A 54,560-nucleotide genomic window follows, 5' to 3' on the forward strand; every position below is an offset into this window, starting at 1 on the left:
CTTTTATTCCGAAGTCAATAGTAATAATAATAATAATAATAAAAATAATGCCCATTCTTACTTGTGACACAGCGCCCTTTACTTATCGCGTCCTTGACACGTCTCAAAGGGCTTCACGTGATTTTACTGTGAGGTGTAGTGACTGTGAGAGATCGGGGTGTGTTTAGAAGAAGAGTGGATTCTGAAACCGGTTCTGTGGTGAAGTTACCACCGAAGGGAGAATTAAATATCACAAGATTTGAGCAAGGATTTCACTATTGATTTGTTCATCAAATCTACTGTCAGACCATCTGAGCTTCTGATGAAACACCTGAAAGCTAATGCAAGATTATTTAGCTATTATTTAGCACATCCCACGGTTGGCTATTTTTCATTAATTAATGTAATAGTTATGATCATAGCTTCTTGTTGCCCATTAGATGACAGAGTGTCATACCATTTCCGGGTAACTATCTTTCAAGTCGGGGATTGTACAGATTTGAGCAGCTTTCAAGTTGTTTAAGAAAGGGAAAAATACAAACGACACCCCCGGGCAGTTTGAAATTTCCTCATATTTCGATATGTTCCGTGTTCATTTGATTATCCGTTTCAAAATTCAAATACTGTGCGTTTTTAATCATTATGGAATTGAACTAATGTTATTCCCAAGTACATCAGCAAGAGGAGATTCCCCTGCACCTACTCGTTGCTTAATTGCCACTGTCCTGTACATTTTTTTAGTGGAGGGATTGTCTGGAATAACATAATAATATTCCTTACGTTTCATATAGCGCCTTATCACCTCATCGAGACGTCTCGAAGTCCTTCACAGAATATACAGTGAAGTGAATTGACTATGTTTTGTGGGCGGAACAGGGTATGTATTTAAAGTCCACTCTTGTGCAGGTTATATTCTATCAGCCCTTTGCCCCCTCTGACCTCCGAGAATGGCATCGGTTTGTCAACAGTGAAAACGGGATGGATTCGTGAAACTCACATGAAACAGGTCGACAACTGACTGATAAGTGTACTTCCAGTGGTGTTTGTTTCACGGGGAAGTTCCTTCCGCTGTTTCAATTTCGGAAGACAAACCACTGAGTGTCCGCTTTATTTATCGAAGAAACGTAATTGCATTTTACAACCATTGACCAAAAAAATAAAAAATCGGACAGGAAAATATTTATTGAACAGCCTTTGGTTTTGGCAAGAGATAATTTGGGGAATTGAAGTACGGTCCTCAATGTGGAAGGAAGATAGCAAAAGCAAATATAAGGCAGAGGATGAGACCGCAAAAAATATACACTGCAAAATACTGACTCCCAACAAAACGCAAAAACGCAATGAGAAATCTAGTTATTGTTTGCCAGTGTTAATCTGCACTTTTTAAAGCAAGTATCGGTTTCCCGCTTTGGAAATAATTTCCTCTCCTCTTGGATTTCAGGATTTGAGCTTTATTCGCAGTCTAAGGGTTTGGGATTTTGGGGGTACATTTATGGAATGCATCAATCTGGACATATAGCAATGATGGGATTTGGAGTATACAGTATTATTAAAGGTGTACGGAATTAGGAGCATTGACCAACTGCAGAGTTGCAGATATATTTATAGGATACATTATTTGGAATTGATTTAACAATTGTAGGCTTCGGGATATATTATCAGACACAGGTTGCGTGAATCTAGGCGACGGAGGATGCAGGATTTTTTTTTTTTGGAGAAACAGAACCAACTATATTCACTTTTTTTAAAAACAAAAAAAAATCTGCATTTACAGATTGCACGCAGCTTCCTCATCCGCCCATTCTATGGTGGGTTGAAGGTCTCCTCAGAGATACCTCGTTCTCAGAAGTTGGTCACTGATTTGTAACGCATTTTGTGTTGTATTGCATTAATATTAAAATTCTGTTGGATTGCATTTAAAATGGATTTGCTCCGAATTCATACACTGTACATCCAGGTACAGTATTCGAGATTTCTTTGGAAGGTTTGACTGTTGCTGTGCGCGAATTGACTTACCTCATTCGCCAACAAAATGCAAAGTCACTACACTTTGCAGTCAAATCCTGTGGCGTGGAGGCATATCAAATGCAAGGGGTATTCTTTCCACTTAGCACAGACAGACAGCCAAACAGAGCGAGAGAACTGCGCGCATAATTATATGATTTATCCTCTTGTCCGACCAATGAGAATTTTTTTTAAGATGGAATTTTATCAGCAGTAGTAAATATTGTTTATGATGTAGGTATTGATATATATATATATATATATATATATATATAATCTCTTTCCCGTTGCAGAGATGGGCATGTCGATTGGACTGGTTTGCCCTGAGACCTGCTCCCGGAGGTGTGTGCTTGTTTGTACAGGTGTACACACAAATAAAAGTGCCTCCAGCAGCACAGCCTCCAGTCAGGTGATAACTCTGTGACTGTCCAGAGACAGACAGCTGTCATTCCACATCTGTCCGCGACGCCACAGCAAAATCCGGAGGCAGGTTATAGAGAGAGAAGTCACTTCTTTTTCCTTCTCGTTATTATTTTCTTATGCAGTGATTATTCCTGGAAAGCATCTGAATAGTACCAACACTAGTAGCTGAATAGCCACGAAAGCAACTCCCCAACAGAGACTAGAAATATGTCTTTGATGAAATGATTCCACACTGTATTGCGGAAGTTTTTTTTTAATCAAACTTATTCCACCGGAATAAGCTTGCAGGGTTGGATGGAACACCTTGGTGCAAATTTTCCATTTTATTGCAGTTTTTTTTAAAAAAAATCTTCAATCTTGAAATTACAGTACTTTAATAATTAATTAAACCACGAAACAAATCTTCAGGAACAGTGCTCTCAAGATTAGAATTTCTTCCTGACCCAAATATTCATGTAAAATTGGTTCGGTGAGTCTTTCTCACAAAGCAGAACAAATGGTTTTGTTAAGAAGGAAACAAAAAACGCATTTTCTTTAAATTTAATGCTATGAGCTTTGTATCTGCTCAGAACTATTAGCATTTTCTTATCACTCTGGACACCCAGCGCTGGTTTTGTCGGTTTAGATTGGGATAGATGGCTCAAATTGAACGGAAACTCACTTAGTTAACCCAGAATCTCTTTCTATTTCAGGATCCCGACAGAAACAGGAGCTTTCTGTTGTCAGAAATTTCCGGTAGCTTTTCATACCGATTTTTTAATTTAAAATTAATTTTACAAAAAATCTTCCCAGCGCCATATCCGGCTTTCTCGTTTATGTAAAAAAAAACAATTAAAAACTGAATTCAGACCCGAATTTGTTTCTCCCACAAAATATACAGTCGATTCACTTTACAGTGTACCATGTGAAGCAGTTTGAGACGTCTTGAAGACGTGATAAGGCGCTATATCAAATTCAAGGATTATTATTATTATCATTATTAACTGACCTGTTCCGTTTATCCCTTCAATAGATTGAGATGACAATCTTGTTATGAAAAAGAAAATATTCATCATCTGTGATAAATAATGTTTAAATTTCAAATGCTGGATATGTTTTCTTCCAATCATTTCTTTTTTCCCCCTCCTGTTTTTCATAATATAATGAATAAGAATTTATGGGTTTAATAATATATTGCTCGGGCCTTGATTCTCCCGTGTTATTACCGTAACGTCTTGTTTATTTGATAGATGGGAACGTAGCTTTTTTGACCCCAGCACAAAAAAAAGCCAAATGAGAACATTCATTACTGCGATACAGATTCATTTGAGGTGGACTTTGCGTGGAATATTACTCTTTAGCCGCGCGATGTTGGCTTATATCAAATATTGATGTTTTTTTTTTGATGTAATACGTCAGGAGTTCTTTAAATAATTAAAACGGTTTCGCCGCAGATCATCGAAAATCCCCCTAAACGTAGAATAAAAATGCATTTTGGAATTTCAAAAATTTGCCTCCCAGAGGCGTGGTCAAAGTCACCAATAAAGTATCATTAACTATTCATTTATTCAGCCAAGGTCCGACCTTTGACCCCCCCCCCCCCCCCCCCCAAATCTAAAACGAGTTGCTATTTGTTCTGTATCGTGTGTCACTTCCAAATCTTTCCAAATAATTGCTGAGGCTCGTTTGAAACGAAGGAGATTTGTTTTATTCCACGGCCTCGCTCGTGGACGGAAAGGGGTGGGGGGGGGAAAAACAGCGAGAAAGGTTCGCCTACCCCAGATCTGACCCTGAGCCAGAAGCCAGAAACGCTTAATCAAGGGTGACCCAGACTGTGAATTAATTTCGTCCTGAACTCTCGGTGAACCGAGCCCGAGAGAAGGAGAGCAGAGCAGAGAGAGCAGAGCGGGGTTCTTGTGGCTGCCCTGGGCAAACCTTTCAGCCTGAGTAAATATTGGAAGGAGTCCTTCTGATGGTTTGGCTGAAATGGTCCTGTCAAGCAAATGTAAACTTAAAGGAGCTGAAAAGCGTACAGATACTTCCGCATCCTTTTCAGTGTAAAAGTCTCCCCTCACCTGTGCTCCAGACAAAGGGACCTGTGGTGATCAGTAATTAAAACGAGAAACTCGCTGTCATGGGCGCCCCCCACTCCTTCTCTTCAAACACGAGTTGAAACTCATCGTTCAAGCGAGTGTGTGTGTGTGTGTGTGTGTTTATGAGGGCGTGCGGTTGAATGATGGAGTTCAGTTTAGTTTAAAAATCCGTTTCCTCCAGCTCGTCTGGCTACTGAAATTTACATCTCCTTGTTTTCAGATGTTGGTCCTTAAAGCAGGACACCAATCATTCATTGGGTGTTACCAAATGTTTCACTCGTAATAAGATGGGACTGATTTCTACATTGCTGTTGTCGAATCATCTTTCAATAACTCATTAAAGTGTTAGATCAGTCTTGATTTAGAATTGGCATATTTTAACATAACAGCTCAGGATAAGACCGAACTAAGACCTTGAACCATGTAAAACAATAGAGATCCACATTATATTTTGGACACTCCATGTTACATACTTGGTAAAGGCGACGTTTTCCTCGTGGTTTATAGTACAATGATATTTGGCCCCCGATGTCTTCCAGTATTGCTCACATTTTACTGGTTTTGGAAGAACAATAATCATTCTTTAGTGTGAAGCACTTTGGGATGTCCACAATACGCGAAAAGCGCTCTATCAAATCCAAGGATTATTATTATTATTATTATTATTATTATTCACTCCCAGCGATTGCCCCGAAATAATTTACAAAGCAAGTTCGCCCACAAAATACACAGTCAGTTCACTTTACACTAAGTTCTGTGAAGAGCGTTGAGGCGTCTCGAAGACGTGATAATGCGATCTATCAAATACAAGGAGTATTATTATTATTATCATTATTAAAAAGCGCTGTACACATTGTCGAAGCTAAAATTACCATTTGGTGCCGAAAAGACGAAGTTGAGATTTTATTGCGAATAATGCGTTAAATTCGGTGCGGGAACTGAAACGTTGAGAGAATTGAGACAACCAGTGGCTCTTTTTTCCAGCTCCCCCCCCCCCCCGCCCTTCCCCCATCCCACCCCAATTTTGCTTGAACAAATGCAAGTTGAATATTAATGTCAGGTTTAAGAGTTTAAATAGTAAAACACTTCCAACTTCAGCAACAGGGATGACAAAAAAAGATCACTTGCCATCAAAGAAGCCTTGGGAAATGTTATGAGTGGAGTTGACTTCACATCACATGGGAAGGGCAAACGCGCTTACAAAACAAGCGCAATTAACACTGAGTTGTGAGGAGCAGATGGCGGAGGGCCCTGTCCGCTCAGAACAACCTTCACCCTTTGAAATCGCTTCTTTTTACACACAAAAAAAATCGTCCTACAGTTGTCAAAGACTTTAAGAGAGTCCGAAGTCCCTTTATTTCCAGTTTACTGGAGGTGAACTCCAAAGCCAATAGTTGACTTTTTATTATTTTTTTGGGGGGGGGAGAGAGAGAGAGAGAGAGGGGGGGTCTTATATGACTTTTCCTAAAATATTAAACGAATTATACCTCCCAAACAATCGCTTTGCGAAATATGGGCCAATACCCGTTTCCCAAATGCTTGAAATGCTTACGAGAGGGGAAGGGGTTAAACGAGTGATCACCCGTTTGCTGAAACAAAACAAAAGGCTGACTTTTGAGACTAACAATTAACTTGTGTTGAATAAGTGACAGCGCTTCATCAGAAGGGAGATCGAGGAACAGTTGGGCCGGTTCCTAATTCTCGAAAACTTAAATGTTTACCGAGTTTGGGCGACAATTAAACCCGGTGCCGGTGCCGGGGAGAAGTACAGTAGTTTGCAGTTGTTTCCGGAGACACTTTCTGGATTTCAATGGGAGTCGCTTTTTATCTTTTGTTATGCTGAACACCAGAAGCCACATCAGCACCGATTCCCGGGTTACATCATTGTTCCTTAACATATACATACGAGTGAAATGTATTGTTCGCACAGGCGGTTTCGGTGGAGCTTTTGTAGCATCACCGAGAGACGTGTGAACATGTCGCAGTGCCGAATGCTAATCGGTGCACGAGAATTTAGACTTGAAACGCAAACGTTTATACAACTGCTCTGAGCCTCACAGTGAATAACTATCTCAGCGTTTTGTTAAAATACATTTTACTTTCCCGCCTGTGCTGCAAATGCAAACTTTCGTTCGCTTTGACACTCCTGTGTTTTGCTCAGCAAACTGAAAACGTCATCCTGCAGGCAGTCAGTCTGAGGCCTGTTGATCTCTGTGACACTGATTTATCATGTTAAATTAACAGCAGGTCTGAATGACAAGAGTTATACTTTGGGCAGAGAGCTGTAAATTTATTTTGTTTCGTGGCTGAATTTTGGAGCGAAAGGTTTGCTTGTATGAATAAATGTAACATATATAGGTAGCATATATATGCTACATATATGTTATACATATATATATATAACATACACACAAACTGTATATTTCGCCCACAAAATATAGTCAATTCACTTTACAGTATATACTGTGAAGTGCTTTGAGACGTCTCGAAGATGTGATAAGGCACTATATCAAATGCAAGGATTATTATACATATATTATATATAACGTGCATGAAAATACACCCAAATGTGTCGGTGTACGTATACAAGTGTTTGTGACTTTACATGTGTTTACGTTAATCAGTGTATATAATATAGTTGCGTGTTTGATATTGTAAATACGTCTGTGAGTGTATATATGTGACTGCATCGTTTCATGGTGATATTTGTGAGACTGTGTGTGCAAGATACTTTATAACTACGAGTACACGTTACTGAGTATATGTGTATGCGTGGTTTTGTGAGTGTAGGTGTGTGTATGTGCGCGCACCTCTGCAAGATACGCAGAGGGTTATTTGTCAAATTAAGTCTATTTAGATAGCTCCAAATAAAAACGAGCTCTCTCTGAATTTAACATGGGCTGTCGCACAAAAAGGAAAACGAGCATTTTAGCCAAGACACAAGCTGTTTATTGAAGTAGTGAGTGATGTAAAGTGCCTATTTTAAATCAATGTGTGGGCGCTTTAATGAGGGTTCTGTTATTAAAGAGACAGCAAAATCAAGAGAGATAAAATCAGAGCCCATTCTGGTTTATTAGATACTTTCAAACGATCACCTGCTTTTTATACATTGAGACATTGTATTTCTCAGTACCTATTGATCATGTTTAGTCTCACTAGTCCTAACTCTTACCTGGTGTATCCATTTATCAGTGCATTTATCTGACTCTCAGAATATAGCGTTTTTGGAAAGTTAGAAGTTGTTTGTTTGAAAAGGGGACAATGGTGTCATCTTCAGGGGACTCTGTTGACTTGTTTGTAAATCCCAGAGGCGTTTGGAGGTAAAAAGGTCAGGGGGACATCCGGAGTTTGCTGTTGCATTCCTCGCTTCTCTCTATACAATTATTTTAAGAGACATCGCCAAGTACTATTTACTTAATGCAGTTCATGAAAGATATATACCCCAAAAGAACGTTTTCTTGAAATTCGATTAATGTTTACATTCATTGGATGAACTATTTGTTAATTAATAGCTGTCGTTAATGGGATATCTGTTGTAGGGAAGTTTTATCCAATTCCTTTCTCAATTACCATTTGGTCAATTTCATATCAGTTTCAGATTTTCAAAAGCAACTAGCACTGGCCTGGATTGGTAGATGGGTTTATTTAATAGTGGATCTGACAGCAGACGGATTACCAACTGGAGGATGGAATACTTTATAATGATCAGAGTGAAATAATTAAAGGAAACGAAACATGAATCTTGATAATTATATTGTCAAGGATATCACAGGTCCTTCAAAGATTAACTCTGGACAGATGCACAATCTTTAACTCGTCCTTTATTGGGAGACCATTGGTTATGAAAGTAATCAAGAAACACTCGTTTTATAATAATTAATCGATTTTATTGCAATGAGGTAGTTTTAACACGAGGGTTTGCGAATGTACAATAACACACTGGGAGTCTCGCTTATGAGGCTGAGACCCAAAAGTGATCACAAACTCAGCAAAACCTGAATCCCGTCATCACATCACACAGTGCTTCGCATTCACCTTACATTCATTATCAAGAGATTTCGGCTAAAAAACGGGGGCTAAAAGCAATTGAAAAGGCAAACCTTCTCCAGTGTTGTCGTTAGTACATTCGTCCAGTGAGGAGGAAATTCCAGACACATATTTTCTTATCAGAACCCCAAAACATTGATTGAATAACAGAAATATTAAAAATGTCAGAAAAGTGAACGAATGAGAGATTAGTATTTCACATTTTCAGTATTGCATATCCGCTGAATCGTACGCTTGTTTTTTATATATATTTAAAAAACATTCATTTTCGGAACAAGTGACGTTGTCGATAACCCTGTAACAGTATTAGTAGTGCAATCTCAAATAAACACAGATCTCTGAAAAACAGATCTCCATAACTGCAGAATGGAGGTGCGCTTGTCAATATCCGATATATACATATAATCCCATTTTAATGCTAATGTACATACAAATGGATTTAAATCTACACCTAGAAACATAGGAACTTTCAACACACGGGGAGGGGAGTCATTCGGCCCATCGTGTCTGCAGTAACACTGGGTGAAGCCAAACTCCTGTAAAGTTTATACAATGAGGCAAAATACTCTTAACGTTGCAAGGGTAAAATATATACAACTCAATGGGCCATGTGAATAATATCTCTTATAACAGCGATTGGCAGCAAACCATGGGATATCCGCATTGTAAACATATGGAAAGTGCAAACCTAACTTTTTGGAGTTAATTCCCTGAGTTTATTACAAACGCGATAACACAAAAAGGAGGACAATTAACATCAGAAACATGAGAGTTCAAGGAATTGCAGGGGGGGAAAACGTTCTTTTATTTAAAGATTTATCTATCCGTTTTATTTTCGCCTGGGTTATAAGTGTGAATGTTTTCTGATGTGGATGATCTGGGAGAGGTGGCGGGAGAGGGTGTCGAGGACTTGTCTGACCCATCCCCGCTTTCCTTTGCAGTGTTAGTGAAGAAGAGAGGCCCAAATCCTTCCCTCTCTCGCTTTTTCTGTTTCATTCTGCGGTTCTGGAACCAGATTTTGACCTGTGTTTCATTCAGCTCCAGAGTGGCAGCGATTTCCACCCGCCTGGCCCGGGTCAGGTACTTGTTAAAATGGAATTCCTTCTCCAGCTCAGTTAATTGTTTGGTGGTGAAATTGGTCCTCGTCGAGTTCGGCGGACCGCCAAGTCCGTAGTCAGCAATTTTGGCTGAGAAAAAAGAGAGAGAAAACAATTAGATCGATCCTTTAAGAGGAACCCTCCATTAGACAAAAAAAATCAGCACTTAATGCCCCGGAACTTAAGGGAAGCAAAGATAAAACATTAGCACTGGGGGTTTACACTGAAAACAAACTGTTTCATTGAACGAAGATCAAAGACTTGAAATGAACAGAACATTAACCCTTACTTAGCTGGTTGCGAAACAAATTCTGAATGTTTGGTTTTATAGTCCAACTATCTGGTCTGACAAAGAACACTCACTGGATTTGAGATGTGCACCAGTGCGGATCAGCAAAGAAATGGGCACTTGAAGCAGTTAAGTGGAACCTGTGGGTGATACTACGTTTTTAGCCACTATGGAGATTATAGATGTAGATATACATCAGGCCTACCCTATATATGTATACATATATTATTATATATATAGGGTAGACCTGACCACTAAAATGTTCCACTCCACAGCGACTCCACTTGTCAGATTCGGTTCAATTTCATAAAATCAGTTCATCTTGAGGGAATTGTGTGTGTGTGTGTGTGTGTGAGAGAGAGAGAGACGCGAGGGGAGGGAGCAAGGCGTCACCAAATGATTTAGTGCAACGCGATGAAAATAAAGTTGCAGCACTTCAGCGTGAAACAACCAATGGAAAGGTGGTGCAGATTCACATTTTTTAAAAAACTTTTTGAAAGGAGCTTTAATTGGCTTCTCGCCATTTTCCCCCCAGTCCGGGCAAGAGGTTGGTGTTTATACTGCACTGACCTGTTTTAGGTGGGTTTCTTTTCACTTTCATCCAGTCAAACGTTTGACCCGACGACGATGAATCAGAGGTGCACGATGGTTCATTCTCCCCTTCTTGAGATGGAGACAGATTAGTGTAGGTCCAAAGATCAAGCCCTGTTGCTCTTGGCCGTAGGAATGCTGATACTGACCCGACCCTGAGACACCAGAGTAGTTGTCTGGCAGGGGATTGCCGGGGGATGGTATACTGCCAGTGTACCCCGGGGTCTGAATGTACGCCCCATCTGATTCTTGGTTGAAAAAATAATGGTGATTGTAAGGCAGGTTGCAGGTTTGGCTGGTATAGCTGGTGGGGGTTGTATTGGCGAATGGGATTCCCAGGTTGGAGTGATGCGAATAGCTGGCTGGCTGGTGCTGATGCTGGTGTGCAATGTGCCCACTCCCTCCTGCCAGGAATCGTCCATCACTGTTGTCAGTGTTACCTGCACAGGGAGCGAAAGCTGTTATTCCTTGTTCTGAATGGTGGTAACTCTTGGGTGAGTAGGCGCTCGTCCCACGATTACAAATTGCATACTCTAAGAAGGAGTTCATCCTGGTATTGTCCATCTGCCAGTGATGGACGATCAACCTGTTCGGGATTCTGTCCCTGCCCCTACAACCCCCAGCACTATGTCAACCGGTAAACTTCCCCCATGGCTTGACTGGCGATCAAACGATGTCACTCAGGAGGACATTCACGTGACCCCCGAGTCGCCAATGGCAAAGGACCTCCCGATGGTAGTGAGCTCTGTGGAGTGATCCATCACCCGTGACATTTACATCACAAAAGCCTTCAATCACAGTTATTCGCATCAATCTGATAGGAACACATACGTCAGATCGACCATAGTGTGGGGTGGGGGGGAGGGGGGGAGGGGGAGTGGGGGGGGGGGGGGGGGGGGGGGAGGGGTGGGGAGAGAAAGTTGGAATTATTCAACATTGTCTTTAAAGTGTTAAAAAGATTTGGTCATACCATGTATCACAGCTGCCCAGAAATCGTGGGTACAAAATCTCGCCGAAATACATCAATTCTCAAGTAGGTAATTTAGTCCATTTTAACGTGTACCTGATTTGAGTGATTGTTTGAGTAATGCAGTTTTGAAAGACCAAAGTCTCCTGTTTCAGGGTTCTTGATTTGCAAAAACAAATCATCACAATATAGATCTGCTTTAACATCATTCTCAAACTTTGTTTTAAACCCAAGGTAAAGTACATTAATCAGCGTTATGACAGTAGCACTGATAAACAGGCCGCTACAGTACATGTGGGGTCATTAAAATAACTTATTTGCTTTGAGAATGAACCGCAATGATCTTTCTGCGAATGCTGTACTGTGTTAAACGATATGATGCGTCTGTATGACTTTTTAAAAGAAATATATGTGTCCCATGAGATGTTTGATAAAGAGGTTCATAAGACTGTGATACAGATGCGTAATAGGCTGGACGAATTGCACTTTGTTTAACTGCTATCTTTTTTGTTCCAATTTTGCAACTCGCTGGAAACCAGTATGTGCCATGAGAACCATCAGTTACATTTAGAAATGCAATATTAAACTTATCCTGTTTGTTTATTCGCGAAACTGTACAGAGAAGCATTGAAACAACACTGCCAAGTCAGCCTGACGGTGTCTATTTAATAGTTCGGGAGATCAACCTATACTTAGACAATTAAAATAGAGATAATGTTTATTTAACAGGCTCACAACCATAGTGCTGCAAGATAAGTGACTGTCTTGGGAAAGCAGTATATCTGATCAATTCGTCGATAAGATGATAAATCAATCAGTGCAAGTTGAATAGACGGTTGGATCTTTAAAAAATTGATTGAGAAATATTACTGTTATATAATTCAATCTTGTGGTGGAGCTCGAAGCTACCTGAGAGAGGGACCGCTCACAGAAATAGGGAGAAATCCATCATTTCATTGCTCATTGGTTCCAGCATTCAGGCTGAAGTTTTGAAATAGTAATCAGGGGGTGCTTTACATGTTTTACCCATTTAAAGTTATTTAGTTCAGAGAACCAATGGAACTGAAAGTGACATAATATCTTTCATAAAGTGAAGGGTTCACGCTGGATAAAAGCAAACGTGAGGCCATCCCACACATGGTCCCAACACTGAGTTTTGTTCGCTGTCAGGCTATATGGTATTATCCCAGCATTTAAGCACATTTAATATGTTGGACATAATAAGATGCTTTTCTCTTTACATTCCGAGTTATCAGATATATACACACAGTTTAGTGGTGATTAGCTGGATGCCCGAGGCTTACAATTATACTAATTTACTCAGTTAACAGAAAAAGATTAATTGTACAGTATGTGATGTGTCACTGTTGCACCTAGACATTCGGGCTGTTTCGTCGCCCGCCATCTGTTAGGTTCATGGAGTGCTTATATTTTCTACATAATGATACCCTATCACTGTCACTGAATTCAAGAAACATTATTTTTGCCTTCACTCATTCAGTCGGTGGATCCATATGTCAGAGACAGTTCTGGCAGCGAGCAATTTAAATACTTTGATGTCCGTTTCATTTTACTACTGCTTACCACAACCATAGAGGCGGAGACACAAACATGATATAGGAGAGATATAGCGTGGAGAGTTAGATAAAGAGGGAGAAGATACGCAGAGAGAGAGAGAGAGAGAGAGATGGGTATTTTAAGACTATCAGCCATACCTGAGATACATCACAGGAGATTGAATTATTACTGAGAATGTACTTCGCACCAACTAACCCAAAGTAGTTGCTGAATACTAAGTGTTAGGTTTGAAACGAATGTTTACTTTGTCGTACGATGCTGAAGTAACTCTGAAAGTTTATTGATAGCAAACAGTACAGTATTACTCTTGTACCAGAGCCTCCATTGACTGAGGTGGTGGGGGTTAACACGTGCTAGTGTAATTTAGATTGCCAGTGAGAAGCATAAATAGTGTTCATTTACCAGCTGGCTGTGCACAGTGTGAGGTGTATACTGACCCCATTGGTGGAATAAAGGGTTTTAGCGAGTAAAACTTTGACGAGCTTAACTTTTGCCTGGACGGTAGTGAGCCTAGATGCTTGGGTTTTCCACTTAATGCATTGCAGCAAAATAGATTATGTGCAGTATTGCACCCTGACCGTACAATCTTTATTTAATTAATGATTTGAAAATAACGTTACTGACAACCCTTACTTAATAAAATTTTAATTTCCATTTCGAACTGTACATTAGTGGACAGAACGTGGTTGACAGAAATGAATCGTTGTTTCCAGCATGCAGTTCAGTTTATTAATTACATGTCCAGGACAGTTATGAGAATCAATTCAATAATATCCTCTTCCAATCCTCTTACAGGCTTTGGGGCTAAATTCGCTTTAAAATATGTACGCACTCCCCTCGCTTGTTTTCATTAAAAAAAAACGAAAGAATCTAAAAATGAACTTTCATTATACCCCCAAGTTTATGAAATTTTCATCCGATTCACGATGTCTCAATTGCACTATATATTGTGTTCCTGTTTATCTAATCAAATTCAAAGCTTAAAATAGATGTGCTCACAGTTGTGGTAATAGCTATGTGTACATGAGACTCGAGAAGGGAAACTTGGGAGAAACTGGAGAACCAGGCTTTAAGTGGGTTATCACCAACGGATTGCTTTTAGTCTGTGCCTCAGTTGAGTAAAGATCCATTTGGTTTGAAATAGAAAGAGTGAAAATTCGATCAATATTTTAACTCTGAATTGCAATTCTTGGTGATTTCCAGAATACCGAGGCACGCTCTTTAGGTTTCAATATTTTCCGATTCCGTGTGATTGGAAGAATTAACCCCTCATTGTGGGCTCCCAAATTAACTGTAATGTGACATCCAGTTAATCCCTTCCACCCCTCCTCCCACTTCACGATTTTCCTGCTATATTCGTGCAAAAGGTTTTGAATGCACAAGAATTTAGGAAAACGGGGGCAATAGGAGACCATTCAGCCCATCCAGCCCGTTCCACTAATGTGTTATATCTATTGATTGTGCCACCACAGCTTCTGGGCAGAGCATTTCAAATCTTCGCATCCCTTCGTGTGAAGACATTCCTCACCTCAGTCCTGTCGCAGTTTTGATTTTTAAGGCTATGTCCCTCGAAATGCATCTCTCTCCCAGAGGGTGACATGTGGTCCACTATCTAATCTGTGAATTCATTTCATTACTTTTAGTGCACTTCAGTCTACACAAATAAGGTCATAAAAAAACCTCAGTTAAACTTGATTTGTCCTACATATTCCTCGTGTTTCCTTGCCTTTTTTGTACAGTTGGAAAATGAACACCCTCCCTGCCCTGATAGGAGGAGTACCCCATTGTCGACTTAAGGGGGCACTATACAATATGAGGTAATAGTCAGTAAAGATCCGGTGGCTTCCTTCATACAGTAGATATACTGCGACCCCCCCCCCCCCCCCAGGCCCGCACCCCCCCCCCCCCCCCCCCACGCACACACACACAGACACAATTTCTTCTACAGCTCCTGGTTTTCTCAATACTCGGATCCAAAGTCCATGCACAATTTCATTGGGGTTCCATTGGTCAGACTTGTCTAAAATAATCTCCAATCCAGTGTGTTAAAAAAATGTTTGTCTCTCAGTAGAATCTTAAGAAGTGGCGTGTGAAATCCGTTTTACAATCTTTTAAAATATAATCGATTGTTTTCCAGTGTACTGCCCACAGGCAAATATTGGGACCACTGCTGTCGGAAACTATGTAAATTGTGGTTATTGTAAATTGGACCATATTGTTCTGGGACGTGGTGGTGGGGAATCAGTGTATAAATAAATATATTGTATTTATGTTAGTTGCTTATTTACCATTTCCCTTTAATGTGTTTCGGAAGAGAACTGCTTTTTTTTAAAAAAAATACAGATACTTTTAAGAGGAGTAAAGTAGGCGTGTTACACATTTCAATGGCTCGGTGCCCAATCCGAAATAGACAAGTAATAGTATCTTTTACACTGGGACACAATATGCACATTGATGTGCAAACGAAATCTACTGCACTATTGAATGGTCATTGTGGGTCATTTTTAGATGCTACAGAAGCAAATACAATATCTAACACTGATCAATCTTGATTTATATCTTATCTTACTATGAACAATTTTGAACGGTTTTTATTTAATGTTACAGTATTTCTTTTGAAACAATATTAAAGTTTTATTTCGGGAATGATCCAGAGTACGTAGACATATGTCTACTGTTCATTGATTTTGAATTTATGAACCCGATCAGAAATTGACAAGTAGGAGGATAAATAAAGGGGATACAAATGTCTTTCGGGAAGGGCGGATTGAGTGGTTAGTTTCCATTTATTAAGGCTGTTCTGTGGGCGTAGAATTGATTTGCAATTGTCACTGCCGTGTTCTCTGGACGTGAAGCAAGTTTTACTGGTCATTATGCTATGTAAAGAGGCGCTCGTTAGAGATTTGTATTGATAACATGTCAGGGGCTGCGTACGGAAGTTGAAGGAGTTTGTACTCAATTAAGCTGTCATGTATTTATTGAAATAGGAAAACCACAAAATTCCTTTAAAAAAATGATAATTCGAATAGTTCCTAAAACCTTGCAACTTGGATTGTACTTAGCGTATATTTAAAAAAAACACCAGTGGAAAAGCATCCACGTTAGTCATCTGTTCTTATTTTTTTAATTGCCAAGGAAACTGTTTTTTTTCTGTAGATCCCTTTCTCTGTCTCCGTATGTCTGTTTCTCTCCTTCTCACTCGCTTTCTCTGCCTCTCTTTTTTCCTCTGGACACTGCAGTTTGCCTGATTGATAAACAAAACGACCCATTGTTATGGAAAGGCCATAAATGCTGTCCATCCCCAGATGACCACATAAGCGCATTTCCCTGAACNTTTTTTTAATATATCTTTTTATAGCTGTGATCCGAGAACAAAATTATCTTATTAAATAGGGAGCATACTTACACCAAATCCAACATAATGCAATGAAAATAGATAAACAAAATGAAATAAATGTCGAATAAAATGTTCAGCTAAATGTTCACAAAAAGTTAAAAACAGGTGAAAGCTCATTCGATTGCGAAAGGGTCGGTTTGTGCTCTTAATAATGGTTTACTAAAAAAAAAGGCTCAAAGCGAGAAATAAAAAGGGAGCGTTTAAGATAGTGTTCTGAAAAAGATGAAGCATACATGTTAAATTAGCCTGGAATAAAAATGGTAATCAGCACTGACGCGTATGTTTATGTGTGGAACACATTGGGTTGCCATTTTGAAATTGGATCATCCAGACTTACTGATTGGTGTAACATTGCCTCTGACTATGTTTGAATGCTTCCCAAATTTCTGTCTTACTTGCAAAACACCCGTGACTGGGCAAATACGTAATATGATTTATTTTTTGTGTCACTGCGATTGATTTCTCCAATGACCCCCCTCATTCGCAAAGCAGCTTGATGTATGAGTTTGGTTAAAAAAAAAACATCTTGTAAAGAAACCTCCTTTGGCATGGCGCGTGGAGGCTGCAAAGTGGAGTACAATTGAGAATAAAAAATGAAGTTATGATCGATGTTGCTGATGATGTTCTGGCAAGTTTGGAAAGGGTTTTCCTTTCGCTTTCCCTGTCTGCTTTAGTGCTCCAACTCGCGCTGCAAGTAACTTCACCCTTCTGGCTTATATCATACCAGCATTCTGTTATGTTTTTTTTTACCCTAAATCTGTTTTTCTCTCATTTCCTCACGTCCTGTTTTGTATATTTTCGGGGTGGGGTGGGAGGGGGAGGTGGGGGGAGGGGGGGGGGGGGAGCGAAGGGTTCACTCTCTCATATATGCATTTATGCAGGGACAAATTTCAGTAAATCGAGCTTAGCATTCACACCACCTAAACCTGATTGAAGTACAATAATTTGTGCAAGAATTAAATAGTTAGATCCCCATTAGAAGTTTCTTTTAAATTATATCAGCCAGCAGTAGCTAAAGTCTGACTTGTGTTTCAGTGATGTCCGTGTGTGGTGGTTGTGTGTGTGTGTGTGTCTGTGTGTGTGTGCGTGGGAGGGGGGAGTGGGGGAGAGGGGGGAGGGGAAGAGCAAATTGAGCCCAACAGGACATCTGCTAAAAATATCTTTACATTTTTTTAAGTGTTTGCAATGCCTCCTTTTCTGTGTGCACTGCACTTTCAACTTTGTAAATTCTAAAATAAATGTGAAAATAGTCATCTTTGGGCCTTTTTTAAAAAAATCTAAAAACAAATCAGGGAAATGGAAATCACTTTGTTTAATCCTTGCATAACCAATTAGCCAACAAAGACACCGTTACAAATAATATCTCAGCACTAGTGCTGTTTTTTATAAATGGGTTTTGGTCAAACTTGATTGCAACACAAAAAAACAATAACGAAACTAATAAAATTCACACTACCGATAAGTGGCCGAATAAGAGATACAAAAGTAAGAAAAGAAAGCTTTTTTTATATGTATAATTATTGATCCCTTTTGTTTAAGGCCATATTTACGGAGCTATATACAAACACTTCTAAGATCTGTTAACGCGCAGCATTATTAACCAGTTGCAATTCTTCAAAATGGACTGAGTGCCTAATGGACGTTTGTTCCTAGATTGAAATATTGTGGAGGGTGGAGGGGGGGGGGGGGGTTCCTCCTTGAATCTTTCTTTCCAGTTACAGTGAGCATCGTGTGAGCAATCTAGTATTGACAGAATAGTCCATATCCCTGATAACAATACACAAGAATCCTTACAACACACACAGCGAAGGTTCATTAAAGAATTAAGTTTTATTTCACCTATGAAAATAATGTACAATAAATAATTTAAAATTCACTATTTGAAAGTTTGTTTTAATAAATAGGCTACTTCCGAAACATAAAGACCAGGACACAGTCGCGGTGTTGGAACGCTAGGAGAAAGCAGCTTGCTATAAATACAATTTTCAAATGTGCTTCCTGAGTAGGCGGGAAAAGGGGGGAATCTAAAATTGTTTGCATTGTCTTTGAATATTCCGACTATTTCATATTGTTTATGAAACTAAAGCTAAATCAGATTCGCATTTAATTAAATACCTGTGCAAATAAAGACTGCAATTCTCGTAGACTCCACACCAAGGCTGAAGAATACATTTAATGTGGATGATTCCTGTCCTGTGCCACAGACACGTTATTCCACATTATTGTAACTTAGAATGAAAAACGGAAAAAAAAATACTGAACTCGGTTAAACATGGCTCAACGTCTACACTGTCTACATCTTTCCAAATGTTATTGGAAATTGAGGTGCTGTAAGTCTATTGTGCAGAGGGCGCTTGTGAAAATATCAAAATTGTCCTCGGGGAGTTCCACGGGGCTGTCGATGGAGCACAAGCTGGGAGATAATCCTTCGGAAAACGGAAGACAAGAATCCGTAGAAAACATGTTTAAATCAGGCAATGAGGAGAGATCGAGGGCGTCTGGGCTGAGATAGGCCAGACCAGCTATACAATCTTGCCCTGAAGTAAACCCGTTTTCAGCTGTGGGCGTTTGGTGTAGAAAGCTTCTGTTGTTTTTGTCGCCCGCACAGATAGTCAGATCCTGGAGGTTTTGGAGTTCTTTGCTGAGCGTGTTTTGGCTTTGCTTTTTCGCCTGATCAGTGGAGTTTTTGTGGTCTAAATAAGGCGCTGTTGCCTCGATAGGCTGGCTATAAGGAGAGGTCTCTGTTGCTTCGTCCTCTGTTACTGGTGTGTTGGAAAAACCGGCTTCCCCGTCCTGGTTTTCTTTATATTGTCCTTGCCTCTTGTGTTTCATCCGACGGTTTTGGAACCAGACTTTAACTTGTCTCTCGGTTAGATCCAGCAGGGCTGCAATCTCCACCCTGCGTGGTCTGCACAGGTATTTGTTGAAGTGAAATTCTTTCTCCAGTTCCAGGAGCTGAGTGTTTGTGTAGGCTGTCCTTAACCTCCTGCAGCCGGAGCTATTATCTTGATCACTATGTACTTCTAACAAGAGACCACAGTGAAGGGGGGAAACAGAAAGAAAGTGTTTGAAATGTACTTTGAAAGGGATTTAAATACCGCAATCTCAAATTGTTTTCCCCCAAAATACATTCTTGCCAATTTCACTCAAATTGCATTCAAATCATTTCAGTCTTTTTTTAAAAAATGTGAAATTGACAGTGTGGTTCTTTGTGAGGCAATCCTGTAGCTTTTGCCACTGTCCAGTCCAGCTCTGCTCAATAGGAACATGGCTGCCGAAAATGTAAATGACATAGCTACAATATATATATATATATATAACCACTTTCACAATCTAAGACAAATCGCATATTAAAATAACATTAAATAAAATATTACAATAAATCAGCATTTTTACAGCCCAAGCACTAGGATCAGTCAAGACAATTATAAAAGCATTTCATAAATCACTGTGCAATAAAATTACAAATGAACCGAATGCTTTATATGATGTTGCCATCGACACCACATTTTGCGATATATACACACACCAATTAGATGTCACGTTGAAGGTTTGTGAACTGCACCTTTTTTTTAATAAAATATATAAATATATATATAAAAAAAATAATTTTAGCAAGTTGTCTAGACAGTAAGAGGGAATGTAGATTGTGGGCAGACCTGTCGGAGACTCGGCCGATTGAGTGCACCCCAGGGCCGGGGTCGGTTGCGGTGGAGGCGCTTCGCTGCTTTTCTTTGAACACTTTTTTTCCTTCATCCACGGGAACTCGGCGGTGCCCGGAGGAGGGGGTGCGGACCGGGACAGGCCGTGGGGAGGCCGCTTTTGCCGGTTTGGCCGCGGATGGCTGCTGCTGGCGTTCAGGCTCGGGATGGTCTGCTCAAAAGGAGGAGGAATTAGTGTCGAGTGTGAAAGCGTCGAGTTTTTGATTGATGAACTTTGAAATGTATCGGCGACAGCGGGAAAGGACGTCAGGCACTCGGCAAGTGACGGCTGACTGTTAATGAAACCAATCTCTCGCTCGAACTCGAAATTCATGGCCTCCTTTACCCCCCGAATGGAGAATGTTAGGGACGTGGTGGGCCGAGAAAAACAATAATTGTGTATCTGTGATATTACACGGCGTTGGGGGGGACCTTCCGCTATTACACTGAAGACTTGGTCGAAATTGGACCAAATTCCTTGTCACATGATTGGCGTTGTCCAATGGCAATTTAGGGTCTAATGAAAAAGAAAGGATTATCTCCACAATTGATCCAAAAAAAGTCGAGGAAAGAAATCCACTATATCCCCCCCCCACCCACCCCCACCCCCTCCCACCCCCACCGCCAGAGTTTACATTGACCCGTTAGATTTCTTCAATAATTCACGCCATTATAAATTGCAATATTTTAAACGCTTTTTTTTGGTCTCGTAAAAAGATTCAGCTCAGTCCACAATACGGTCCTTGCATTCCAGGGAAGATGAAATGTTCCTAATATCTGGCGGCCTGAGTGATTAACAAGGTCTCTCATTAATCTTCAAAGTTTTGACAAGACGGTCGGTCAGTCACAAAATAGTACTTTCACCAGAGCAGACACGCAGTTGCTATTTGCCTGTATGAAAGTTACAAACCCCTGACATCAGCCTCTCTGATCTTGGACACAATGATCAAAACCTACTTTTGCCGATTTTCGATGGGGGACAGAAATGTTAGCTTTTCAAAGGAAAAAGTTTTTTTTCCGAAATAGGTAAGTATCGCATTTTAATTGGTGGTGGGGTGAGGGGGGTGGGGGTGAGGAGATTTCAAAGCATTTCAGGAGGAAACTAGTGAGCTTTTTTTTTATCCCCCTCAAAACACGTTTGTTTTTAATATTAAATCTATTTGATCAGAAATTCAGCGTTTATGTTTACCTCTCGCTCTATCTAACTTTATACACGTTGCTACACTTATTGCATTTTTTAACTCCAAAAAGGTTATTTACTCCCACAATCGAAAACTTCGTCTGAGAGTCATTGAAAATAGACTGCAATTTTACCAAATGCCAAATTTTTTTGAATTAACAAGTTTTTTTTCTTTTTGAAAAAATAGCTATTTGGGGGTCTTTTTTAACTCTTTTTTTAACTTATTTCGGCAGAAGCGTTGCGACAAAATTCTTCTTGAAAAGCAAACTGAGCTGCAAGAAAAAACGCGAGGCCTGAACGATCAATCTTTCCCCATCGAATAGCTTGACAGCATTCCCATATCAAATACCAGGAAGTCAGTCTGGCCATTCTTCCTGCAAAATGTTCATGGGGGCAGAAAAGGCGTTTATTTTCATGTAAAGCTACTAACATACATAATGGATAAATAAATATAAATCCGCGCGAGAGAGAAAATAAAGGGAATACGTTTAAAAAAGTGTTTTTTTTTAACGTCGAGGCTTTTAAAGGAAAATATAACTGTACCAATTTCACTGGAGAAAGGACCAGTGTGGGTAGTGTTGGGGCCTAGTAACCTTTGTTTGTTAATCGTGTGTGGGTGTAAGTGTTTAAGGGCGAGTTTGCACAGCCCTCTGAAGAAACTGAGGCATTGAAAATGTTCAGGGAGAGGAATGTTGTACTTAAACGTGCAAACGAAAGATTTGTGTTAAAATATGCCTCAAAACATGGCATAAAATCTCGAAAATCAGCAGCATAAATCAGAGACAGGCAATACAAGGGATTGTTTACACTAAAAATAATTGGTTAATATGCAAGCGAGAGAGAATAATAATGAGGCATGGTTTTAATGTTTTGAACCAGACAACGATTACGTTTTTTTCCTGGTAATTTAGCACTCTCGAATTCTAAATGATTTAATTTTTTGAGTGAATATTCATGAATTCTTATTCATAAAACGCGAGAAGTAAAATGAATACTGTTAATTTTAATTATATATTTTTTAAAATTTTTGCACGAAGATTAGAAGAATGACGTGGTTCTCATTCTGGCAGTTTTAATTGACTCGAGACAGACAGTGAAATGAGAGCCAGAATCCCCAAAACAATCCTGTCATGTATGGGGCAGTTACTATAATACATAACGCCGCAACTAGAAATCCCAACAGCAGAAGCTCAAATAGATGCGTTAAAAGACGTAGTAGTTTTAACACGAAATCGAAGAAACATTGAATGGCTGTAGTGTTGCAATAGGGCGCCAATGGGTTAAATATGTTAAACCTTTTTTTAATGGGAAGCTTTTTTTCCCCCGTCAGTGTGTGTGTATGTGTGTGGGGTTGGGGGTGAGTGGTGGGGGGGGGGGGGGGTCCAACAATATGGCGCCGGATCTTTTTAGCTCTTGGGTTACATCAGCTGCAAAATTGTATTTCGACCCCTCCCCCAGAGAATTATTATACGATTCGAGGACAACTTTACTCAGATTTATGGCTATTAAATTGTCCCCTATCTCTGCGTATGCGATTAAGATCTGCCTGGATGAGCATCGCCTATACTGTTTATAATCACTTTAAAAAAACCTCCACCTCAAAAGATTTACATTAAAATATAAATTACAAAAATTATCAAAGATGAGGATAAATGGGGCTGGATCGTCTTTTTTGGAAATACTATATGATTTAAGGAAATGTTAAATATTATTACATGAAATGTCGGAACTTCTAATTGATGACCACTTGAAGCCTCATTATCTTAATCGCAAAATAATAAACTAGATTTTATTTTACTGGCAATTTAATGTTTAGGAGCAAATGTTTGACTCAAGAAAATATGCCAAGAATCTACTCTCTGATTTGTGTTACTGTTCTACAGTGAACTAGTATTGTTCTGACCACGTTTATAGCAGAGCAGAGGAAGCGTGGCAATGTGCACATTCAATCTAAAAAATAATTTAAAATGGAGGTAAAGTTAATATTTAACCAGAAATAATAGAGTTGCGCGTTATTTAAATAGCAGATTCGTTTTACCGTTTCCCAGACAACCCCGAGTTACTAATAGGTTAACAGCGTTTTGTTACAGCATTTTTCTCGCTGTTGAAATGTGATTGTGTCCACTCGAGAGTGCAGTCAACTTAAAACCGTGAGACAAGTTTTATTATAACGTCGTTTTAGCAACAATATACTTTTTTTAAAAAAAAATTTTTTTTGCACAAACGGTATGCATTTAAACCCTACGATTACAAACCAAGTTACTTGGAATTGGAAAGACTTCGTCAAGGCGATCGCCACTTTGTACAATTATTCACCCATTGTTTTATAACTAATTAAAACGTCGGGAGTTTACAGTCGCAGTGTGTGTGTGTGTGTGTGTGGGAGGGGGGGGGGGGGGGGGTTGCAGATCTGTCCAGATCGCATTTTCACAAGATCGCTTTAAAATGAATTTGTTGCCAAACCGAAAAAAAAACCACCACTGTTTCGTTTCGAAAGCAATGAACTGCAAAGCTTTGTGGATTTTGGCAGCTTTCTCAAGCTTTCCCCTTTGTTTCTCTCACAGGTCCAATGCCTTCCATCCCCAGACAGCACGTGGTGTCTCCTTTCACCGGATGGAAACTTTTTACCCCTTAATTCCTGAATGTGTGTGTAAGTGTCTGGGACTTGTTTGGTAATAAAGATATTTACAAGATTGCAAAAAAAAAGTTGCTGCTTTCTTCACCAATGCCGTCTTCGAAGTCAGTGATATGGCGACAAACTCAACTCATAACAACGTGGAGGTGGTCCTGGGAAAAAAACGTAATATAAACGATTCAGTGCTTCCACACCTGGTAACACTGCCAGTGTGAATGCGTGTGAAATTGTTTTAACTGTAAACTTAACACAACCTTATGACAATAATCTTTGCAGTTGATATAACTCCTTATCACGTTCTTGAAACGTCTCAAAATCCCTTCAATGGATTTTATTAGAAAGTGTAGTGACTGTGTATGTGTAGGTGTACGCTGTGGATTTCAAAATGTGTAGAAGGAAAGTGATAACGTGTTGGGTTTTGGAGAGTGGAGGGTTCCATAATCTTCCTGTTATAATGGTAATATAACAACCCATACCATAACAGAATCTGATAACAGATTTATTCCAGAATTGTTTGGCAGACAACTCTCAGGAAGGAAAATAGCTACAAAGAAGGCAAGGGGGTCTCAGAAAGGAGAAATTCCTATTTTTTTTTCTAAATCAAGACTATACATTACTGTCCGATTCCGCCCTCATGCCTTCAGTATGACTAATTACATTATTTGTAGGTACATGGCAACAGAAAACTACATTTTCGTTTCTAGTTTACATAAACTAAAATAAACTTGTTTACCGTGACATGAACACAACTGCCTCGACAGGTAAATACTAAAAAGTACATTTTTTCAACTTTTTTTAATATATAAATACGTATTGTCGGGATAAATAATACAAAAAGAAATATTTTCCTGGCATTAATCCATAAATATATTTGAGTGTTCACCAGAATACACACATATTGAAGGACGCGCTATCCACTCAGTTCAAATACCTTCATGACTGAGTTGGAAGAAGTCACCTTTTATGGACTGTTTTTAACCCACTGAAATGTAAACGTTAAGTGCAATACAGGTGTCCGTAGGAAAAAAACAATCATCAGTAAATACTCTAAAAACATCTTTTCTTTTGCTTAATTTTAAAGGACAGAAGGTTTGTCCGTTTACCCTGTTTCACGTTAAGTCCAAGTAAGGGAGGGTGTGGAATTTTAGCAGTTGCATTACATAGTTAATGATTTAAGGGCTGTAATGGATTATGATAGACATTCTACATAGCGGGGGTTGGCGAGTGGGTAATGTACGCAACATATTAATAATATAAGACAAGAGTACATGGATACGAAATAGATGCTAAGAAGGGAATGGGCTGTAGAGATATTATGATAAAATGAAAAAAACAAGTGTTTTTATTTCTCTTTCTTAACGAAGCGTCCATCTTTGTGCCTGCTACAGATGGGTCAGCTTGGGAGCCTCTTGGATTCTTCCCTGAGAAGGATGATGCGTTGAAAGGTCTGTGTAGGTTGAATGAGGGTCACAAGGTCCATGGTGCTGACTGGCAGCCATCTGAGTGGCGCCGTTGTAGTCCATGTTTGTGGGTGGAGGGTGCGGAAGATGATTGAGGCCGAAGAGAGAAGGGCCAGAAGATGACATGGATTCCACATAGTTCCCGCCAACGTACACAGGACTTGCCTGCATGTTTGGAGTTCCGTAGTTGGTGTTGGCCTGCAGAACATGGGGGTCGTAATCTGGTGCAGTCCCAGTATATCTTTTCTGCTGCTGTGTCTGGCAATTTTTCATCGGGTTTTGGTAACTGCTGGGCATGGCATAAGCGTTCTGATGAGGTTTGCTGAAAGGTGGCGGTGAAGGGGCATCGTAGACAGAGTTGTTTGGAATTGAATGCATGGTGTTGACAAAGCCTCCGGGGGCCGGGACAGAGAGAGGTGGGCTTCCCGTGGGTGACTGTCCTCCAGAACCCACCATGCCTTTTGTCTTTTGATCTTTTTTGTATTTCATCCGGCGGTTCTGGAACCAGATTTTGATCTGACGTTCACTGAGGTTGAGCAGATTGGCCATCTCGACCCGTCGAGGCCTGCAAAGGTAACGGTTAAAGTGGAATTCCTTCTCCAGTTCCACTAGCTGCGCGCTCGTGTAGGCAGTGCGCGCTCTTTTGGAAGCTGAACCCGGCGGGCTTTTGTCCCCACTGACACTTTCTGCTGTGACCAATAAAATAAAGACAATTACCTCTTAAAATGAACCCATCATAACAGGACATTTCCCAATAAATGTAATAAATCTTGAAAAGAGAGACAGAGGCATCCCCTTTAACACATCAAGGGCCATCACTTCACATCCATGATTATTAAGCGTTCCATACCCCATATCCCACCTTACCCACCCGCCCACCCCCCTCCCTCCCCACACTTAGAAATATGATGTGGGATCCCCAGAGCTCAGACAATTGAACCATAATCATATTGACACAATGTTTGGAACAATATACTCTACAGTAAGAGTGATAAGGGTAAATAAGCTTGGGCAAATCGCAGTCAATGATGATTTTGCCAGAGCCACGTAGAATGAATGAAATACCCGCGAGAGACTCGTAATTATTCTTAGAAGCAAGAACTGTTACATTTGTGAGTATCGTGAGTTACTATTAGTACTTGCCTATATTTTATTTAGATACGTACATATATATCATATATATCTATCATAGCACTACTTTTGGCAATTTAACTTTCTAGTGGCACAGTCAACTGGCACTGAGTCCACTGAGCTATTTACAAAGCATCGATTTAATGTAATAAAAAATAATAACTTTCAATTTTTTAAAAAAAAATCAAACGATTAAGACGTGCCATTGCATGATTGAAAAAGGGGGCCGGATACCTTCACAGTACATTGTTATATTTACAATAATGGGTCGCAGGATTGGGAAAATTAGAAAATAGCAAGCTTGACTGCGTGTACTTAATGGTTTGATTTTTGGGGGTTGCGGTGGGATAAACAAAGTGTAGTCTTTTCATCTGGTGCTTTGGGTATTCAAAATCACAAAATAGACTGTAAGTACCTGTGCTGGGACAGCTGTTATTTTTCTGCTTGGACGCTTGTCGCGACTCTTTCATCCATGGGTATATCTGTTTGGTGAGGTTGGGTGTGGAGGTGTGGGAAGATTTGGGCAGACTCTTGCTGGTGCTTGCCTGTGTCGAGTTGTTGCTGGGGTTTTGGGGAGGTGACACAGGTGGAGGAGGTTGGTGGTGATCAGGGAGGCTGGAACGCATGCAGCTGCCATTGATGTCTTTAGATTTGGGATGTGGAACATTGGCACCAGCTGACTGCAGAGAGCAAGCAGACCTCTGGTAATCACTCTCGACGTGAGAAGATGGTGGGTAGGGCTGTTGAGCCACCTCATAGCTGAACCCATTTGCTCCCTGGTATATGTAACCACCGAATAGAGTAGAATTGTCGCAGTATGTCGTTTTTTGCATCTCGCAGTTTCCCAATATTTATTTCACAAACTGTCAGGGTCCTGACACCCTTATCGAATAACATTGGCAGCCCGATTCACGTGACGTTTTCTTCCAATAGCCTCTTGGCAGTTGACCTAAGGTTAGAAGAACCACACAATAATAGTGGAACGGCCATGGATCCATCTTACACACTCAAAAGGGAATGACATGAATAGCCTCCACCAAACACTACAGCAGATGCCATGTCTGATCATGTATCCTGGGTTATTCCTAATTTCGTTTCAAAAATCACGTTTACAGTGAACTCTGATCGGAAAACTACTAATTTCATCTACAGGAGAACCATCTGCAAAACTATTTGAACAGATATATTTATGGCTAAATGTTTCTGATCTGGGCACTGATCCAAACTCCGCTTTTGAAATCTAACAGTCCGTTTTATGAACTTTCTCAATTGGGCCAGTTGAACCAAAGTGTTTTGTTACGTTTTCTCTCTCTCTCGTGATTAAATGTCATGCTGTCAATTTGCTATATTAAAAATAGTGCTACCACCTAAAGCTAGGTTTCCATTCACCGTTACCAGGCTGCTAAATTCTCGCAATATGAGTGTACAGCGATCACTGCTGGTTGAGATTTTACGAAAACATCTGGTTTGAATAGAAGGAAATTTATGGACGTTTCAGTAGCTATGTTTTCAGACACCAATGTGAAACATACTTTATAGAGACCGTAATTTCTCGCTTAACAAGAGGATTTAAAAATTCACATCTTTACCTCCAAGCTAACGTACATCAAAACCAGAGATTATATTAAGACTTATGACACCCAGTTAAAAAAAAGTCAATACCAGGCGAATTCGTCTCGATTGCCCTTTTAATTCAAGTTATTTCCCCCTTTCGTTTTTCTCAATAAATAAAAATGTATTTTTAAGACGAGTTTCAAAAGAACATGCTCAAGGCGAAGGTGGAGAAGTGAGTTTTTCCAGCCCCTGTGTGACCGAGCGTGTGTCTGTGTGCAAACTGTGTTTTTCTTTAGCTCGTTTGGCCTTGCAGTATGTTAGGACTCTCTTCCCTTTCCCGGTTTATATAAAGCCCAGCCTAGATATCTATGATGGATCGACAAAGGATGGCAAACCTGAAAAACCGGGATTTGTGTTCTATGACCATGATTTGAACCTTTCTATCCCCCTCCCCCCCAAAAAAAGATAATAAGCACTGTCTTGGAACCTTCGACATAATTTGATGTATGAGGGGTCAGTCGGGTAATAAGTTTTTTTTTGAAAAAGCGGGGGCTCCCGAACCTTTTGGAGAGAGAGAATAGAGCGGCGAGACTTACCCAGGCAGCTCTCCCTCTCCCTCTCTCTCTCTCTGAAACAAAATACACATGGTTCTGATTTGTGCCTAAACTATACTGCCCGGCGATTGCCAATTTGTGTTTAAAAGTAGTTTCACTCTGACACACTTTTTTTTATGATCTTAAGCAGCTGCCAAATAACAAATCACAGTGTATAAATCTGGCAGTGATCCGCTCGAGAAATTCAGTACTTGATAGCACTTGTATTTATATAAAATATATAATCCCCATTCCTTAACTTGATAGCAAATATGGCTGAAAGATATTATGAAACATTTATCAGACTGGAATAGAGACGACCTAGATCCCGACTACCTGTCTTTTACATAAAACAGTTCTGTGCATAAAAAGGCACCAAATAGGATTTAGCCTTAAGGAAATTAATTTAATTTGCAGTTTAAATTAGCGAGGGTTTACTGTCAAATGGTTACAGCCTTGTAAATATATTAAGGTGCGTTTTAAAGAGGGAATTAAATAAAATACGTTGACAAAATCGATGTTGTCTCAGTGAACAATCAGATAATTAAATATGTATTATAGAAAACCCTCTGCAAATTCGTCTATTTTTTACAGCTTGATATATTCCGTATAGACCTTTGAAGTAAAAGGAAGAATGCGATAAAAAGAACATTAACAACATTCAGGCGAATAAAAAGCTAATTTCCATTGAAAGCGCGATTCCGGGAGTGNAAAAAAAGGAAATAAAAAACAGCCGCGATTTACGAGAAATATAATTGAAAAAAATACTCTTTTNAAAAAAAGGCGCATCTTATAATTCAGTGTTTAGATCTATGCCTACTTGTTTTTCCGATCTCTCACCGGGTCAGGGACGTGTCCGTTTGATTTATCTTTGTTCTACACGAGCAGATAATTTACAAATAAAATATACATTTAATTTCCATTCATTTCATTCAAACCTGGGGGACACGGCCAACCCTCGCAGACCCATTTCTCGCCCAGGGAAGGAAGGGGCTGCGAAGTTTTATTTACCAAACCACGCGTAAAATAATAATAATAATAATAATTTCTAATAGAATTAATTATCCGGTTTCAACCGAGTTCTCCGGATGCATTGGAGACAGAGGCGCAGTGCGAGGGAATGAAGCGTGACAGGAAAACTACCATTTTAAACGAATTGGGACCTGAAAGTTGCTGTTTAAAATGGTTCTTAAGCGTTGGTTTGAGAAATGTAGAGAAGCGGAAAAAAAACAGTCAAAAGCGCGCTGGGTTCGCCGCTTTGCCCACCATGTTTCAGAGGCACGATAAAACCTTCGCTCGTTTTTGCTCCATAATTCCAAAGCACACGACCTGCAAACCTAAAAAAATCCTGACACACATATTGCACAGAAAGGGCATTTGGCCGTCCAAAAAGTGCGCAAAAATTACAGGAAAACAGCCACAATAGGCGGTGTGACAACAATGGGTAAGTTATCCCGAGCCTCAGATTATGATGTCCCGTTACAGACGTGCACGTTAAATATGTCTCAAATCTCAACCTGAAAGCTGATTGAAAAAAAACAATCGAAATAAGCCCCCCGAAAAAGCACAGGGAAAAGGTTCCGCGCTGAATTCAGATGCTTATGTGAAACAGTCATTGCGTGAAAGGAAGCTATAAGCTTGTGAACTCTTCTTGAACCGAGATTGAAGTCATATGGTCATAAATCACTGGGACACATACTCCGCCATTCACGAGTGCTAGCCTATTTGAGTCCAGCTTACCTTAGCCGCTGACGATAGAAGCAGAGCAAGCCATAATATTTCAGATCCACCAAGCAATCAATAAGCAGGAGTTCCCAAATTCTTTTTTTAAAAAAGCAAGGAAGGATGAACCAGCTACTGTGGCGCTGAAATTCACTGGTTGGAGGCAACGGCAAAGGAAGGCGAGATGATACAGCTTGAAAGAACTGTAGAAAGCTCAAGGCTTGAATGGACAGCCCTGATATTATTGAGCCCCAGACTGGTACGCCCTACTCACAGATAACAATGGTTCGCAGCTTTAAAGAGCACACAGTAAACAGTAAAGAAAATCCATATTCGGTATGTTTCTTATGAGTATATGTATCTATACACATGAATATTAAAAGCACGTTTTTATATAAAAAGATTTCTTTGTCGGTGCAGGGTAAGGCAACGAGTGTTAATCCTCTCGAAACACAGCGTCACAAGTGAAAAATTATGCTAATTACCGACGTGCCGGACAGAGGCCTAGACAGGGATGGCAAGCTCGCTATTTGATTCACGTGTTTAGCAATTATATGTCAATCCAGGACAAAGTGAAACCTTTCACCATCGGGGACATTATTAATATAAACAGTGACTCCCCCCCCCCCCCCCCCCACCAGAGAAAAAAAACACGCAATGCACAAAATCCAGCAGAGATAAGATTATCACCTATTGCATTGTTGACTTAACTCGTGGTTGTGAATCAACAATTTATAATTTATTCACGGGGAAGAAGAAAAGTTTAGCGAGGAGCAGGGAGCGGTTGAAGGGTGGGAAATAAATGGACGGTGGGGCGGATAGCAGAGTTGGGGGTGGAAGTGGTGGGGGGGGGGGGGGCGGGGGGAGGAAGAGAGACATATCTGTGTATTTAACATGACCAGAGTACATGCAACAGTCTTCCTGCAAACTTTTTTTTATATGAATTGTGTGTTATAGTTATAGTCTCAAGAGGGTTTTAACACATAACAAAACAAATAACATATGTGTTATATATATATATATATATATATATATATATATACACCGCTTGGTGCACAGTGTAGAGAGTAAAAAGTCACAGAGTGGAGTCAATGTAGGAGCTATTCGGAGCTTAACCTCTTTTTTATGCATGCCACCGCTTCTGTCGTTTATGGCTACGTAAGATTTATGACTTCATGCACTCTCGCTGTAAACAGAGTAAAAGGGAAAGATGTTACACAAGTAGGTACATGAAAGGAAGGCCCGAACGGCGTAGGAGGCAAGGCTAGCGAAAGAATTTACATCTCTGCAACTTTTTTTTGCTGGCTTCACACACTTATTGTTTTAATTTTTTTTGCAACTGTGACTTTTCTTTCTCTGTGGTTGTGCTCTGCTCTCGGGGAATGTTTCTGGGTTCCCAGACCCTGCGAGACTCACGTATGTTTGGAGCGAGCGAGGCTGAAGTATTTTCTCTCGCTCTCTCTCTCTCTCTCTCTCTCTCGTTTTAAAACAAAGATCAACCTATACCACCAACACAGAGAAAGGTACGACTCCACAAAGCAGGACTCACTGCTGTGCTCATTGAGGACTGATTAAAGGAATCCGCATCTGCAGAAAAGGTTAGCGAGAAATTACTATAGAATTGCTTATCGGTCGATGGCTGCTGAGTGGATAATATAGCAAGTTTGCAAATTGTTCTACAAACTAGATGACCTCCTGGCTTCGCCATCTATTGTTCTGCCTGTAACCTCTACAACAGCGGCCGGGAGGGGAGTCAGCATTGCTGAGGTGATATCTACCGTGAACTTTCAAGGCTTGAAATTGAGAGGAAATAACTTGTTTTCATTTGTTACGGAAATTATATATATATATATATACTATATGTATTTCATCTTAAATATTTATGTGGCGAAGAAGTAAATTCTTCGAGCGAAGTGCCAGGAATACTTGTACAATCATCAATGTTTTTCCAAGTGCATATGCATTGTTCTCATTGAACTTATTCCACATTCATTCCACTTCACCAAGAGGATCACTAACCTTAACCATCCGCTCAACTTTAAAAACAACTCTGCAAACTTTACAGCGACAGCTATTTGTTTTTAAAGATGCTTTATTTCTGATCATGTGCTCATTATAGACTGTCATAAATATATCTACATCCAAAACCATCTGTCTCTATTTGCCTGTCCAGATAGCTATATGGACAGGCATCATGGAAATGATTCAGGGCTAACTTACCGCAAAAATCTTGCTACTTGCTGGCCAGAGGTAAAGGTGCTGATGGAGTTTTTATAAAGAGCAGCGACTGCAAAGTGAGGAAAAAGACAAGACCTTTGATTATGGAAATCGTTACAAAATCGAAGCCGTTGCACACGACCTCTGAGGAAATCGACAGGAGTACTCAATCCAATGACAGAGGAGGGGAGAAATCTAGAGCGTCAGGAATTAGCACAACATGCACAGCACGATGATGTGTGTGTGTGTATATATATATGTATGTGTATAAAATAAAGACAGAATTGTAGAGAATTGGAATCCAGGATCAGGAGCGAGTACTTTCACCCACATAGTGGTTTGTGGATCGACAAACTTCACAAACCAGAGTCTTGACATTTACATTCTAAATAACTGGCGATGCCTGTTTTGGTCAGGAGCTCTTCTTAAATTACTGGTGCAGTTGTATTCGCAATTAATCAATAAAACTATTTTTTCCGTAATTTTTTCTTTTGTGATTTGTTGTGTGTGTGAGTCGTGCATTACATGTATAGTTTAGACCCGACACTTCATTGAGGGCAACTAATTGTTTAGTTTTATTGCCTCTTTCCAATTACTGCTAGTTTATCTCTATTTAATAGCATCTCTATAATAGCATTCAGCCCGAATTTATTTACTATATTTCACCCAATGACCCGTGCAGATGATGGATTAAACGTTAAGCCTTCAAAGTAAAAAAAACTCACGAGAATCTTCCATTAAAAATCCGTTCTAACTTTTCAGTTTCCCCTTTTCTTTACTTTTATCGGTTGACTATAGTTTGATCAAACGAACTACAATGGTTTAAAAAGCGTCGGGTGGTTTTCCACTTAAAAACGAATTCTTCGTAATATGGTACCAGCCTTAAACAATTCTACTGTCGCTGATCTCTATATTAACATTTAAAAATGATATATTCGTTTCCTTTCTGCACGTCGCTGTTTCTGACTAAGAATAAAATATTCGTTGGTATATTTAACACAATGGCCTAGATTTCGGAAGATATAAATTGCACACAGGGCTGATCTGACCATTACCAGTGAGGGACATAACACAGTTTTAAATCAATGTTTTGTCCGAACCAACAATGTCAACATTTTTCGTGTATTGAAATGCTTACCTTTTTTTTACTATCGAATTACTTCCCTAGACATTTTATAAAGCATGAAACGCTTACAGTGAAAAAACGGAGGAGAAAATGGTTAGATTCATAATAATAAAGATTACATGTATGTATGTGGCCAAGTCCTAGTCCACTTAATAGAACAAAGGACCAGGATTCAGAAGCGGGTTAGTGCATATGTTTACTTGTTATTTTTAAGTGAACGAACGGTTCTATTTTTCATATGTTGCTAAACAAACATATGTTAAAATTATAAAGCGCTAAATGTACCCATAAATGCATTTTTGATGGCATTTATGGGCAAGGGTAGATTAAAAGGTGCGAATTCGACTCTGCTAAGCAGTAAAGCCCTACATTATTTACTTTGCCTGTGAAACAAAGCTTTCTGAACCATTAGTAGTTGTGTCTTTATTTTCTGAAATTCGTTTCTTTTCTGAAATGAAGGTGAAACGATTGTGTCTGAAGGAAAAGCGAGATGAAAGTTTATTTATTATTACTATTATATTACACAGAGGACGGGATTCTCGAACACACGCGGACGGAATTGTAGTTGAGAAAAGACGGTGAGAATTTGTTCTACCAACTAATGTACAGCCTTTTCAGTATCAGGAGGATATTTAAGCATCTGCAGTTGTGACGAAGTGGAGAAGAAAATAAAGGAAAAGAAATAAAGAATGTCTTGGCTCATTGTGACAGATATAAGCCTCTCTCTCAATGACCTTTGGTGAACAGCAATAACTCACCACATTAATGATCAATCAACGGGAAGTGTTTTGAAATGCCTCCAAAATAATAATCCGTCCCACTATCCCAGGCCTTCTTTGCGATTCCATATAATCCTCTATAAGAGACATTAACGCCAAAAGATATCGTCCCCTGACCCGATTTGTGTTTTTTTTTAAATGGCTTGCTTGTAAATAATCAGAGTACTGACTGGGTGATCACAGCCCGGAGAGAGAGAGAGAGAGAGAGAGAGAGGCGAAAGCCTTCCATCCAAGCACCAAAGTAATGCGCCTGGATTATGCATCCACGTGGTCAGTACGTCAACGTTTCCCCATTTTATACAGACTTTAGGAATTGTTAATTGAACTCGTGTTTTTCGCGTGAAGGAGCCTTGAAAATTCCAGCTTCCAGCATTTCCCAAAACTCTCCACTGGACCACCGAGGATCAGATGCGTTCTACACCTCCGTCGTTTTTTTTTTAAAAAAAAATAATTCTGCATTAAAGCTAAGAAAAAGGTAGGTTGGTGTTATTCTGAAACTTCCCATACTAATATAATTAGGTTGTTTTTAAAGTAATCCGGTTCAATAAATTTGGAGACTATTTTTTTCAGACGTTCTCTCCAGTTATAGCAACCCAGTTTTGATTTCTTTCCCCCAGAGAGAACATGATATGAAAAGCCTGCTTCGAATTAGAATTGATAACCTATGCTCCATGCCTATGATAGTGGGCATGGTTTACACCCACGCACAGACTTTTGAAAGAAATAGGGGGGACCTCAGAATTAAACGCCTTATTTATTCCTAACAGCCAAAAGATTGCCCCACAGCAAGTACACGATCTCTTGCAATGAGATCATACATTACACTGTAAAATTAACAGCATGCTTCACAGTTAAGCTAATGCCCTTTTAACTTTGAACAAAAAAAACCCAAACCAATCCACAGTTTATGTCGCAACTGTAAACCATAAATTACAATTCAGATTTTCGCATTAACTGGTTTTACTCAAGAACATTATGCAAACTCGCTTCTGCAATTCATACTAAACACGGAGAATAGGGATTTGAACAAGTTACAAAATTATGATTCGAACTGCACCATCGGAATCTCTGGATGTTACAACTGCAAATCTATAATCAGATATAACTTCCCATAATTAATAGATATTATATTTTGAGGGAAAACTTTCAATGTAATGATGGATTTTATATGTGTAAAAAAAAGGAGCAACATCGTATATACTGGCATTTTTTTTGCAGTAATTATTTTATATGACCTATTAATACATAAACGGTGCTGAATGTGACATTTGACCCGTGGCACAGTGACGTAACGCCTGGTTTACGCTGTATATAATTTGTTTTATTCCTTTCCCATTTCCCTTTCTGCTCCACCACGTGTCCACAGCAGCTCAAAGTGCAGAAATGAACGCGAAATTGGAAATTAAAAAAACAACTACGATAAATAAAATATGAAACAACGCAAAACGCTGTCTGTGGTTTGCCACAAAGGGATCCAGTGAGTTAGTGTACAAGTTGAACAGAGGGCCTTTGATCTGTGAAGCTAACCGGAATAGCAACACCCCCAGATCAGAAGCACCACAAAAGGCGAGATACAGAAGGAAACAGTTAATCTTTAATTAAGGGGCTTGCAAGCCACTGTTTTTTAACAAATGTCCCATTGCCTACCATGTGAACGCATTTCTGATTAGTCCGAATGTAATGGATTGTGTGAAAAGGAAGAAAAGAGGCACCAAAGAACAAGATTTGCGGTTTGTTAGACATGACCATAAAGGCCAACAAATGTAGTAAAACAGTCGGTTCTGTTTAATGGCAGATATATTTTGCCGCCTACAGTTTGGACTGGGTTCCTCGGCATATTATTAACCATTTCGTAGATTTTCATTCGGCTGCAGGCTGATGTAAAATAATTTTAGGTGGGGGGGTGGGGGGGGCGGTGGTTATTCAAAGCAATGTTCTGCTCAAATCAGAGGCAGGGTTATCGTTTCCCGTCTAGCTGAGAAATATGCCTTAGGAAATCGAAGCCTATTAAAATATTTTTCTTTAACAAAATATCCCAGGAGACTCGGAATGATTGTTACTATTTTAAGACATAATTCTATTTTTCTACACTGTCAGTTCATGCTCCAGAATTGCAACGCAATCGATTACTGATACCTTTATGCAGTGATTGGTAAAATAGAATTCACCTTTCAATGCATAAAAGTAGAATTAAACAATCCTAGACTACGAGAAATGTTATCTTATCATATTTTTTAAATGAAAAGGCCAGATACAAACTATGGCAACTTTTAAGAAGGTATGTGTGTAGTTGAAAACTAAGAAGTCGAAAACTACAATAAGTAACCACAGCTTTCTCCGGTCATAAATCATGTTCCCATATATCTTGTGGATAACACCCTAACCAAAAATGCTTTTGAAGTCGCTTACAACTTCAGATGTGTCAATAGTCATCAAACGTACGCTAAAACCAAACGTTTAACAGTTTTAAGATCTTTCCCAAAGTTTTAGGGGGAGAAGGCGTTTTCAGACGTATTTTCATCACCTTCTCAAATGGGACGGGGGTGGTGGTGGTGGTGGGGGGGGGGTGTGTGGGGGGGGTGGTGGCACGTCTGTCTTAATCCGTTACACACACACACCACACGTTAGCAACAGTTCACTAAAAGCAAAGGAAAATCCACTCTCTGATGTCAAGCTATGACCCATTAATTATTGATTGCATTGGAATTCAGCGTTAGTTGCACATAAATTCACTTACCTGTTGGATCACTGCATTGGAACTATGGAAAAAGATCAGTGGATTTTGAAATTTACTCTCAGGTGTTTGGGTACACCAATAGGCGTATTTGCACCCCAGTGAAACAAGACGCATTCTAGAAAATTCTGGGAATGTTATCCAATCATGAATTACCTGACAGGATTGAAATCAACTAGCAATCGTTGGGGGAAGGCATTTTAACTTTATATACCTCTTAGTTTTAATATAATGGTGCGCAAAATTCAGACAGAAAACGCACGCGACCTGCTGTTGAATGTTTGTGAATGTTTTGCAAGTGCTACAAAAGAAACAAATAGAATCTCTTATAGAATATCAATCATGAAGCAAAGATAGATCGCTGCCAATAACCTAAGAATCCGAAAAACGTTCCGTGGAACATACATAAGGATATGGGTAAACGTGTCCAATTGGAACTGGCTTGTGCAATGCAACGAGAAAAGTGATGCCATATGAGTTCAGTGGAGGGCAGAATCAGGAGTTTCACTATCAGCCTTCGCCTAAACTAAGATTAAATATGCAAAGGGACAGAAAGCAGTAAATGTTTGGTCTATTGCTATACACAATCACACGGATCCCATTCAGTGTTGACTGCGCTTATTAAAATCCGTTTTCCAATGAGTTATTTCTGTAATTTGTTAACATAAAAAATCTCGATTCTTGCAAAACATTATTTTCGGAACATCACGTTTCAAAGTTAGGTGACGAGTAAATGAAGTACCACCACCTCAACCAGTTTTATTCCCCACATTTCACAGTTTAAATAATGTCTCCTTTGGGACCGCATATGTTTCAATGTAGGGAGATTGGAAATAGTTGAGATATTTTGACCAAAATCTGGATTACTGGAGGTGTTTGAGACCTTCTTTGGAAAATAACTATTGTGACAATCATAAAAAACGACAAGGTCATAAAATTTTAAGCGTGATTCTCTAGTGAACAGAAAAAGAGGAAATGGGTTTAATTTTTTTTGTTAGCATTTCAAGAGCAGAGGTTAGGGCCACAGCATTTTACTATTTTAGTCTTAGACTGCAAACATCCACAGGTCTCGGCAGAGCAGCAATATAATTTATTACACTTGTCTTTACTATAGCTAATTTGGTCAGTTGGCGAGAGGTGTTGAAACGCTATGACTTATAAATCGAGGAACTTTCACGGACTACTCTTTCACGTACCTCATTTAAATATATATGTATTTTTTTTAAAAAGTCAGATTCCATTTTACCATAACAAACACAACGCATATTGACCCAGGCATGTTACATCCATTCAACATAGTATTCCAAATGGTAATTTTCTACCGAATTTATATTATTTAGTGATTTATATTATCGTGCGTCTCTCGTTTAATGTGTGAATTTTCTTTTGACTTTTTTTGTTCATTGTCTTTCTCCTTTAAGGGACAGCGTGAAGAGTTCCACAACTGCTCCCAGAAAATAAAAGGAGTTTTTATTTATAAATTTACGGGGTAAAGACTTTTCTGGGGTTGACGTAAAATGTCACTGTTTAAATATTAGGAAACATGAGTAGGTTGCACCGTGGTCCAATCCTCTGCTTCGTCATGGTTTGGTACAGTTCCCGGGGAGAAAAAGGTATTGTAATTTTTCATCAGTTTTAAATAGCCTTGCAAAGTCTACAAAGTATATGAGCTGAAAGAACGATCATGATTTATTATGGGGAGTATAATTACCTCTATATTAAATAACCATCTTAGAAACATAACGCTTACTCTTGACTGCGTGGCTTCGTGCAAACGTGACAGTTCTCGTGACGCTAAAACATTAAAGTTTATCCCATCGGTTTAAAGGATGTCATCAACACTGATGAAAGGGGGAATTAGCAGGAGAAAACATATAGAGTGTAAGAGGGTGGAGCCGGCCACTACAAACCCTCACTCCTCGAATTCGTTCGCAATTTTTTAAAATATACTTTTCTACAATTGTATTCTTGTTTCATGCAGATGAATACAATCTATAGGAGAGAGAAAAAGAGACGGTGATCATTTAAACAAGAACTGGCATTTCTCGATCAGTGGTGCTGGAATAAAATTGGAAAATGTTCTGGTCAGTACTCTCTGCATGTTGTCTTTCGTCCTATCTGCGCTATTGGGGGTTTGCACCCTTCAATATATTCGTTTTGGCTCCTCTCCTTGATTTCTATACAAAGCAGTGAACCGCTAGTTAAAGAGAAGCTGACGAACAAAGCGTTGAAGAGGTGGGGTTTTGTTCAGTGAATCTCTGCGCCATTGTCAGGGTTGTTTTATAGCACAGTTACGGTATTTAAATAAGAGAGGTGTAAATTCAAAGCAACAGAACAAACATCGTTGAAGGATTTAATTTTTTTGGAGTGAAAGAGCCTATTTTGCCTTTCCCTAGCCTAAATTATTGAATATATATATTTTTAAATCGGATTCTGTAATGAGTGTCTGTTAACGAATGCCAACATGATCCATCTTCGCTGAGGGCATCGAGTCACATTATTTTTCCATTTTGGTTCTGGGACTTATCAATTAATAAAGCCCCATTGAAACCAGGGTCAGACTTACAAGGAAATTTACACATCTCTGCTTTGGAAGCTGAGCAATATCCAATTGTGTTCATAGATCGATTTTCTAATGCTTTCTTTTTGTTGTTTTTTTTTGCTTTTCTCAGAAGCTTTTGGAAAATGAAGAAAATCGACATCTTCGAAGTTTGTCAATCTTTGAAGGAATTTTGTGGCTTCATACTGTGTTCTCATTTAAAGGACACAACTGCTATTCAGATTGAGAAAACACAGATATTACGTTGTGTTACTGACCAAAGTAGCCTTTTTCAATCAAGTTCTGTAGCTATTCTGTTTCACTCCATGCAAATATGTGTTTATTTACTGTATACATATAATATCTGCATACATAAGAGAACAGCATCGTATATATCTTGTTGGTCAAAATTGTCCTGAACTAGCGTAATTACTATAACGTTTCATAAAATTCTATATCTATATATTTTTTGTTGAATCTTACTTTTGCTGAATAATATCTTAACCAATGAAAAATAATATTTTATACCTTTCACATCATCATAATTGTTAACTGATCTTAAGCAGCCCCTGAAAAGAAGAGGACAGTTGTGCTGACAAAGAATCCGAATCTACTGGAAGAGACGCGTGTATCAGTAGGGATAGTCCACGCCGACTGTAACCATTAATATTTAATGTCAATCAGTGGGTTATACTAATTTTACAACATAAAGGTTTGCACTAACGATCGGTGTTAAATGTTACGTTGCTATTAATGGCTTTAGCTTGACTGGCTGGCGTCCAATCAGAGAATAATAGAAGCGAGCCTTATAGAAGTCTGTTAGTCTTTGCTCATTTTCAAAATTGGGTTTACAATTCATTTCAGGTCACCCCAAGCACCTCCTTTACTAGGTTTTTATTCCAATGAGACGTTCCGTTTTAAAGAATTCATACAAAACTCTCCATAATTGGTAATCACGGATACTGTAATTTAAGACCCCCAGCTATAGCTTTCATATTATCCTCTGATCTATTGCTACAAATCGCCCGCAATAATCAGCTCTGGGGAGAGTATTACAGTCCTTCCTCATTCCTGAATATCATCACTTGCACATCATTCTCAAAGCGTGATTTATAACACAGGCGAACATAAACAACACACAACTTACACACACAATGGCATCCATAGTGGCGCTGACATATTTTGCAATAAATCAAGGTACAAAAGGGAAGAGGGAAAACGAGCAAATATCAATGAAAAATAAGGAAATAAACAAACGTAGCACCGCGGTAACTCGGAAAAGAAAACTGAAGGAAAGAAAGACGCCATTCGTCAGATTTTATGGCAATCTTAAAAACATAAATAACACGCATAATATTTACATAGATGGACACGAGGCAGTGCGGTTGTACTTACAATAAACCAGCCCACGGTGTGTGCCTCTTCCCAAAATTGTTTTATTCCAGCCTCTCTTGTTATAGGCTTGTTTTTAAAAGGACAGTAGAGTTTCACGTCAGACACAGGGAAACCATGTCGGCGATTTACGGACGAATACATATCTATTCTGCAACAGCTGCATTAATTATTTAATGAGTCACGTGACTGAGGGGGAAGGGGGGGATTTCAAATTCATACTCCAAGGAGAAGACTGACCTTCCACTCGAAGAGCAGAGTTTCTTTAATAGCCTCCCTCTTAAACATAGTATTGGTGTGGCTCATTGTCTCTGTTTAAACAAAGGGGGCAACAGAGGATTTGTGGTAAGTTGGTTGGGGTTTAGGGACAAGTGTGAACATATAGGAACTAAATGTATTAAGTACATTGTGAGCTTCCAAAGTCCCATATTTCGCATCTTGATTCGGTTCTTCCAAGTCACAGCACATGCTTCTACATAGTATTGTGTTGTGCAACGGGAACCGATTCATTATATGCACCAGAGTTGGAGTAATGCTGCCGGGTTATCGGATCCCTGCGTGCGTTGCACTAATGCATTTTATCGCAAGTTTAGTTTATCATTTCATTGACTTTCCTCTTCAACTTTTTAGTGGATTTGTGTAACTCCCGTCTGCTTCCTGCCTATGGCTTAGCTGCTGAGGCAATACAGTGCGAAGGCATTGTTTCATCCTCACAAGAGGAACCACACTTTACAGTCAGTCACACGGTCGCTTCTCCAATCTTTACAAAGCCAGCAACCAATCGCTAACTAACACAAAGGTCATAGTAAAAATCCTCATCCTTCAGAACATATGCTTTCTGAAAGCAAAATTTGAATGAAATCCACGTTTAAAGGAGGGAGACTTTGTTCTCTAAGATCTCAGTTGTTTTAAGAGAACCGTGTCAGAGAGACAGTGTGTGTGTGTGTGTGTGCGGGAGTGGGGTGGGGGGGGGGGGGGGGGGGGAGGGATCTTACACTTATTTCTGGTGGCAATAATGTTAAAACAATAATCGTAATGGGAAACGTGTCCCCAGAAACCGATTCGACACAGTTGTACATACCTACAGTCGCGTTTCAACCTACAAATTGTGGCTGCTTCCCGAAACACAGGCGCCTAAGATCAATTGTGGCAACTTATGCGAAGAATAACGATTATTTCGTTGCAGAAATGAACCGAAACGTTATAGTAAACATCAATTTATCAATTAAGAATATTAAACTAATTATGCATGTTATATAAATATAATCATAAAAGTATTATTCCTGGGTGCGCCATACTTACGTTAACACCTCGTTAATAATATTATGAAAAATAGTTTTTTTTTAAAAAGATCGATTTCGCTTATAGCATTAATGGCGGGAAGTGTAATGTAAGTACAAATTCCACTTACGAAAGGGAAAAGAATGTTACAGTATACAATATATTTCCAGATATTCATTTATATTTTAAAATTCAAATTTTCCGGCTTTTCTACGCCGGAATGATCCTTTCGCTGCTTCGATTACATTTCTGTTACATAAAAATACAATTGATCTATCATAAAATGAGAACCAAGGAACGTAATGCATTTAACCTACGCCTCGGTTACACGCACCCTCTTCCAGAACTTGTACTTGATAATAATTGTTTATTTTTATTGTGGTAAAAGCAGTGTGTGTTTTACGGTTGGAAAAGTAAATCAAGCAGCAGCAATAAGGTTCCCATTTAAGCGTTCGAGTAAATTGCCACTGGTTAGCGAAGGCAGGTTAATATTAGCTCGCACATTTCACACACCATATTTTTGCAAGGGGAATGTGATCCTTTCTTTATTTTTTTTTAAAAACGTACTGCATTTAAGAGGGAAATGCTGTGTTTGGAAAGAAACAAACCACATTTCCCATAACAACCTTACAACCAAGTAAAAGCGCCAACAATTCTACATTTTGCTCAGTCGTTTAGACAAAGTGAGGCAACGAGACAATGGCTCCGCTCCATCCATTGTGTCTCCGATTTTAAGACACTTCACTTGAAGGTGTGTAACGTGTGTGTGTGTGTGTGTGTGTGTGTGTAGGGGGGGGGGGGGGAGAGCATTCAACGTTTAACTTTATTTCATATTGATGATTTTTTTAAAGGAAGACCAACGATACGCAATCCCAGGGCGTGCATTGACTTACTTTTTCTTTAAATGCAAACTGAGATACTCGCACTCAGCAAAGGCTAACAAAACACAGCTACGTTGGAGTCAACGGAGCACAGATTTTTAGTCCAGTGAACGAGCGTTAACCCTGGTGTGTTTTATATCCTTGAGCATTGGGAATGTTCAGATAGAACAGAGTCCTGTCTTAAAGGTCAAGGGTTTCAGGGGTCAGACTGCTAGTATAAAAACAGCTAATCGGATAGAAAAGTTGCCCTCTCAATGAACCTTTCTGCCCGGCACGATGACTGACCAACACAGGCACTGGTTTTATTTCAATGCAACGCTTTTTTAAAAAACGCTTTTTTTGAAATAAAAAACCGCCAAAAGATATTTAGCAACCCATAACTTTGAACCAGACTTTGCAATTGATGCATGTTACTGTGGGTTTGGAGATATTCCGAATCGGTGTAGCTTCACAGACAACTGGGTTAAGAGCATTCAAACAGTATGATGTCAGCCAAAATGATTTTTTTTCTGTTACCTTTAGTTTCACCATCTCCCGATCTCGAGAACTGAGCATTTTCACGATTTTTAATCATAGCTGAGAAAGAATCGTCCAAGCTGACTGACAAATCCCAGGCTGCCCACATATTTCTGAAGAAAACTGGAGGAGCTTCACTATTTTTCCCCGAGACGACCCGTCCAGATTTGCTGTTGAATAACAATGGGAGAAGTATTTAAAGAAAGAAGTGATTAATGATTTCAAGTTAATTCTCGCATTTTCAGAAGTGCTCTGGCTACAAATAATGCCTGTGAACTTTAGTTCTATAGCCTGTATTCAGAGCCTTTGGGAACAAGCTTGTGGAAGGCTACAGGACTGACTGCCCAGTGACTGTGAGAATAAAGCAAACTGCACCTATTTCGGGGCAGTCAATGGACAACACTGGTTTACTTTATCACCTTATAGCCTTTAAGATATTTACAATAATACTTCAGAACGAAAATGTTACATGTGCAAGATTTAAAATAAGCCTTCAAAAAGCCTGATTTTTTTTATTCCTGCCAGGATGATTACACGCACACACACAATAGTGTATATGGGGATTTCTTAGATAAGTATAAATAATCGAGTACAAATCTTTGCGTTGTCTTTAAAAGCAATCGTGGCTCATGTTTTCCTTCTTGTCTTTTTGCCACAATTGAATATGTAGATCCTTTTAGTGCGCTATTGAAATCGAAAACTTTACTAGTTGACGATTTATCAAAAAGACCACATTTGCCCTATTATGATCAATAGTGCCTTCTGATTTACATTTGAAATGAAGGCTGACACGGTGGTGACTTTACAACAGTGTAGTGTTAAATGAAACGTTTGAACCAAAACGCTGGAACCTACAGCTCAAAATCCTTAAAGCATTGACTTATTGTAATGTATCAGAACATTGCACATCGATGTGCATCTCAGCTGATAATTCTGGTTACTGATATTCTATATGGTGTGATTTTCCGCTCCCAGATTGTACATGCAATATGTTATACCAAAAGAAATTAAAATTAACACAGAGCTTCATCTGACAAAAGAGGTCATTTGTCTCCTTGATTATCTATTTACTTGTCAAAGCCTGAACCATTAAACCATCGAATCCCTTTCTAATATATAAACACGTACGCACAAAGGAAAGATACTTCAAAAATGGAACAAATGGATTCAACATCCAAACATTAGAGAAATCCAAAGATGCTAACGATGCACGTAAAGCTAAAGTTAATGAAAACACATAGTCAAATTAAACGGACAAACCTCCCTTCAAAAAAATCCTTTCTTTGTTTTTAAAAACAAACGTATTAAAATATCATGAGTCTGCACTGATGTACCAGCTGAGGAAACTTAACGTTGTAAGTCTAAATCTTGGTCATGTCTTAAGCTTCCCTTTTGCCATTTTTTTTGCAGAGTTAATGTCCTTTGTTTCCGCCCCTCACCCCCCCCCGCCAACCCCCCTCCCCCACCCCCCCCCACCCCACCACCACCACCACCACCACACACACACACACACACATAGATAGATAGACAGCATTGAGGTCTGAGATACACTTCGTTATGGTAAAATCTCATCCATTGATTGCAGTGTAAGAAAGACAAAGGAAAATATAGACCTTGAAAATTTTATTTAAATTATTAATATTTACACGTATTTTGGTTTGGATGACAGTCTACAGAACAATGTGAGGGCATAGACTGTTGACGATAAAACAGACCCCTATGGGCCCAATGTAGTGGCTGCTAAACTTCATAGCCTGGAATGTCATAAAGAGTGATGAGAAAACTAAAACAGCTTATCTATCTATCTTCCACCCTTGGCTTTCTGAAAAAGTACATTCTGTTAATACGACCAGAGACAAGTACTGTACATTTGCTGTACAAATCACATGCAATATTAAAAAAAACATTTTAAATAACCTTGCTCTTAAAATTTATTCCTACATATGGTTTTGTGCATTTTTTTCAAAAAATCCAACCACACACGTTTTTATTGGCACCAAAAGAAATGCATTTGGGAGCTTGAGGAAATGGATCACACATGAAAATAATGTTCAAAAGAAAGTGTTCCAAGTGATGTCAAACTTTAAACCATGAGACCTATTTTTTTCCAAATCTTTGCTTCAGCTTTCTTGGTGCAGGCTTGTTTTGTGAGGAAGAGAAGACAGTTTGTCATCCTACGTTGACGAAACGGAGCCTCATTTATTAAAGTGTTCGTTTGCTGTCGAGGTAATCGTAGGCATAGGGTTCATCCTTTGTACCACCAAGTAAACATGACAAATGGGAAGCCTTTGGCATGATTAAAGATGAAACGAGAATTGATCTTTACCAGCCTCTTCTGAAAACTACTATCTACAATTGTACGTTCAATAGGAGGGGTGAAATCTGGATATTTACAGTTTAGACTTTGCCCCTTATAAATAAACAGTGTCGCAGTTAAAATCCTATGTTTGTGTGCTTATATGAATTTCTTCCCACGTGGGCAGCTATAAACTGGCTGTTGGTCCATTTGCCTCATGATTCTGAGAGGTTCCTTGTGAGTGATTATTTCCAGAAGCAGTCGATGAGCCTGTTGTAGACCTGATTTTGGTATTTGGCAACTTGTGATCTTTTTTCCATTTCATTCGCCTGTTCTGGAACCATATTTTAATCTGTCGTTCGGACAGGCAAAGATTATGAGCTATTTCCACCCTTCGCCTCCGGGTTAGGTACCGATTAAAATGAAACTCCTTTTCCAGCTCTAGAACTTGCTGCCTGGTGTAAGCAGTGCGGGAGCGTTTCATTTCCCCTCCTTTGCAATTAGGGTTCACTGAACAAAAAGCAACAACACAGAAAGAAATAACTGACTGAACAACTGACTGAACAACATCAACCTCATACGGAATAACAGGGTTGCATGGAAACATTAGCATTAGATCAAAAATTTAAGGGAAACGTAAAAAAAAGAAGTTCACATCTACACTATTATTAAAGACAAAAAAAGTAAGTGTTCAAAGAAAGCGATCTGTGCGGCTAGGATACAACACATCAAAGGCGCATGGCCAGAAGTGTCTTCGTACAGCAATAAAAATTTATGGAGGATGTAATTACTAACCCCCAGATAGGCGATTGTAAATCTAAAGCATGACTATTACAATGGGTGCTTGCAATAGATCCCAGGCTTCCAGGTGGTAAAAAGCGAAGGCACACTACTCACCGATGTTTATATGTACTTTCTTCATCCATGGATAAACCACGGGCTCTTTGGAGCAAGAAGTGTTTTGGTTGCTGGTGACCTGACTGCAAGAGGGCGGTGGGCTTGGAGTCACCGGTTCACAGTGGTGCCCGCGTTTGGCTAAGTGGTCCTGCAGGCCGGTCTGCGATTGCCCGTGACCCCTGGGCGCCACGATTTGCTCGCCAGAGCCCTGGATGTTGCTGCAGGAGGAATAGCGTTGGTCAGCGCTGTACGCTGACCGTGGGTACATCGGCTCATGCTGAAACCCCGGCTCCCGCGCACGACTGTAGTATTCCGGAGACTGACTTGGCAGGTAATCGCTCTGCAAATACTCTTCACACGGTGGAACTTCGGGTCCACATAGTTAGAGTTAATCAAAAACGAACTCATGACCTTTAATATCTGAAATGCAAAATAACTCAAAAATGTTTTCCACCCAGTCGTTTTTTCCTGTTTCGTAAACCCTCCCACTTACTGTCAAGTGAACAAAGTTGGTGGTTCATGTGACCCTGACAGCCAATGGCAGCTCCAGCTCCATTCCCGGATAAGGAAATAGAATCGGGCGTTGGATGCTCCGAGCGTCTCCTTTAAGCATTTTTTTGATTACAAATATTAATGCTATTTTTTTAGAGAGAGAGAGAGAGAGAGAGAGCCCGGAACTTAGCAAAACCACACAAGTTTTTAAATAGGTTTTGCTCACGCCCTTGCCAGAAGTTCAATCGGGCTCACAATGCGACCACATTGTATAAGTATTTATCTTCTTTGTCAGTTCTCCGTTCAGATGGTTCTTTCATTCTTTCTGAGTCAAAAATCTTTTTTTTTTTTTAAAAATTATGTAAAATTATCTGATATGTTAGAAATTTCCGCAGCGTGATTCGTTTATTTTAATGTCGGGTGCAAAAAGCTCTGTGCAGGGCCGGAGGGTGGGGGTGGGGGGGGGGGGGGGGGGTGGCGCACGCACGGCTTGCCTGGCAAAGACGAATTGGGCTTCTTTGGATCAATAGAAAATTCATCAACTAATTCAGGGCGCCCAGTCAACAAAATTACATTTCGCAGTGCATTAGATGGACGATTTTCAACCAGGACAACTCTTGTTTAAACTAGTCTGCTCGCACCATTTAAACCCCCCGCACACTTATATAAGATCGAATCATTTCCCAGGTGACGATCACATCCAAGTCTAAACGAAGTTATGGATGTTCAATTAAGTAGATCACCATAAAGTGTGCGCGGAATGTGAATAGAGTCCGATCTTGTCCTATATTTAATCGGTTTTGTTGGTCGCAATTATACAGGGATCAATATATCCAAATAATGCTAGACTATCCTTTTGCAAGCGCCTGGTCTTGGGCTCTCAGAGATGAATTTAAAAAGTGTCACAGACGATGGTTGTTGGTTTAATTTCAAATGTTAAATAAAAACCTGAGAAAAACTAAAAGAAATTTTAAAAACCCAGATTTCCATGTACGTTTATTGCAATTGTGAGATTTCAATACAATTCCGTGAAGTATTCAGCGAACGACATACATTTTACATGGAGCTGATACAATCAGCTTTGAAATGATTAATTTATAAAACATGCAAAACCTTTAGCTCTGACCTTTTCGAAACGGAGGAATGCGCGGGAATATCGAAAAAGGTAAATTACAGTCCATATTCAAGTGACGTAGTAAATGTAACACAACGGAGGATTAAGAGTTATTATAACAAGATAACAGAGGGACGAGGATAGCACACCGTCACTGCGCATAATTTCACACGACAGAGACAGGTACCTGCATGCAGATGCTGCTTTTCTTTAAAACATTAGCGATTTGTAGAAATAAAAAAACTGGATCTAAATGTTGTACGTTCTTCCGTTCTTCCGAAGGAATGTTGTAGCGTTTGTGTCGACTACATACTCCCCTAGATACGAATTTGCGACCACAATTTTGTCAACACAAATTCGGATCTACAGGGTATATATAGAGGACAGGCAAGTCATAGTTTCAGCAGTTTTGTACTTCTGATATGATATAGAATCACCCCGGGACATTATTTGCATGGCAGGAATTTATAGACAGACAATTTGGAAGGAATTCCTTCCCGTATTTTATTGAGTAGAACGCAATTCAATTAAGTTTCACGTCGAAATGTAAATGATACAGGTTGGTTAAGGTTTAAAAAAGACAGTTCTGATGTAAATATTTAGGAAGACTTTAGGAAATTCAGCGCAGAGACTCACTTACTGGAGTTCCGTCCAATAACGGCTATAACAAGTTTAAAGCAGATGAGATGTGTGATGATTTGTAAAAGTTTGTTTGCGACTGAAACCAGGGCAAAAAAAAAGTTGTTTTTGAATTTATTCAAACCTCCTGCACAGGAGCACTGGACGAGATTAGATATATGGAGTCTTTGGCCGTATAACTCTGACAGTACATAAGAAAAAAACATGTTCCCTTCTTCGATATTCTTTTCTAAAAGAGTGTAACTATGGTTTACTGGGCTGATTTATAGTTCTGTGGCTTAGCGCCAATGGGAGCATGAATCGCCTCAACTCTTTTTTTTTAAAAAAAGGGAAATACATTTGAACCCATGGAATCGCCGTGGTAACTTCTTCACAACATTTCGGAAACTTTGCCAGTTTCAAATCATTTACGGTTAAGAAGCATAATTGCCAACTGGCTTCAACCCGGTATGTTCATGGGAGGAGGATGCTGTTTACAACAAGCGAAGTGGATCAAAAGACTCGAGTGGCAATAAATGTGAAAATACTGTAGGGTAGAAACATCAATCAGAGAGACGCTTTAAATCTCCGGCGAACCTAAATAGATTCTGTAATTTTTTTTGAAAAAAACTACCTTACTTCCAAGTCCATAGTAACCGTGTTTCGTGGCCTTAATTTTACGACGTAAGATAGCAATTCCGCAGCTAAAGTTAAGAATTTCATTGAAACTTTATGACTTTTCCCACAATAGAAAAAGCATTTTGAAAGGAATCGCAAGGTATTCTCAAAACACACACATGGGATGTATTTTTCGTTTTGTAAAATAGGGTCCTGGTGCTTTGTTTTTCTTACTGTAATAAAAATGTCGACATTTCGGAAGTTTGGAAGATAAATACATTTACTGTCGCCTATCTGCTGTGCATTTCAAAGGCACCTCGCTGCAGATTGCTATCCTAACCGAGGATGCAAACGGCAGCAGGATGGGAGAGTTTGTGTTGGGGGGGGGGATTGGTGTCTTGCACCCTCCTGTTTATAACCCTTCTGAGTTATCTGGAGGTCTGGCACTGCAGCTAATTTTTCTTCAAAAAAACAAGCACATAATCATAAGCAGACGTAATGACAAAACAACTGGTATAAATAGTAAAATGAAATAGTAAACCAATAAAATTAAATTGTCCAGAAAACACAGGATAAATTAAACGATTAGTGATTTCAAAACCGCACCACAAATTGGTCCAAACTAGTTAATCCTTAGGATTTGGCTCATAAGGTTAAATCTGATTTGCTCACAAACACCAATCCCTCTCCCACTCGTCTTCTCTCTCTCTCTCTCTCTCTCTCTCTCTCTCTCACTGATCAATGTTCTCAGGTTAGTTCAAGGCTAAATGTGTCACAAAGTTGGTCTTACGTGATTCTTTAGTTTCCAGATTGCATTAAATCATATACATACCCTCACGAAAAACATCCTTTTCCCCCTTCCTCTACCAATCTTATTCTCACAAACCAAGCAAACCACGATGCTTTTTTTTGGGGTTGTTCAAAAAAAATGAAAATCGAACAGAAAATACCAGCTTGAACATAAGCAAATTCGTTCTCCTTTGTTTTTTTTTAAAGCTCTGATAACATCTACTTAAAGAGTCAAGCTTTCCAGCAGCAGGCTATTTTTTTTCCTTAGGAAATGCATTGCAGCATTTAAGAAGTGGCCGAGGGGCGGCCCTACGAACATTCTGTTTTTCTCTCCCAGTTTTAGTATTAATCTAATACATTGACAGTCTTTGTTAAACACCCAGGCGTGTCATGCGTCCGAGTACATTTTAATATTTGTTAGACGCTGTGACCTGTGTTTCACCTCACTCTTGGACTCTCCCCTTCCACAAGTTCTATAGGGCGGATGGGTCTCTCAGTCATATTGAATTCTGCTCAGGTCATTACGTTCGAGAAAAATAGCAAGTCAGGGAGTTTACCCCAAACAGCATTAAGGCGCTGGATATTCTCTGAAGCATAGCATGTTCTGTGCTCCATTAGCATCAAATATTTATTACTGAACTCACTGCTTTGAATTTCGTAAGGTTACGACGCACCGGAGTCCGATTTGAATAACAAAAGTAATACGTTTGTTTTTTTCCCCCTCTCACATGCTTTACCAAACATAAACCTCTGGTCGACGTTCCCTATTTCATAGCATTTTATTCTGTAGAATTAATAAAAACGAATAAGGTGGACAGACAAGTCATCGATCCAATAAGAACTCCCAGCAATATATTTTAACGTCTTATTTAAAAAAGTACATTTTTAAAAAATGGTTTGTGCCTAATGCACCAGATAATTTTATTATTACAAATAGAGTGTGAACTGCACTCCAAGCACCACCCCCACCACCCCACCACCACCATCGTACCCCCACCCCCACCCCCCCACCACCCCCCCCCCCCCCCTCCCATACACACACACACATACACATCCAGAAGTTGTCAGTAAATTATTCTACGAGCTTTTGTACTGAAGATCCTCACTTTGCATTTGATTTTACTTTTCTTTGTTTCCTCGTGGGATATGAAAACTTCTTATTAGAAGCAAATCTGAGAACGGATTTGTAAAAAGCTTGGTGGTGCACCGTAAAAATAAACAAACAAAATAAGTCTTTCTGACATGACATGGTATGAAGTGCAATCGCAGGCGACGAATTGTGTGAGTTTAAATGAATGGTTCTGTTCAGAGAAACGATTGAGGGAGGAAAGGTGTTTATCTACACCCATTGAATCCATTTTTATTAACTAAAGAGATGTAATTTATTGTCAAATCAATAGGTTTTGTTCCAATCAAAGTATCCCATCCACGGTGTCAGCGAGAAATACGTATACGCTCCTGTTCCTTACTATTATTGTTGGTTCTATACCCCTCCCCAAATAACCTGCTAAAAGTTGCCATTAAAATAATGATCAATTGAAATTGCTGAAATCTCAGAAAAGTCTTCATATCAAATAGATTAGAAATGAAACCTTTTTTTAAAAAAATACTGAATTTACATGACTAATATTACAAAATGTATCTTTCAGTTAGGGTGTATTGCATTTAAACATGCTTTTTATAAAATACAAATATGAATCATAAGTCTGAAATGATGGGAAATATATTATCCCTTAGATCTTTCACCAGAAGGCACATGTAAAGCTAAAGCACTCATAATGCTTACACAACATATGATTATGGTTACTGAGCAATGCAATTTAAATCAATTAGTTTTCGAGTTATTCAGTAATTGAAAGGGAAGATTATGCATAGCTGCTGTGTTTGTAAAAGAAAAATCTATTGATTTCATGCTTATTTTATTTGAAGCTTCATTTTCTCTCAATATCAAATCCATACAAAATAAAAATTAGCTTTTCTTCCAGATATCCTCTGTCTAAATAGGTCCTTTGAAATACTTCATGAAGTTTGCTACTCAAATTTCCGGTTCAAATAAACACAAATAAGAGCCTGAACCTTTGTGCCAAGCAATTTTAAAGCAGAACAATCGAAACGCAAGCATACTTATCACACCATAACTATTCTACTCCTCCCAATAGATATTAAACAGGCTTTGTTTTAGTGATCAGAATGTTGAATGCTGTGTATTTCTTTTATTTTGGGGGAAGGAATGACAATTTCCTAGTAACACCTGGATTCAGATAATTAGCAAAATGATATTAGCCTAAGACTTGAAGGTAGAATGTCAGATATTTAATTTGAGGCCTACAGAAGATATCAGTTCAGCCTCACACTTATTTGTTTCTTTGATCATAATTGAATTGAACGTCCCTTAACTTTATAGCTTTTGACATTTAGGGAAGAAAGATGCTCAAGGGATTCAGAGCTGGATGTTAGGAGTAAAAATCTCAGAGCACGAAGAAGGAACAGCAAAGTGTTTCAGCTTTATATCCTGTGCCAGCATGAAGCCTATTTAGTTTAGCTTAACACTTAGTTTAATAATTATAAGCATCTCTTTCTAATCTCTTTGTGAACGTAGGACCCTTTTTCTTCCTGTTTTAAATGTACATAACTGCAGTAATTCCCCCCCCCCCCACCCCCACCATGCAAATTTACATGTCAAATTCTCTAAAATGCATTTTCCACCCCAAAGGGTGCAGGACACATTAGAGTTCGGTTCATATGGTGCGCATTACACTCATATATCGATGGATATTTACCGGTTACACAGTATCTGCAAGATGACGATTTTAAATGAATCGTTCCTATTCCCACACACCTGAATCCTGAAATCTTTTCAAAATGAGAGCTGATTGCATCTGTGAGGGATTGCTTGCCTCCTGCATATGTGTTTTCATAGTCTTTTATAACCTGTTTTCATAGTCTTTTATAACCTATACACAACCCCTTCCGTTGTGGGGCTGGTGATGTCTGTGTATTGTGCGCTGTGTTCTGTGAAAGAGATCAATTAATCCTCCCTGTTTTTGCACAGATTGAGATCAGGATAACTGGGTGCTCTTTCGACTTCTATCCCCCCCCTCACCACCCTCTCTCTCTCTCTTTCTCCTTATTTTACATATAATAAAGGCTGATCTTTATCATTAAGGTCAACCTCGTCCTCTAAGTCTTACCTCGGTATCATTTTCTCATCTGTGCCGATAGCCAAGATCATCCTTCTACCATTGGCATCGAGCTGAGTCTATCTATGCAGACAGCACCAAGTCACGCACGACGTAAACTTTTGACCCTCAACTTTTTGACCCCACAGCTTTACCGGCTGTACTAACTAGCCCTCATGCACACATTCAACATCACAGTTTCCCAGACAGTAATGCTGTACAGTTTTGTTTTCCCTCGAGGCTCGATTCTAACTCAGCTTTGTTTCACTTGAACACACATTTTAATTTTTTTTTCTCTGTAGATCCTCGAATGCCTTTAAAAGTTGGGTTTTAAGCCCTCGGGAATTTTTTTTTTTAATTTTTTTCTCTCTCTCTCTCTCTCTCACATTGGGGATCGACATTTCTTTTGAGGGACTTTATTTCATTATCCGCCAAGAAAAAAAAACACACGAAAGGGTGAGTTTTGAAGAGACAGTCGACTAGATCACTGAGAAATTAATACCACATTAGTTGACTTTGGGAGTTATCAAACGGTCGTCTCGGACAATGTTTTTCAAGGCACAACTGCAATAGTGAGGACGGCGGGCGCTATTCATAAGAAACGAGGTGTATAATGGCTATGAACTTGGTCTGAAGCGAGCTCTGCTGGTGGGTCTCAGACTTGCATGTTAA

At 39.3% G+C, this 54,560-nt stretch overlaps 4 protein-coding genes and 2 long non-coding RNA genes across 11 annotated transcripts; 2 read left to right on the forward strand and 4 right to left on the reverse strand.

Moving 5' to 3' along the window:
* Nucleotides 1-9,341: 9,341 nt before the first annotated feature.
* On the reverse strand, nt 9,342-11,066 carry hoxb1a (homeobox B1a). The gene is given in 3 exon segments (XM_007904378.2): nt 9,342-9,712; nt 10,482-10,607; nt 10,610-11,066. Coding segments are annotated over 3 exon segments (954 nt in total).
* A 7,189-nt stretch (nt 11,067-18,255) lies between these two features.
* On the reverse strand, nt 18,256-20,591 carry LOC103185725 (homeobox protein Hox-A2). The gene is made up of 2 exons (XM_007904377.2): nt 20,104-20,591; nt 18,256-19,467 (listed from the first exon to the last, which is right to left on the reverse strand). The coding sequence occupies exons 1-2, from the start codon at nt 20,477-20,479 to the stop codon at nt 18,755-18,757; spliced, it is 1,089 nt and encodes a 362-aa protein (XP_007902568.1). The 5' UTR covers nt 20,480-20,591; the 3' UTR covers nt 18,256-18,754.
* A 186-nt stretch (nt 20,592-20,777) lies between these two features.
* LOC103185714 lies at nt 20,778-24,031 on the forward strand. The gene is made up of 2 exons (XR_488672.2): nt 20,778-21,171; nt 23,890-24,031. It is a non-coding gene; the product is annotated as an uncharacterized LOC103185714 (long non-coding RNA).
* A 412-nt stretch (nt 24,032-24,443) lies between these two features.
* Nucleotides 24,444-47,137, reverse strand: hoxb3a (homeobox B3a). Of its 6 annotated transcripts, none has more exons than XM_007904367.2 (4): nt 34,522-35,012; nt 32,641-32,707; nt 26,967-27,500; nt 24,444-26,106 (listed from the first exon to the last, which is right to left on the reverse strand). In XM_007904367.2, the coding sequence occupies exons 3-4, from the start codon at nt 27,382-27,384 to the stop codon at nt 25,343-25,345; spliced, it is 1,182 nt and encodes a 393-aa protein (XP_007902558.1). In that variant the 5' UTR covers nt 27,385-27,500; nt 32,641-32,707; nt 34,522-35,012; the 3' UTR covers nt 24,444-25,342. The 6 variants fall into 6 exon arrangements, with proteins under 6 accessions (XP_007902558.1, XP_007902552.1, XP_007902559.1 ...); XM_007904361.2 differs by having other exon boundaries at nt 24,444-26,109; XM_007904368.2 differs by lacking the exons at nt 26,967-27,500; nt 32,641-32,707; nt 34,522-35,012 and adding exons at nt 43,886-44,055; nt 47,079-47,137 and having other exon boundaries at nt 24,444-26,109.
* LOC103185716 lies at nt 37,142-40,278 on the forward strand. Its single transcript, XR_488673.2, has 3 exons — nt 37,142-38,889; nt 39,258-39,360; nt 39,949-40,278. It is a non-coding gene; the product is annotated as an uncharacterized LOC103185716 (long non-coding RNA).
* Nucleotides 45,496-47,667, reverse strand: hoxb4a (homeobox B4a). Its single transcript, XM_007904369.2, is given in 3 exon segments — nt 45,496-46,691; nt 47,079-47,444; nt 47,447-47,667. Coding segments are annotated over 3 exon segments (729 nt in total). The 5' UTR covers nt 47,487-47,667; the 3' UTR covers nt 45,496-46,368.
* Between the last annotated feature and the right edge of the window lie 6,893 nt (nt 47,668-54,560).

Source organism: Callorhinchus milii, unplaced genomic scaffold (assembly GCF_018977255.1).
Source record: "Callorhinchus milii isolate IMCB2004 unplaced genomic scaffold, IMCB_Cmil_1.0 Scaffold23, whole genome shotgun sequence".
NCBI classification, from domain to species: domain Eukaryota; kingdom Metazoa; phylum Chordata; class Chondrichthyes; order Chimaeriformes; family Callorhinchidae; genus Callorhinchus; species Callorhinchus milii.

Coding starts and splice junctions, on each gene's coding strand:
- hoxb3a (XM_007904364.2), bottom strand. CDS start 27,384: ATGCAAAAAACGACATACTGCGACAATTCTACTCTATTCGGTGGTTAC. Junction 26,110..26,966: donor TAACAGCTGTCCCAGCACAG/GTACTTACAGTC, acceptor TATTGGTCACAG/CAGAAAGTGTCAGTGGGGAC.
- LOC103185725 (XM_007904377.2), bottom strand. CDS start 20,479: ATGAATTTCGAGTTCGAGCGAGAGATTGGTTTCATTAACAGTCAGCCG. Junction 19,468..20,103: donor ATCGGCCGAGTCTCCGACAG/GTCTGCCCACAA, acceptor GTCTCTTGTTAG/AAGTACATAGTGATCAAGAT.